Source organism: Lepidothrix coronata, unplaced genomic scaffold (assembly GCF_001604755.1).
Source record: "Lepidothrix coronata isolate B3197 unplaced genomic scaffold, Lepidothrix_coronata-1.0 Scaffold279, whole genome shotgun sequence".
Lineage (NCBI taxonomy): Eukaryota > Metazoa > Chordata > Aves > Passeriformes > Pipridae > Lepidothrix > Lepidothrix coronata.
Genome location: NW_016690459.1, coordinates 475,124 through 540,817, shown reverse-complemented (window position 1 = coordinate 540,817; position 65,694 = coordinate 475,124). Strand labels below are relative to the sequence as shown.

At 59.6% G+C, this 65,694-nt stretch overlaps 6 protein-coding genes across 14 annotated transcripts in view; 3 read left to right on the top strand and 3 right to left on the bottom strand.

The window, feature by feature from the left end:
* Window positions 1–21: 21 nt before the first annotated feature.
* HPCAL4 (hippocalcin like 4) lies at window positions 22–3,233 on the bottom strand. Its single transcript, XM_017836526.1, has 4 exons — window positions 3,148–3,233; window positions 1,248–1,417; window positions 890–1,105; window positions 22–628 (listed from the first exon to the last, which is right to left on the bottom strand). The coding sequence occupies exons 2-4, from the start codon at window positions 1,407–1,409 to the stop codon at window positions 431–433; spliced, it is 576 nt and encodes a 191-aa protein (XP_017692015.1). The 5' UTR covers window positions 1,410–1,417; window positions 3,148–3,233; the 3' UTR covers window positions 22–430.
* Window positions 3,234–6,416: 3,183 nt separating this feature from the next.
* Window positions 6,417–16,946, top strand: LOC108508021 (protein FAM49A-like). Of its 9 annotated transcripts, XM_017836515.1 has the most exons (13): window positions 6,417–6,465; window positions 9,173–9,256; window positions 9,755–9,835; window positions 11,057–11,136; window positions 11,652–11,773; window positions 11,897–12,002; window positions 12,215–12,351; window positions 12,479–12,556; window positions 12,679–12,795; window positions 12,905–12,984; window positions 13,075–13,201; window positions 13,427–13,497; window positions 13,584–13,788. In XM_017836515.1, the coding sequence occupies exons 4-13, from the start codon at window positions 11,064–11,066 to the stop codon at window positions 13,645–13,647; spliced, it is 975 nt and encodes a 324-aa protein (XP_017692004.1). In that variant the 5' UTR covers window positions 6,417–6,465; window positions 9,173–9,256; window positions 9,755–9,835; window positions 11,057–11,063; the 3' UTR covers window positions 13,648–13,788. The 9 variants fall into 9 exon arrangements, 8 of the variants coding, with proteins under 8 accessions (XP_017692004.1, XP_017692005.1, XP_017692007.1 ...); XM_017836516.1 differs by lacking the exon at window positions 9,755–9,835; XM_017836518.1 differs by lacking the exon at window positions 11,057–11,136.
* Window positions 16,947–18,730: 1,784 nt separating this feature from the next.
* TRIT1 (tRNA isopentenyltransferase 1) lies at window positions 18,731–33,765 on the bottom strand. Its single transcript, XM_017836592.1, has 11 exons — window positions 33,610–33,765; window positions 27,875–28,015; window positions 27,370–27,468; window positions 26,891–27,039; window positions 25,896–26,038; window positions 25,531–25,642; window positions 25,313–25,425; window positions 24,268–24,345; window positions 22,707–22,816; window positions 22,271–22,388; window positions 18,731–19,366 (listed from the first exon to the last, which is right to left on the bottom strand). Exons 1-11 carry the CDS (start codon window positions 33,763–33,765, stop codon window positions 19,227–19,229), a joined length of 1,359 nt encoding a protein of 452 aa, XP_017692081.1. The 3' UTR covers window positions 18,731–19,226.
* A 2,439-nt stretch (window positions 33,766–36,204) lies between these two features.
* MYCL (v-myc avian myelocytomatosis viral oncogene lung carcinoma derived homolog) lies at window positions 36,205–40,992 on the bottom strand. Its single transcript, XM_017836594.1, has 2 exons — window positions 40,380–40,992; window positions 36,205–38,061 (listed from the first exon to the last, which is right to left on the bottom strand). The coding sequence occupies exons 1-2, from the start codon at window positions 40,882–40,884 to the stop codon at window positions 37,490–37,492; spliced, it is 1,077 nt and encodes a 358-aa protein (XP_017692083.1). The 5' UTR covers window positions 40,885–40,992; the 3' UTR covers window positions 36,205–37,489.
* A 5,866-nt stretch (window positions 40,993–46,858) lies between these two features.
* Window positions 46,859–56,622, top strand: MFSD2A (major facilitator superfamily domain containing 2A). Its single transcript, XM_017836593.1, has 14 exons — window positions 46,859–46,936; window positions 47,049–47,171; window positions 47,792–47,916; window positions 51,272–51,395; window positions 51,545–51,623; window positions 52,192–52,364; window positions 52,470–52,560; window positions 53,143–53,264; window positions 53,542–53,625; window positions 54,364–54,447; window positions 54,769–54,881; window positions 55,088–55,231; window positions 55,440–55,616; window positions 55,971–56,622. The coding sequence occupies exons 1-14, from the start codon at window positions 46,859–46,861 to the stop codon at window positions 56,026–56,028; spliced, it is 1,575 nt and encodes a 524-aa protein (XP_017692082.1). The 3' UTR covers window positions 56,029–56,622.
* A 5,751-nt stretch (window positions 56,623–62,373) lies between these two features.
* CAP1 (adenylate cyclase associated protein 1) overlaps window positions 62,374–65,694 on the top strand; it is a 12,499-nt gene continuing 9,178 nt past the window's right edge. Inside the window, exon 1 of the mRNA XM_017836554.1 lies at window positions 62,374–62,433. The gene's annotated coding sequence lies outside the window, so the exon portion shown is untranslated. The remainder of the gene's footprint in view (window positions 62,434–65,694) is intronic.

The window sequence follows — 65,694 nt, the reverse complement described above, 5'->3', positions numbered from 1 at the left end:
GCAGAGCTTAAGACCATGCCCTCTTGTCTTACTGATAGTTGCCTGGGAGAAGAGACCAACCCCCACCTGGCTACAACCAGGTTTAGGTTGGATGTGATTCTAAAGCAGCAGGGATGTGGGAACAGTTAGCCCTGGGGAGCCAGGAAACTTGTCACTGGCTTGCAGGGAATCCAGCTCCAGGATGGGATAAGATGGATTTGGGGTAACCTCACGCTGACAATACCCAGAGCAGGCTCTACCCTTCGAGGGTATGGAATGTGAGCTGTCCAAGATACAGCTGGAGCAGAGGTGGATGGGCAGCAGGAGGGGTGGAGCGTGGCTGATGCCTGGGACCAAGCGGGCACAGAGGGGCTCAGCAAAAAATGGGCATTGAAACCAGCACAGGGAGCAGAGGTTGGCTGCAGCCAGTCCAGTACTGAGCCCCAGGGCTCTATTTCTGCATGTCACACTGCAGGAGGAGGACGATGGAAGGGTCACTCTTTGCAGCCTCCTTGAACTCCTCCAGGGAGATCTGGTCGTCCTTGTCCTTGTCCATCTTTGTGAAGATCTTGTCCACACGCTGCTGGGGTGTCAGCCCATCTTGGTTCATCCTCATCATGATCACAGTCCCCACCATCCTGTAAATGGCCTGGAGAAAGAAGAGAAGCAAAGTACCAGAGTGGGAATGCTGGGTGGGCAGAATGTCCCAGGACAAGGCCGGGGGCACAGGATTTCTGCTCTGTTGGGACTGAGTTTTCTGCAGCTGCACAGTTACCGTCTGGTGCACACTGGCTACCTTTTGGACAAGGCTCTGGGTAGGAAAACTCATTCTTTGGTGTGAAAAGGGACCCAAGAGCTGCGAAAAGCCTGGAAAAAACAAGCTACCCCTGTGGATTTTAAGCACTGGTACCTCAATGATCTCCAGCATCTCTAAGCGTGTGATCTTCCCGTCCCCATCCAGGTCATACATCTCAAAGGCCCAGTTGAGCTTCTGCTCGAAGGTGCCCCTGGAGGTGACAGACAGGGCACAGATGAACTCCCTGAAGTCGATGGTCCCATCCCCGTTCTTGTCGAAGGTGCGGAAAGCATGCTGGGCAAACTTGGAGGCGTCTCCGTAGGGGAAAAACTGCGGGAAGGAGAGAAGAGAGATTGAAATGAGGAGGGGGAGCTCAGCACAGAGGCTGCACCTGAAGCAGCACCCTTGCCCAGCAGGAGCAGAGTGCTCCAGCCCCACAGGCAGCACTTGGACCCCTGGCTGGAGCCCCCACCTTGATGTAGAGCTGCTGGAACTCCTCCAGGTTGAGGATGCCGGTGGGACAGTCCTTGAGGAAGCCCTTGTACCACTGCTTCAGCTCCTGCTCGCTGAACTCCGTGCTCCTCACCAGGTCATCCAGCATCTCCGGGGCCAGCTTGCTGCTGTGCTTGCCCATGGCTGCCCCTGGGAGGGAAAACACACAGCTCCTACACACCAGGCATGGAGAGGGATGGTCCTCCCAGGCCCTCCTCCACCCTGGCAGCTGGCTAATCCCACATCCCTCTTCCCCATGCTAGAGCTGATCCACCTGGATGATGGGTGTTCATGCAGGACAGTGACTGTGGCACTGGGAGCATGCTTGGCTGTGGCCTTTGCTGCTGGAGACGTGCAGGAGCTGGCCCTGGGGCAGCCCCCCAGTGCACCCAGCAGCATCACCTGCAGCCCCCCATCTCCTCAGCCGCCTTTTGCCTGCAGAAAACCACTCAGAAAGCAACAGAAGATCCAGAATTCTTCCCGTGGCCTTTACCTATGACTGCGATCATAGAATCCTAGAATGGTTTGGGTTTGAAGGGACCTCAAAGATCACCTAGCTCCACTTCACTTGACCCTCTCCAAGGATGGGACAGTGAAGAGTCTGCTGCTAAAGCACATAAAATCCTCACTGGTACCATGGAACTCGCAGCATCCAGCTGGTCACAGTGACACTCAACCTGCTCCTGGCCAGCCCTTGGTGAGGGTGGGGTCTGGCCAGGCCTCCACTCAGCAGCACGGAGCACTGGGAGCCCATGGCTGCGTGGGCAGGACGTGGATCTGCTCTGATACACGCCGTGCCTGCTCCCACGCAGCCTTGGCTGCCAGCACCGCTCATCCTGAGCAGCAGATGGTTTGCTGAGAGCTCCTGGAGCTTCTCTCTCCATGGAGAAAGTTGAGTAGAAGTTCACCTGGAGCCCAACCAAGCACCGTCTTCCTTCCGAGAGTCTGATGTCCCGGCCATGCAGGCTTGGGGGGATGTGGGGTTACCCTGGGATGGGCACAAGCCTCCCCCTGCAGTGATGAGGGGCTCCTTGTGCTCCCAGCCAGCCCCATTGCCAGCTAATCTCACAGGCAGTGCCTTCTTCCTGCCCCATCATCCCACCAGCATCTGTCACTGTCTGCCACAGCAACACTCAACCCAGCACCCCTCGGCAGCCGGAGCTGAGGGAATGTCCAGACTCCCACTGAGCACAACACTTCCCCAGTGATCCCAGCTTGGCTGGGGGGCTGCACGAGCCCTCCCAGCATCACAGTCCAGTTCTAAGCTGCTGGGACCAATTCTGTACCCCGGCCATCTCCTCCCTGATCTGTACCCATGGCCTCCCACATCTCCCACCAGTCACACTGGCAGGAGGAGGCAGCGTCTCACCACATCTTATCCTGCAAGCGAAGCCCTCAAATTGGCCAGGACTCAAGAGCAACATCCTTTGGTTCACAGTCCCCCATTCCCTTTTCCAAGCTGTGCCCAGTCACGCCAGGGCAGGGGACAGCAGCCAGAAGGGCCACCACATGCTTGGCACAAACCACTCACCCCAAAGCACCAACATCATCACTGACCAGTGGCTGCTGGTCCCAAAACAGGACAGAGGGGGATTACTACAGGTGTCCCCATCAAGGGCTGCACCCTGGGCAGCACAGAGCAGCACCCCTGGACTGGCACCCTAAGGAGTAGGGAAGAGGCTCAGCTCTCAGCCCCGGGGGATGGATGGGGATGTGGGGGTGCTCTGCCCACCCGGAGAGGAGGCGGCTCCGGGGCACCAGCCCCGACAGCCGCTGGAACCGGCTCCCGGGAGCAGCGCAGCTCCCGGCACCTGCCCCGACGGCAGCTCCGCACCGGGGAATCTCCTCCCAGCCCCGGCTCTGGCCCCGACGGCCCTTACCTGTCGTGCGGCGCGGGCAGGTGGCGGCTCGGCGGGGCCGGGCGGGGCGCGGAGCCGGTGCCGGAGCCGGTACCGGAGGGGCCGCGGTCCAGCCGCCGGCTCAGCCCCCGCCGCTCCCGCCCCTCTTGTAGCCTCAGGCCGCCCGCCCCCCCTCCCGGCGGCAGCGTTCGTGCATTGGCTGGGAGCGCTGTCAATCAACCGGGAGGGGCCGCGGGGTGGGGGGGTCGAGGTGGGATACTGGGGGGGTACCGGGATGCTGGGAGGGGAAATGGTACTGGGATGCTGGGAGCAGGATGCAGGAGGGATGCCGGCAGTGGGATGCTGAGGGGATGCTGGGACTGGGATGTAGGGAGGATGCTGGCAGTGGGATGTGGGTGGATGCTGGCGGGGGGATGCCAGGGGATGCTGGCACCCAGCACACGGCCCCATGCTGCCTGCACTGGGGACACACGAGTGGCTTCCTGGTTGGCCAGAGCCACAGTTGAAGCACAGAGGGGAAAGGGACAAGAAAACCACTCTGATCTTCAGAACCAAACTCGGAATGTTTCCATGGAGATAGCTGAGTGCTTCTCTCGGTGACCTTGGCATCCTGCTGTGATCCCACTGCCACCTAGGCCTGTCCACAGCTGTCCCTCTGCAGCTGGTGCCCACTGAGCCCGGATGAAGTCTCCAGCCAGCCAGGACTGGTCCCCATCCCGTCCCCAAAGGGCTGTGGGGTGCCATGGGGTGCTCAGCCCTTCTCCATGGCATGTGCTCTCAGGTGCACCCACCTTTGCTGCAGAGGTGGCTGCATGAAGCAGCAGAAACTGTCTCAGCTGGAGGCGAGACAGGGCCGGGTTACAAAAAAAACAAATATTTTCAGCTGTGTATGAGCAGTGGGGCTGCAGGACTCCATCACCCCCCCACTCTGGGGGCAGAAGGGCTGGACCCCCATGGCTGGACGGGACATCCCTGCACCGTGCCTGTGCCCAGGGTTGGACCCCACCTGGAAGGGGGTGATTCAACCTCATGGGTTTTGTGTCACCCCCACAGACTCTGCTGGGCTCTGGGCACATGGCTCTGGGTGGCCCCAAAGCCTCTCTGTGAGCCTCCCCAAGAGCTTGGGGGATGAGCCCCCCAGACCCACTGCCAGTTCTTAGATGCTGAAGTCGAGGAGACATCAATTAGAGCAGCTCTGCAAACCTCCCGTGCTCGGGGTGCGCAGGGGGACTGAAAAATTAATGAGGGCTTAATTGAAGCAGCACGGCTGCCAGGGCTGAGACTGGCCCAGCTCAGCTCGTGGGACAGGGCTGCCAAGGGGACATGGGACGGCTGCAAGAGGCAGGGGAGCCTGCCACCAGGTGACAGGGATGCCCTGGGGATGGGGGTAAGGGTGACTGTGGGGTACTGGAGTGCCCCAATTTTTGGGGCTGTGACACCGTGAGTCGTGGTACTGGGGAACTGCCTGGGCACGTGGTGGGCTGGACACACTGGTGACCCCGGTCACAGCACCCAGGTGAGCCCCAAACCCTAACTGGGGTGACCCCCAAACCCTAACTGGGGTGACCCAAACCCTAACTGGAATGTTGACCCTGGGATTGCAGAGCAGACAACAGGGTGTTTGGGGGGGACACTGGCTCTGCAGGCAGCTCTGGCTCTGTGACAGCCCTTTGCTCTCCGCTCCCGTAGCAGCACCCCCCAGCTCCCTGCCTTAAGTTCCCCGGGGTGCAGAGCTGCCAGGGCCCTGCCCGTTCCTAAAAACCTCCTTATCCAGCCACTCCGTGGAATGCAAAGGGCTGCAGCTTCCCCCAGCGGCTACGGGCTGCACCAGCACGGCCCGGGGGGCTGTGCCCGATGGGGGGGGCTGTGGGGCAGCTGCCTGGGGCTGCTGCAGCCGGATCAGCCCCCCCAGACCGCTGGGAGCTGCGTATCCCAGAATTCCAACAGCCCTCTTCCCGCTGCACTGCCAGGTCAGCCGGCTGTGGCACCAGCAGTGCTCGGGGCACTGGTGGCTCAGCCAGCCCATCTGTGACCTCCCAGTGCTCTGCTCCTGTCAGTGTCAGCAGCACACGGCGCTGGGCAGGACCCGTCACTCTGAGCTGGGCAGGGATGGGGACAGGGATGGGGACAGGGATGGACACTGTCCCTCGAGGCCAGTGCACGATGGTCACAGCCAGTGCAACCTCACAAAACCCCCCGTTTTCCAGTGACACTGGGCAGCAGCCACACAGCCAGGGCCAAAATCAGGGTTTCTCACTTATTTCTTCTGCTGCTCCTTCCCTTCGAGCCAGGTTTCCTCACCAGCAGCCTCAGCCTTTCTCTGGTCCCTCACCATCCCCAGCTCAGGTCCCTTCCCCACCCACTGCACCCCAGGGCTGAGCTTTGGTTCCAGGTGCCTTGGGGTGCTGGAGGGTGGGCGCCCATCCCTGCTTTGCTGCACAGAAATGCCCAAGTAAAGGAGCAATGAGCTGCTGTCACCCACCCCGTGTTCCTGGGGGACACCCCTGTGTGCCACTGGACAAGCTGGACCTGGGGTGGCCACGACACTGGGAATGCTTTTTGATGTCCCCACTGTAATGCTCAGTGCTGGCCCAGGGAAAGGCGAGTGCAGGGTGGAAAAGCAGAACCAGCCCAATTTTGGGGGTCCCCACTTGCTTCCTACCTCCCACATCAGCCCTGTGGGAACAGCTCTGTGCCAGTTCATGCCACCCAAACCACTCCTGGCCCCAGTTCAGGAGAGACAGGGGGAGACAGAGGGTGCTGCCTGCTCAAAAGGGGGGTCCTGGGGCATGGGTTTGGTTTGTCCCCGTGGTAGTGGCACCAGGTGGGGTCAGTGGTTGTCCCCCTCCCTGGAGAGGGGACTGGGGGCAAGCAGTGCCATCCATGGGCTGGGTCAGGAGCAGAGGAACATCTGGGACTTCCCTCCCCCTGCTCAGAGTGGGCTGCGGGTGCTGGGGCTGAGCCAGGCTGGCTCTGATGTGGGGGGACACACAGGCACCCTCTCGGCGTCACCGTGTCCCCCAAAACCAGGGAGCAGCCCCTCCCATCCCCCCAGCAGGAGCCGGAGCCCCTCCCCAGTCAGGCCGCAGAGGTTCCCCGGCCGGCACGCAGAGGGTTAAACATCCCCGTCTCCCTCACACTTGAGACGTCACCGTCACCAGTGGCGTGGAGGGGGGGCCGGGGGGCTATGGTGGTCTTTGTGGTGCATTCGGCAGCTGGCGCAGGGCGGCTCACGCACACGGCGGGCGGCTCGTCCCCGGCACCCCGCGATCCGGCAGCATCCGCAGACGCCCCGGCCGCCGCCACCGCCCGCCCGCGCCTCGAGCTCCCACCGCCACGGTGAGCACGGGCCGCCACGGGGGACGGGGACGGGGCTGCCACCAGGCCTGAGAGCAGGGCGAGGGACTGGCTGTCCCCCCTTCAGGGACCCAAACCGCCGGCAGCCCCCGCGAGGGACCCCTCTTTCCCTTTGCACCCCTGGCCCGGTGCGCCGCAGGACTGGGGGTGATGGGGTGGGTGATGGGATGGAGATGGGGCGGGTTCTCCCCACCCCGGGGATTCTGAAGCCCCGCGGTGGCCCCGGGTGGGTGCGGGAGCACGGGTGGGTGCTCGCCCGCGCCGGCTGGGTGCTGCGGATCGGCTCCCGGCAGCCCTGCGGTAAATCCTGCCGCTCATCCGCAGCCGCAGCCGGGCAGAGGGGAGCCCCCCGCACCCCGCCAGCCCCACTCCGGGGGCTCAGCCCCCCGGGGGGATCACACCACCCTCCACTCAGGGAGGTCCCCAAACCGGGGGGGTGGCGGCGCTGAGAAGCCCCAACACCACCCTGGGCAGGGCCGGGGGTGTCCTGGTTGATCCTGGGGTAAGATTTAGGATCAACACCCGGATTCTCGGGATAAGGTATCCCCCCCCGCCATGAAAAATCCTTCAGGCACCGCGCGTCCGACCCCGCAGCGGCTGCGGCGATGCCGGCGGGGCCATGGGCGGGGGGCAGCGGCAGGAGGGGCTCGGCGGGGGCTCGGGGCACCCGGGGGGCACCCAGTGGGCACCCGGCGGGCGGGGAGGCTGCGAGACCAGGTCAAGGGGAAGGGTCAGCCAGCCCCCGGCCGGGGCTGCGGCTCTGCACCAGCCTGCGGTGCCCACAGCGATGCTGCGCCGGCGGCGAAGGGGCACAGCCCAAAAACGGCCCCCGGTGACACGGAGGGACCTGATCCCTGGGCATCGCTGCCCCTCCGGGGTGGCCAGCCCGGGTGCTGCCGGCTGTGGGGAGGGATGCTCCAGGATGCAGGATTTGGCCCTGCCTGGAGCAGGGGGCCGGGTGTTCACCCCATCGGCTGGGATGTCCCCATGGAGGTGACACCTGCCGTGGGGTCCCCATGGGGCAGGACGCTCGGGGAGAGGAGCAGCTGCCGGAGCAGGGCTGGGGTGCAATGAGGCCACCGCAGGGAGGGACAGAACCCAGGGCCACCTCGGGTGTGGCTGAGGACAGGGAGCGTGCTGCTCCCAGCCCTCCTCCAGCAGCACATTCCTCTGTGATCGCTCCCGGTTTGGGAGTGGATTTGGGGTGCACGGTTCCCAGCGGATTTGGGGTGCACGGTTCCCCCAGTTCAGCCTCATAGCAACGGGCAGCCTGCACTGGAGGGAGCCCCTCGCCCTCCCCGACAGCCCCCCCGGGGGGGATGTGCTGTGGTATCCCGGGCTCCCAGGGCCAAGGGCACCCACAGGATGTAGGCACCTGGGACCGAGGAAATAGTGCAAATCAGGGGCTGAGCCCCCAGCGGATCCTCCCCCCCAGCTCGAAGGGGCTGCAGCAATCCCCAGACTCCCACCCAGCACCGAACCTCAGTGCCACGGCTCCGGCCTCACACCGGGGTGTCCTCACACCTGGGAGCACAGGGACCTGTCCGTGCCCCCTCCCTGGGCAGAGGCAGAGTTCAGCAGTGTCAAATCCCAGCCCCAAATCGCCCCAAGTCAAGGACAACGGCCACGAGGACGCCCGCACGCCCGTCACAGTCACAGCATGTGTGCGAATGCCAGAGCAGAGCGGGTGCCAATCTCCCACCCCGCCAGCTGCCCCAGCACCCCAGGGACCCCCGAGCACCCCAGGGACCCCTCAGCACCACTCCAAAACACCCCAGCATCCAGCAGGACGAACCTCGGCGTCACTGTGCCAGGGCAGCTCTGGGTGTCTTTGTGCCATCGCGGGGTACGAGCGCCCGCTACACCTGGGGAAACTGAGGCAGGGGTGTGCAGTGGGGAACACGGGTGCTCTGGTTCCCCCAGAAAGCAGCTGAATTTTAGTGTCAGTCTGATACAGCTCCGAGGTAAAGCCACCACTTACTGGGTCTGGAGGAGGAGGAGAAGGAAGGCAGAGCCGCCACTGTTGATGCTGAGGGGCTGCGCTGGGGGTGAGCAGGGAGCACTGGGCTGAGGGGCAGCAGCCCCATCCCAGGCACGAGGCCATTCCATCCCTTTCCACTGCTGCTCCAGCTCTCCTTCTCCCCTTCCCCTGCCTCACTAATTAAACCCAAATGCTTAATTACAATCTGCTGAACCCATGACTGCTTCCTGGAGCCTGCTAACACCATGGGGCCAATCCCAACTCCCCTACATCCCTGTAGGAAAGGTGGGAGACAGGGAACAGGGGGAGCATCCCGATGCCTGCAGGATTTGGGTTGTGGCTCATCAGTGGCATAAAGAGATTTTCATGCAACACACAGAAAAGAGCAAACCTAACCGGTGGAGCTGGGAAAGTCATCCCTGGGGATCTTGGCCTCTCCAAGGAGAGATGGGGACAGATGGCTCAGCCCTGGGGTTGTCCCCGGGCTGCTGGCAGGTCCCCCAAGGAGTGGAGAGGGAGAGGGATACTCAGCTCAGTGCCTGGTGAGCTGCCAGTGGCAATGAAAAAATAACCGAGGTCAATAAGGCTGGTGGCAGCATGAGGTGGGTGGTGGGATCGAGAGTCCCACTGTGCCTCCCCACCTGGTCACCCACCAGTGGGTCCCCAGGGCAGTGGGGTGCCCTGACCCTCTCTCCCTCCTACCTGCAGGTCCCCGCCAGCCCATGCAGTGACTCAGGGGGTGGCACAGCCCCTGCTCCTGCCGTAGCCACCGCTGCCACTCCGGGCACTGAGGTAAAGACCCAAGATCACGGCTGTGGGGTGGGTGGGATGCACCAGCGCAGGCACTAGACCCCCACACCAAGTCTATGGGGCACAATTCCCAGCTGGGATCTTCCCCTGTCCATGGGGAGTGCCCAGCCCCATCAGCAAAGGCATGACCCCATGGGGGTCACCTGGGGCAGCCCCCCAACCCTCAGGAGAGCACGGGGTGCCGGGGTGGGGGAACCGGGGTGCCTCGGTGGTGGCTGCATGGCCAGGGGTGCCCCAGGGAGCACAGTACTCCCAGACCTGCATCCCACTTTCCTTGGGAATTGGCAGAAGTGACGGGAGAGCCGAGCTGCCACATTCTGGTGGATGCTCACACCTCTGTGCCCGGCCAGGAGGGAGAGTGATGGGGGCCACGGGGTGTGGATCCTGGTGGGATGGGCACAGGCAGGTGCCGTGGAAGTGGCACCGTGGGGGCTCAGGGGTGCCGGTGCTGTTCCACTCTGTTCTGTTTCTCTCGCTCAGGTCTGCTGGCCATGGGCAACCTCATAAAGGTATTGGGCAAAGATTTAGAAAACTGTCCTCATTTTTTCCTGGATTTTGAAAGTAAGTCCCATGAGCAGGGCGGGCGCGGGGAGGGGGCCGGGGCCACTGCTGTGGCTGCTCTCTGGAAGATGGGGACAGGCACCGTGTCCCCGAGCAGCCCCGTGTCCCCAAGTGCCTTGGGGCAGCCCCAAACTCGCCCTGCAAAGGGTTGAATGGGGCAGGGGAGCGAGACCCCTAGAGATGCCCCATCCCTCGAAGTGTGGGGAGACATCCTGGCTGAGTGGCAGGATACAGGATACATCCCAGCAGCAGGATCTGGCCCAGGACGACCTCAGGCTGCTGTAATTGATGGCACTGGTGGCCACGTGGCATGTCCCCTGCCACCCTCAGGGACAGCCTGGAGGCTGGGTAAGGAGGAGGGAATGATCCACCTGCACCGCTGGAAAGGTTGGTGCAGGGGTCACAGCCTAAACCAAGTGATGGGGATCAGGGACCTTCCCCTGCTTCCCACCGACCTGGGCTAATTGGGACAGGAAAGCACAGCTCTGAGACCTCCCAGGCTGGGCACAGGGGTGCACAGGAGATGGTGGACACCATGACAAGATGCCAGACCGGGCACAGCCCCAGGGCCCCCCTGGCTCCCTCTCCCGCAATTCCTCCAGGGCACAGCTCAGAGCAAGAGTGAGGAGCGTAAAAATAGTGCAACCGCTCACCCCAGTCCTGGCCCCAGTTCCATCCCCAGTGGGGAGAGGCCGTGCACAACCACCTCAGGCAGAGGTACCTCCAAAATACCCAGGGCTGGGGGTCACACAGCCACCCACTCCCACGGCAAGAGACCTTCCTGGCTCCTCCAGGTTCCTTTGAGGCAGCACAACCTTCACCTGCCTCCAGTCCCCTCCACAGCCCACGGGCATGGGGCTCTGGGGGCTCGCTGGGATGCCCCTTTCCGGGGCTGGCTCTGCCCCTAGAGGAGGGGAACGCCTGTAGCCAAGACTTCAGGGACTCGCTCACCGCTTCCCGGCGGCTCCCTCCTCCCTCCGCTCCTTCCTCTCCATCACCCCATCCGCCAGCGCTCATCACCATCGGGGGGGAAGAGGCTGCACTCGGGGCCGGGAGCAGCTGAGGGGTCACCCCCCGGCTGTCCAGGAGCCCCCCGAGCCCCCGGGGAGCAGTGGGGGGAGGACGGGGGCTCTGGCCACCGCCTCTGCCCACAGCCCAGCACCTCTTCCCCGAGCTCCACCTCACCATCATGCTTTTTTCCTCTTGTTTCTTCTCTTGCAGGTTTCACATGGGGAACCTTCTAAAAGTGTTGACTTATAACGAACTTGACCAAGGCCCTAATTTTTTCCTTGACTTTGAAAGTGAGATGGGATTTTTATTTTCCTTTTTTGTTTCGTATTTATCCTGAGTTCCACATCCACGCCATTTTGAGTTCTTGTACCCGTCGCCCATCGCATTGAGCCCATCCCAGATGTCCTGCCCCCACCTTTGCTGTCCAGGGGTCTCCCCGGGGAGGGGGAGCAGACCCATGGCCGGGGGCTGTCACTCCACACCTCTCCCCTGGGGCAGTTGGGGCCAGCCCAGGGCTGAGGGCTGCTCGGGGAGCCCTGTGAGCAGGGCCGAGGGCTCCTCAGGGACCCCCATGAGCAGGACTGTGGTCACAGGGCAGCCAGGACTCGCCCCTACCTGCCCCCCACTCCACGGCTTGACTTGAGCTTGGGCAAGGAGACGGATCAGGGGGAGAATCCCGCCAGGAAGGGCTGTGGACTGGCGGGAGAGCCGTGGGACGGGGTGCTGGCACCCCACTCTGGCTCTCACCGCCCCGGGCCTCGCTCAGAGCCCTCCGGGTTTCTCTCCCCGGGGCGCTGCCCTGCAGATGCGCAGCCGACGGAGGCCGAGACGGCAGTGTGGAACCAGGTGAACGCGGTGCTGGAGGAGGCACAGACCATCCTGGCCGAGCTGCAGTCCTACACGGGTGCCGGGCAGGAGATCCGAGAGGTGGGTGTAGTGCCAGCGCCCACTGCCCACCCCCCCCCCCCGGGTGTAGTGCCAGCGCCCACTGCCCACCCACCCACCCACCCACCACAGCTTGGGGCGACCGCTGGCGCTCTCCTTCCCCAGGCCATCCAAAACCCCGGGGACCTGCGGCTGCAGGAGCGGGCCTGGAGCGCCGTCTGCCCCCTCGTTGCTAAGCTGAAACGCTTCTATGAGTTCTCCCTGCGGCTGGGTGAGTGCCTGACCCCCACCTCCCCCTTCCCTGCATCCCCTCCTTGCATCCCACATCCCAGCCCGGATGCAGAAATGGGATGGGCTGCAGGAGTCCCGGCCATGGAGTGTGCTCAGCTCTGGGTGCTGTGCTGCCTTCTGCCTCAGTTTCCCCATCGGGGGGGTGGGGAAATGCAGAGGGGCAGGAGGGGACCAGAGGTGCTTCGTCCCCAGAGAATGCCCTGCGGAGCCTTCTGGAGGCCCTCACCAGCCCCCCGTACGCCCCGACCCAGCACCTCGAGCGGGAGCAAGCCCTGGCCAAGCAGTTTGCTGAGATCCTTCACTTCACCCTCAGCTTCGATGAGCTCAAGGTACCTCCCTGTGCAGGACAAGAACTGGGGGTCCCCACACTGGGACCGTGCAAAAGTTGTGAGCCAGCAGGGTCCCTTTGGGACCCCCCAGGTTTGCTGTAGCCCCTAACTCAGGTTTCCCACCCAGATGACCAACCCTGCCATCCAGAACGACTTCAGCTACTACAGACGGACCATCAGCCGGAATCGCATCAACAACCTGCAGGTGAAAGGATGGTGCTGTCCCCCACCCTGACCAAGGCTGGCATCCCCCAGGGGTTCACAGGGCTGAGGGTGACTCGGGGGTGATTAACCACCTTAATGGCCCCCCATCACACCCCTCCCCAGCTGGATGCAGAGAGCGAGGTGAACAACGAGATGGCCAACAGGATGTCCCTCTTCTATGCTGAGGCCACCCCCATGCTCAAAACACTCAGCAATGCCACCACCAAGTTCGTTTCAGAGGTGAGGGATGCTGGGGGGACCCTCAGGGTGGGGTGAAGGCTCCTTACAGCCCCAGCACCATGTGGGTGACTGGGGGTGGAAACAGCAGTCAGGACATGTTGGGTTTCAGAACAAGACCCTCCCAATCGAGGACACGACTGACTGCCTGAGCACCATGGCCTGTGTCTGCAGGGTGATGCTGGAGACCCCGTGAGTACCCCATATGGGTTGGGGGGACATCTCAGTGCCAGGATCCCTCTGCCAGCCCCCCAGGCTCAGCCGGCCCCTCTCCCGGCACAGGGAATACCGGAGCCGCTTCACCAACACCGAGACCCTCCTGTTCTGCATGCGGGTGATGGTCGGCGTCATCATCCTCTACGACCACGTCCACCCCGTGGGGGCCTTTGCCAAGACCTCCAAGATCGATGTGAGTGGCCATGGGATGCATGGGGGGGCGAGGGTCACACCCATCCTGCTCATCCCAGTGTAGCTGTGATGCTCCCCCCGGATGATCCCTATGGGGATGTGACTGAGCTGCTCCCGAGGGGAACTCATCCCCCTGAGCAGCAAGGGGGAGGATGGAGAGGAAGGGGGACAGCCCCCCCTGTGACACATCAGGGATCTCACAGCCCCTCTCACTCCCCCCCACCAGATGAAAGGCTGCATCAAAGTCTTGAAAGACCAACCCTCAACCAGCACCGAGGGGCTCCTGAATGCTCTGAGGTGAGCCAGGGGCCACGGAGGGGGGTGTGGGGTGACAGCAGAGCAGGTCAGGGTGGCCACAGGGTGACCATTCCCTCTCTGTCCAGGTACACCACTCGGCACCTCAACGATGACACCACGTCCAAACAGATCCGGGCCCTGCTGCAGTGAGCGCGGGGCGGCCACCGCAGCCACAACGTCACCGTGTCACCGACGCCCATGACCATACCGCTCATTTTGTACAGAGGGAAAAGGGACAATAAGGAATACACAGGAATACTAACAGAACATCAAAATGGCCCGAGGCCACCCCCCCCAGGCGCTCCTGCCCCCCTTCCCACCCCCCAGATTAGCACCCGCTCCTGGACACGTGGTGCGGGTGGCACTGTGGGGACACCGTGCTGGGGGCGTCGGGGCCGGGCAGGATGGGCCCGGGCAGGGATGTGCCAATGGGGCCGGTGGCAGTGAGTGCCCATGGCATGGGGACACCTTGGGGAGGGGGCAGGTGTCGCCCCTGTCCCCATCCTGGTCCCTGAGCATTTGCTGGAGGAGGAGGAGGAGGAGGAAGAGGAGAAGGAGGAGGAATAAGCATCCCTGTGGATCTGCACTGACTTTGGAGGAAATGGCTCAGTCTCACCTGGTAGATTTTTAATATGAGCAATTAAATCCACACTCACCTCTTCTTTTCTACATTTTTTTTTTGGGTGTGAAATAAAATGACATTTAATCTGTTCGAGGCCAGAGCGGGGCTGTCTCTGCCATGTCCTCATCCTGGGAGGCACCCACCGTCCAGCCCTCATGAGTCCCATCCATGAGACCCCCTGACTGAACCCTCCCCAGGGAGCATGTCCCCCATCCATGATTCTGTGGGGACCCATCCCTGTGGGACAAATCCCACTTCCCAAGTCTCAACCCTACTGTGATACTGCCGGTGATCAGGAGCTCCCCGAGGGTAAACAGCCCAGGGTGGCCCCCAGGGTGCCCCCCATGGTGGGGCTGCCCCCACTGCTGCCCCCAAGCCAGCCCATCCAGGGCCCCCTCCTTCCCCAGTGCCCCAGCAGCTGCCGACTGGGAGGACTGGGATGCTGCTGGAGGCCATGGCTGGCTGCCACGGGGCCGGTGCCTTTGCCGGCAGATGGCCCTGTGACACCGTGACAACGCGGCCACGCTGGCCCCACTCACACCAGCTACACGGTGGGGGCCCCACTCGGCCTGACACCCCCACCCGCAGCCCCCCGAGCTGGGGGAGACCCCGGCGGGGCCCCTGCAGTGCTGGACCCCGGGTCAGCCCTTGGCGGGGGCTGTGACACCCCCCATGGGGACACCCCAGGACTCACCTCAGCACAGCCACGCTCCCGGGGCACAGGGCCAAGTCCCCTGGGATTTGGTGTCCTGCCAGTGCTCTCCTTCCCGCCACCTTTCCCGCCTTTCCCGCCTGGCACACAGGCTGCTCCCAGCACTGCTGACCCCCCCTCACTGCCCCACACAGCCCCCCCACTGCCAGGGGACTACGGGCACCCCACAGGTGCCACCAGGACCCCAGAGCCTCCTGCAAGGTGTCACAGCACTGGCAGCACTCCCGTGCCTCAGTTTCCCCACCTGGGCAATGGGTGACAACCACTGCGTCCAGCACGTGCTGGAGGGCACGTGGGCAGGGTCCCCACAGCCCCCTGAACTCTGGACTCCCCCACTGAATTCCTCAGGGTGCCAAGATGTGAACACCAATCCCAACCACCTGCCCCCACAGCCCAGCTCAGCCCACATGTCCCTAAACCTGCACGGGCACCCCCGGGCACAGGGCAGCACCACAAGAATGGGACAAAGAGGGGGCACAGCCCCCAGCCCTTCGGATACCAGCATTTCCTGGGCCCGATGCCAGGATCCCGCCGTGCACACCCGGGCTTTGCCGCCAAATCCACCCCGGTCCCGCGCGGCGCGGGATGGGGCACACGCTGTTGCACAACCCCGGCCAACAGCTCCATTTATTTTTAGGTTCTTGCGACACGGCTTCACCACAGCCACCTGAAACGCTGCTGAGGCACCGGATGGGCCACAGCATCCCCCACGCCCTGCCCTGCTCCCAGCTCTCCCAGCAGCTCCATGCCCCAGCCATGACTCGGGGTCCCCTTTAGTTTCCTTCACCCACCAGCCCTGTGACAGCAGCGGTGCCAGCGGTGCCACTCAGCCCTGCTGAGCCCAGATGGATCCTGAGGGCTCCCTCCCACCACCCCCACCACCCAGGTCTCCGTTAAATCCCCCCGGTGCTCCAGGACACGACGATCCCACCTGGGAACCGAAGACGAGCCCAGGACACGGCTCAGTTCGGTGCTGCAGCTGCCGTGTGTCTGCAGGAGCCGATGGCCCCAGGTGACACCGTCCCACAGATGGTCCCCAGCCCGTCCGAGGTACCGGTGCAGGACTGTCCCTGCAGTGTGGGAACTGGGGTGGGAAGAGCCAGGGCAGTGTCACCAGCCGGGACCTCCAACGGGAGTTAAGGGACAGCCGGGTGCTTTAAACCCACCAGTGAACAGGGGCACAGACACCAGCTGGTCACCGGTGCCGGGCGAGGTGGCAGCTGTGCCCCCGTGCCCCAGTGCCAGTTGGCTCCTGGCACAGAGCCCGTAATGTCCCCCCACCTCCCTCACGATGCCTCTTGCTTGTGAGGGGAGGGGATGAGGCCAAACTTGTGACATGTCCCAGCCCTGACTGTTCCCCAGCGTGGCACCTGGCAGGGCAGAGCAAGTGGCACATCCCACCCCAGCAAAGGGCAGCATTGCATGGATGAGCCATTTCCTGTGGGATGAGCAGATCGGAGCATTTTATACCCAAAATCTGGTAAGAAAAGGGAACCGAAAGGTGGAGGAGCAGAAGGAAGCACAAGTCACAGACAGACTTTGGGCTCTGAGCTCTGGGGACAGTGGCCATGAGCAAGGGCATCGGGGCTTGGCCACCCGTGCGGGCAGTGAGTCAGGGCCAAGCTCAGTGTGGTGGCCTGGCAGGGGCTGGTGGAGGCTGGAGGCAGCCAGCGATGGGGATGCAGATGGGGAGGTGCTGCTCACGTACCTCTCACTGCTGGACACAAGGATTTGTGCTGAACTGGCTGCCACGGTGCTCACGCTCCTTGGACCTGCATCTGCAGCTCTGCCTCGCACACAGCCCTGCCAGTGACCAGGGACAGGAGCCCACCCCAGTGCTGTGCCAAAATACCAGTGCCCAGGTGAGGGGGCTCCTCCAAGGACAGGCAGTGCCCTGTCAGCAAGGACACAGAGCTCCTCCAGCTCGAGCTCTCCGCTTGATGCTCAGCCAGGCCAGGGCACTGAGGACTTTAATTGATGGCGAGCCAAGCCACGCTGGGCCTGGACTGTTTTCTAATCCCAGTGTAATTAATGACCTTATCTTTGGCCAAAGCCATTTAGATTAAGTGGCTGGTGTGATGGGCTCGGCGGCTCCGGCTGCACAGATGGAAGAGCCGCGTTTGTCTGGGGATTAGCGGAGGGCAGATGGAGTGAAGTGCCATTCCCATCCCCAAACCGCCCGGCACTGACAGCAGCCTGAAACCTGAGACCACAACAACTTTCTCAGCGAGTCCTGCCTGGCTGGGACTGGAGAGCGATTCCAAATTGTTTGTCCCTTCTGCAGGGCCCAGAGCAGGAGGAGCAGGAGATGGTGCTGGTGCCAGGAACTGTGCGATCCTGCCTGGAGACCCTCAAACAGCAGAGGTACAACAGACACCGGCTCCCTCCTTGGAGAGCAAACCATGGCAAGGATGCCTGAATAAAACCCTGTGTCCCCATTGACAGCCCCCACCTCTCCAAGGAAGCAAACTCACCTGCTCCTCACTGCCGGCAGGATCAGGGTGTGCTTCCTCCTTCCACTTCCCACCCCAGTCACAGCATGGACAAGTATGACAGACCTTGTTCTCCTGGGAAGGCCTGGGAGCCCCTGCTCGGCCATGGCTCAGCGCAGCCCATCCTGAGCAGGCTCTTGAAGAGAACAGGCAGACTACAGCTATTGTGGAAGAGGAATAACATGTATCTGTGGGGATAACAAAGTTCATATTAAACCGATTAAGGATATTTAATCCATTTCTAACAGTATGGACATCTGACTGCACTCAGGAGCCGGAGCAGATAATCCCACCCCTCATTCCCAGTGTGGCCCTGTTGATCCTGGCCTGGCCTGGGGAGATGACTCAACATCTCCGTGCTGTCTGTCAAAAACCATGCTCAGCGCACCGGCGGTGAGTGGGGCTCACATCCCGTCCATCCAGGCTGGGAGAACACGATTCCATGTCACGACCTCATGGCCTTGTGCTCCAGCCCTGGGCTGAGCCCACATTCACGGGTCGAGTCAGCACGGATGGCAAACAAGTCTGGGCTGGAGAAGAGGCTCAGCTGGTGCTGCACAGACCCAGCAACACAAATGCAGTGCCCAGCATTCCAAACCTGATGCCCAGCTCTGCTCAATGCCAAATTCCCAGCTCTTCCCCACATATTCCCTTCGGTACAAGCTCCCAAGCCACCCCACACTCCATCACACCCCCCAGAGCGTGACAGAAATAACTCAGTGCTGAGGAACACAAAAAGGAGGTTTAATCTAATCCCCACCAAAGCAGGAATCTCCAGAGCCTGCGCCAGCAGATCCACCCACGCAGCCCTTCCCCTCGCAGGATGAGCCCTGGGAGGTGGCTCTTGCCACATGGCACAAGCAGCTGAAGGAAAAACTTGCGCTCTACCAACCCAAAATCCTCCCAGGAGGAACTGTCCCGATTTCATTTGCCAGGAGAATCCCAAATGCCCTGGAAAAGGCTGTCCTGGTTTCACCAGAGCAGCACGCCGGGAAGCGCAGCAGCACAGACGGCACTCGCGTCCTCCAGGAACAATCCTGGGACACCAACTGCCTGGAACACCAGGAATTTGCTGCTCAGCAGCTCAGATTCAAATGCAGGGCTGGTTCCCACTGCCAAACCACAGTGTAAACCCCCGGGAATTCAGCCTTAACTAGGACAGACTCATCTGTTGCAAACTCGATGAGATCATTTCCAAGTTCCTGTTTAACAGGTGCCAGCTCCTTCTGCACCTGCTGTGTGCTCAGGGATCAGCCTTCCCCCACTATGCTGGGAACATCTGCTCAGCTCCCTCAGAAGCTGTGGAAAAGGTTACTGGAAGAAGGAACCAGACCTGGATCTCCTGCCCTGTGCCCAGAGCGCAGAACCTGGGCCAGGTGGAATCAGAGAGCAAGGAAACCGCACCTGTTAACAGGGAGGTGAACCCACAATAATCCTGCAACTTTATTTCCATATAAAAAACCAAAAAAAACCTATCCTCTCCACAATAAAGGCAGCAAGAGCTCCCTCAGCTCTGGAGCTGCACTCCTGGCCAAGCTGGAGGAGTCGGGGTATTTTTGTCTCTGGGATCCACATGTCCGCATGCCAGCAGCATCAGCTCAACCACTCCAAGGATAACGCTGCCTCTCTGGCAGGAATTCACACTTTGCATGGGAGGACGCTCCCAGCAGCCTTGCCCCGGGGCCCAGCCCTTTCCAGGCAGGGCTGGGGAAGCTTGGGAACACGGCGGGATGAGGCCACACGAAGAGGATCCAACGCAGCCGACGGCCTTTGCCATCACACACCTGCCTCATCCCCAAAAAAATGACTCAGCTTGTTGGTTCAAGGCTGCCCAGGACTAAGGTGCTTCCTCGCCATGCAGGTGGATGCATGGCCGATCCTCTTTGCCAGCTGGTTTCCAGGCCTATGGCACAGGCAGGCTGCCATCCTCATCCGAGGTCTCTGTGTCCCCACTGTCCCCGGCAGTCCCTGTGGCACGGCCGGCTGCCTCCAGCTTCCTCCTCTTCTTCAGGTGGTGCAGGTGGGATTTGGATCTTGTGTGAGCTGGAGGCAAACAGAGTAGTTTAATCTGTGGAATTTGGAGGAGGAAACACTCGATCCTCCCTTCCCACCCTCCCGCACAACTCACTCCTGCAGAAAAGTGAACTCCCAAGCCCTGCCCTGGCTGTTTCTCTGGACACTTCTAGGCCAAACTATCAGGGCTCAGAGGGGGACAATGCTCCCAAACCTCCTCCTGAACACAGAGAGGACTGGAAGAAGGAATAACCTTGGTTCTGTACATGCAGAAGAGTCCATGTCATGACTCAGTTCTCCCAGCAAGTCTGCTCCCAGCCTCTCCCAAGAGGGCGGGAGAAGGGAAAGTGTTTCCAAAGAGGCGGCACTTTGCAGGTTGCAGGTGAGGTTGTGCAACTCTCAGCTCCCCGTGGAGCTCTGCCAGGATCATTTGTAGGGCTGGATGCCTGCACCACAGCACTGGGAATATCCTGTGCATCTACAGAGCAGTCAGGGATGGAGCCTGGAGCACAACTACACTTCTGCATAACCCCAGGGCAATGCCCCAGCCAGGAGTGCACTGCAGCAGGAGACAGAGGGGAACACAGGGGTAACCCCAGGGATTCAGCTTGTATGGACACAATGGGGCAGCAGGAGCTGCATTTCTGTGTGAAATCACATCCTCAAGGACAGCAAAACCTCCTCTATCAGTGTTTTTAACTCAGGGAAGGCACTTTGTCTGACCACCTTAGCGGGGCAGTTCTGCTGTTTCCAAAGAGATCAGAGCAGCAATTAAAGCACAAACTTTTCAAGCAGGGCCTTAATTAAACAAGGGTATTTGCTCGCTGAATTAAGGCCCTCAGGTGTTTTCCAGTCATCCTTTTTCTGCCAAAGGATGAAATTACATGCAAAGCTGCTGCTTTATCACAATGCTGGAGGGTCACCCTCAGCTTGAAGTAAAGTCTCACCTCTTGCAATTTGTCACAAGCAACACCAAAGCTGCAGTGGCTGAAGAAGGGCTGATTGCTGCTGCTATCTGGGGAGTCGAGCTCTTTAAGTCCACACAAATTGTATAATTACATAAAATTTTAAAATCTTCCAGAGCCAGCAGGGTACTGGGAGCAGTTCCCAGAACTATCTGCAACTTGACTTAAGAAAACAGACCAGATTGCAGATCCACTCAGTTCCCACCACTGTTTTCACCTTCCTTTTCCATTTTGCAGGCACAAGTAACACCCAGGTTTTGGGCCATTTTTCTTCCACCATCTGGGGGATTTGAGCCCAGTTCAACTGGATGCAGAGAACAACAGCTGGTCTTGGTTGAGGGAGGTACTGTCACAATCGATTGGAATCTGGGATGACATCCCTAAGGACGTGTAGCTGCAGCTGTGGTGTTTGAGGAGCTCCCACTCGGTCACAGAACTTGCTGGACCTGGAGGGGTGACAGGGTCCCTGACAGCTCTGAGAGTGCTCTAGTTCTGGGGCAGGCAGAGCTCCTTCAAAGCATCTCCAAGCTGAGGCTGGCTAAAATAACAACTGCACTCACAAACTGATCTCATTACAATGAGCTTCCATCTTCCCTTCCAGCACTTCCCCAGCTCAGTCGGAATAAGCAACTCCTTCAAATCTGAAGATCAACAGCCCAGGAAATTTATCTTTACCTTGTGTCTGCCTGTGTTGGTTTTGGCTGGGGCAGAGTTGGTTTCCTTCACAGTGGCCGGTCTGGGGCTGTGTTTGGGTTTGTGCTGAACACAGGGTGGATAATTCAGGGATGTTTTGTTGTTGCAGAGCAGCTCTTGAACGGCATCAAGGCCTTTTCTGCTCCTCAGGCCACCACGGCTGGGGGTGCACAAGGAGTTTGAAGGGGACACAGCCGGGACAGCTGATCCCAGCTGACCCCAGGGATATCCCAGACCATAAGGCTCGTGCTCAGTATATAAAACTGGGGGAGAAGAAAGAGGAAGGGGGGGATATTGGGAAGGATGGAGTTTGTCTTCCCAAGTCACCATTAGATGTGATGGAGCCCGGCTTTACTGGGAATGGCTGAGCACCTGCCCAACCACGGGAAGCAGGGAATTAATTCCTTGTTTTGCTTTGCTTTCTCTATTAAACCGTGTTTAACTCAACCCACAAGTTTTCCTCACTTTTACCCTTCCAGTTCTCTCTCCCATCCCACTGGTGGGCAGTGGGCCAGTTGGGATCAGCTGTCCCAGCCAAAACCAGCCACTGTGCAAGGCTCAGATGCAGCTGGGGTTAAACCACGACCCTGCACATCCTGCATTTGGGCAACACATGGAGATTTACCAGTTTCATTTCTGCAGCCAGTTTCTCCACTACTTTTTGTTTCTGGCTCTCAGCATGAGCCTCCCAGCACAGATAAATTCACTGACTTAATCTGATTCCAGCTGAGCTCTTTTAAAGTAAGTCTATTGAAAATAGAAAATCCCTTTCTATTACTATACTTTTAAAAAAAAAAAAAAAGAACCCCATACAAATAGGATATACTGGAGCAAAAGAGAGCTATTAAAACATTAAGATACTTTCATTTATACAAGAGAATTTTAAAAGAAACAGATTTGTTCTGTGCTTTTTGAGGAAGCATCCAAAGTGTTGTAAAGGACCAGCAGCCCTGACTAAACACAGTCAGATGCTACATCCAGATCCCTGGCATGACACTCCCTGTGTTTACTGGGTGCTGGGGAAGGGGGGAAGCCCGGGGAAGGGGGGAAGCCCGACAGATGGTTGCTGTGGCACAGCTCCTGCACCCCCTCTGGGCTTGCAAATGGCTGCTTTCATCCGCGGGCTGTAAACAATCCTTGAAAGCCCAAGATCATGTGCCGAGGGTCATCCGGCCACACAGAGACAGCCAGGGAAGCTGCTCCATCCCTCCCTCCACATAACCACACTCGCTGTGTCCCCTCCCAGGTCCCTCCTGTCCCCCTGCTGGAATCCTACCTGCCCACTCCCTGTCCCCGATGATGAGCCTGTCACAGAGCTCACACACGCGATGGCTCCGCTTGTTCTCGGTCACATCGTGCTCCATCTTCAGGGGCTCTGCCGGGGGCTCCCGTCCCTGCAGATTAAATAATGTCTCAAATTGGTTTCTGGCACGAGAATTTGCCCCTCTGCGTTCACTTTGGTAGATGAGTTTGGGATGTGGGCTCGCCAAACCCAGACACTAAGGTCGGCAGGACAAACACTGCAGTTTTATCAAGTGGAACACTGGGCATTAGGAGAAATTTTCAGCTTAGACAACAAACTTCTACTACTGCAAGGAAAGCCCAAGGCTGGACATGTAAGCAGCCAGCCCTGCTCAAGGGAGAGACTGTGTGCCAAGTCATGGGGCCTGGAGACTGCTACTGCTCATGTGTTCACTCCAGTTATCCAGTACCTGGATGAAGCTCTCCACAATCTCCAGAGCAGGTTTCAGCACATCCTCCTCCCAGCGCTGGAGATCAGACACCTCCAAGCCATACACTGGTGGCACGTTGGGCCCAGGACCTACAGAGACATGGAAAGGCAGGTCACCACCAGAACCCCCCAGCATCCCGCCCTGCATCCATGGGGAGAAGAGATCTGCTCTGCTCTTTCCTATCTAGCTGTTGCTCAGCATTCAGAAGCAAACAGCACCAGGTTTTCCAGAGCCAAAATTACGGGGGCATCACCCCTGCAAGCAGCAGGAACACCCTGGAACTCAAGGAAGCCTCTCCATAGCTGGCTGCCTTCAGGAGAGCACTGCAGAACCCGAGCATGCCAACAGCTCGTCACGAGAACAACCACCCCACCCCAGCCATGGCCCACGGGAGGCTGAGGAAGATGAAAAAGCTGGATCCAGGCACAAAGCCATCACGCCAAGCTTACAAGAAGATGCAGACGTGGAGCCTCAGAGCCGTAATTGATTGTGCAGGGGCTGGTGCTCCCAGGTCACGGCAGGAGATATTTTACCAGTGCCTCAACCTGACAAGGGACAGGTTCACAGCCACCCTGGGACTGATGCCAGGGCACGGGGCACTTGAAGCCCAGCCTGGGTGAGAGAGCTGCTTTGAGAGAGTGCCAGCTCCCTGGGGCAACGTGGCTGCTCTCTGTGGCTCACCTGCCCTCCACAACTCACCTGCCCACGGGCACATGGTTGTCCCTGCCCGGACAAAGCCATCAAAAGGTGCCGCCTGGCAGTCCCCAGCAGGTGCTGGTTTTATTGCTGTACCCACAAACAAGCCCCTGACAGGGCCCATCTGAAGCACACCTGCCACCAGAAAGGTGAGCCACAGCCACCCAGCACATGGCTCCAGGAGAGCTCTTGAGCCCCGTTCAAAGTCCATCTTTTTTCTGACTTGAGTTTCTCCCTGCCTTTTTTTTTTTTATTATTATTATTATTGTTTATTTTATTGTTGTTTTGCCCCTACCGAGCACCTTTCAACAAGTGCTCGGCTCCCAGCTGCTGCTGCTGGCCCTGCTCCAAGGCTGGGGCTGGGACGGGGAAGTCCTGCTGGCTCCCTGCCACCACAGAGAGCACAGCCCAGGCTGAGAGCAGCCACAGGGCTCCTGCTCCTAATCTGGAGGGCAGCTGTCAAATGGGCTTTTCTCCCTGCAGAGCCAGGAGCATGTGTGGGTGCGTGGGGACCCCCTCCCTGAGCCCCTCAGGAGCTGCTGGTGGGATAATCTGCAGGGATGCTGTGGCCATCATCATCATCCACCAGAGCCTGGCACAGGGCTTACTGTGTCCTGTTGGGATTTTATCCATCCTGATGGCACTGCTGTGGGGAGGGGATGGGGTACAGGGTAGAGTGAGGAGGAGGTGGCTTCTGAGTGTCTGGGATGAGAGGCTGTGCTCAGGGCACACGTGGACACAGACTGCCCCAAAGCACCACTCTCCCCTCTCCAGCTGGAGTGGGGGATGCAGTGAGGAGGGATGAGGAGAGGTGCAAGAACAGGGGTGGGAACAGAGGACTTACGTTTCAGGAAGCGGTTTCGCACCCATTTGTTCTGCCTCCGGGCGTATTTCTTGGTCACCTGCTTCAGGGCCTGGATCCCTTTGAAACAGGGGGATTAAAGAAGAGAAAAAAAAAAAACCCCAAAGGTCAGGGCAATGCTGCAAACTGAGCTCAGAGCAGTGAGAAGAGGCTGTTGGCTCCAGGGGGGGAATCACACAAGACAGATGTTTGTGCTGGGTGGCACCACAAGAATTATTTCTACTGTCAGTCTGGGGGGGCTTGAGCCAGCACTGAGAAGGGTCATCACAGCAAAGAGGTCAAGCCCTGACAGATAGTGTAGGGGCAGTGGCAGCATGGAAAGGCTGGATAAGATGTCCCAAATACCCCTGAATGAACAGTGGGTGGAAAGAGCCCAAACCCTCCATTCTGAAGCTTTTAGCAGGTAGGACAATCAAGGGCTGCACTGCTCTCATAATGCCTAACTGAACGATTCTCTGCACAAATGGAGCTCAGGACTGCTCGTCCCACCCACAGTGGGCCCAGAGGATGATTTACCACTGTCAATATTTCATACCAGGCTTATCATATCCCTCCTAATCGTCTCCTGAGCAGACAAAACAAGCCCCTTCTGCACCAGACTTGTTTTCAAGCCTTTTATCATTTCTGTGGTTTCTTCAGTCTCCATCTCCACACTGAACCCTCCTTGAGCTCTGCTTCAGTCCTCCTTTCTACCCCTGTTCTGCACAGCATTCACAGCCCAGCTGGGATCCCATCAGCCAAGTAGACCAGCCCCAGATCCCACGTCATGCTGTGCCCTGTACATCCTGCAACGAGGCCTGGGGGAAGGGAGGGGTTGCTCTGGGTATGCTCAGAGATGCTCTCCAAGCCCTGGAAAATGAGTCCCTGCTCTCTTGAGCTGGCAGAAGGGGGAAATGCAGAGAGAAAGGTGCAGCTCAGCCCCAACAAGACCTGCCCCAAGGTCTGACCTTGGTTCAGACCATCTCGTGGTGTCACCTGGAGCTGTGTGGGGCTGAGGGACGTGGGGCACACAGGGTGCTCCTCCCACCTTTCTGCAGCAGCAGGGCACTGGTCTCAGGTGAGCAATTCCCTTCACTGACGAGGTACTCGTGGAACTCCTTGAAGCCAATGGACTGGAAGATGCCATGCTGGTAATCCTGCCTGAAGAACAAGACAAGGGGCGAGAGTCACAGCCATCCCCTCGTCCAAGCCCTTCCCAAAGGAAGCTGGGGAGTGGGAGCAGAGAGGAGCTGCCTCCTCACCCACCGGTTCTCGGCCACCTTCTGGCGGTTGTAGCGGCGGTGGAAGTCCCGCAGCTCCTCCAGCAGCCCTGCAGCCAGCATGTCATCCACCCGCTTCTCCAGCCGGGCATCCAGAGCTGGGGGCAGGACAGCAGGGCACGCTCAGCCCCTGGAGCCCTGCCCCAGGGCTGGACAGTGTGCCAGGACGTGATTCAGCACTGCCAACCTCCTGCTCCACCCGAGCAAGGCAGGGCCCAGCAGGTGAGGGGAATGAGCTCTCTGTCACACCCACTGGTGCCAAAGGAATTGCTGCCTTCTCCAGGGAGGAGGCTGAGCAGGGAGTCAACCCTAACCCTGCACCACCTTAGCCAGCCAGGAGCCCGCTCTCACCTGCCTGGTCTGCATGGAGCCACAAGATGCAGGAATGTGGGTATTTCAGGGGCCCACCTAAGGGCCCCCCACCTTCCTCCTCCTGCTGCTGGTGCAAGATTTCACTGTGGGGGATCCCTGTCTCTTCAAACACTTGGAGGCTCCTGTAAGCAGAGACAGACAGAGCTCAGAGGCTCGGTGAGAATGAGCTTTTCCCATTTCCCCAGCAGCCCCGGGGGCTCCAGCAAAGGGAACCGCAGACACTTGCTGGGATCCAACCCTCTCATGTGGGGGGAGGGCAGGTTTCATCCCTCTCCCGTGCCCGGCATCCGTGCACACCCAGGTCCTGGGGGCACCCAAGGAGCCCAGAGCACAGCCACCCACTCCTGCCTGGCACTGGGACAAGCCCTGCAGGGGACAGGGACCTGGCTCCAGCCCTGCCCTTTCCAGCCAGGCAGGGCTGCAGGGAAGGGGCCAGCGCTGCCAATGCTGCTGCAGAGCTTTACCACCAGCTCAGCCCAGCCCAGCCAGGGAGGTGCAGGAAGCTGTGCTGGGTGCCCAACCCTCTGTCCCCTGCACCGTGCGAATGGGGTGGGTGGTGTTCTGCTCCCCCCCGGGCCAGGGCTCGGCTGGGATGGGCCCCTCAAAGCAGCAAGCCTGGTCTTGCTGCCGTGCTGTTCCCACAGAGCTCAGCTATGTTACTCAGCCAGCACAGCAGCTTGTCTTTAAATAGCTCCAGATAAACCCTGCTGCTGGGGCAGGGCAATGGGAGCAGCCCCGGTGTGCACAGCCCAGGGGTGAGGCGCTGCCCCGGACCCCAAAGGCAGCTCAGGCAGGGGGGCTGCGTGGCCAGAGGTCTCAGAGCCCAGAGAGCTCCCCAATCCCGGTGCTCCAAGGTCCTGCTGCGAGGCCGGGAGCAGAGCCCGGGGTGGGAGAGCTGCCTTCCCAGGCACACGATTCCCTGGGGAAGGGGTGCTGGGCCCTGGCACCTCCTGCCCCGGGCATGCCAAGCTCACCGGGCCACTTTGCGCTTGTCGTGGGGGTGCAGCTTGGCCGCCATCTCGGGGTCCACCCGGCTCAGGCGTTGGTGCAGCTCAGCGCTGTCCAGCTGCTCCAGCTCCACCTTCCTGTCGCTGACCGGCCCAGGGGCAGTGCTGGTCTTCTCCTGTGGGGCACAAAGGCAGCCCTGAATCAAACCGCTCGTCCCTGTGCAAGGCCAGAGGAAGTAAAAAAGATCCTCCAGGCCCACGGGGTGAACAAGGGGCTTTGGGTTCTCCTTGCCCCACTCTAGCAGGGGCAGCACTGAGCCTGCCTTGAACGTGGGGCTCGCAGAATAACAGAATATTCTAAGTTGGAAGGGACCCAAGAGGATCAATAAGTCCAACTCTTAAGTGAACCCACAGTCTTGGCATGTTTAGCACCATGCTCTAACCAACAGAGCTAATCTCAGGGTCTCTAACCCCTTCCCAGAGGGATTCACAGCCCCCCACAGTACCTTGGTGTTGATAAGGACCTTCCAGAGCAGGGACTCGATGTAGTAGTTCGTTCCTCCCACAACAATCGGGATCTTGTCTCGGGCAAAGATATCTTCAATGTGCCATAGTCAGGGAGGCTAAGCACAGATGCAAGGCAGGGTACTTACATCTGGGCCCACTCTCCCAGCCCCACGGGGCCAGTGAGGCTGCAGGACAGGGTTAAAGGTGTCCCTCATCTCTCTGTTACCTCTGCCAGCCACCACCAAAAACTCGGACACCCAGGGACTGCCAGGGAGGGCAATGCCCAGCTCAGCTGTTGCAGAGCAGCAGAGATCTTCCCTGGGCTGCCCTGAGCCTTAGCTGGGTAAGAGAAGCCCCAACCCCACCCCCCCCAGCAATATCCTCTGAAAAAACAGAGTTAGTTGGGATATGAGAGCCCAGGCACTGATCTCTGTGGCAGGTCTGGCCATAGAGGTGGGAAGCCCATATCTGCTTAGCCAGGCAGGCTGCAGTGTGAAAGGATATCAGAGCCATGGCTTTGTCCCTGAAATCCACCACTGTGTAGTTGGAGACAAGGGGATCCACAAAGCTGATCATGTGGTGCCTGCACAGACGCTGCTCCTGAGGAGAAACCTTGTTGGTGATGATGTCCAAGCCCTTGTACACCTGGGGAAGAGAAGAGCCCGTCCTTCACCTCTGTGTCCCAGGAAACCTGCACCAACCACTGCTCCTCCTCCCCCCTACAGCCCCTGCCTGTCCCAGTCACCCCTCAAAGCCCCTTGCTGGTCTCTGGAGCAGGCAGCACAGGCAGGGGCACGTGCCCTATTCAGGCAGGGCAGCAGGAATCTTGCCAACTCCTGCTCTTGCCAGGGCCAAACTGCATCTCTTTGGTGTTTGTTCCTGCCCATGGGAGATGAACCGTTGAGTCCAACCACACATGACTGCTTTCCTGGTTTGATATAACCTTGTAATTAGGGATGGAAAGGCTGATTGAACAATCAGAGAGCAGAGTCAGAGCCCAGTCAATGCCACCAGCCCAGCACAGAGCTCTGAAACAAGGGCAGCCACCTCCAAGCTGCCACCTCCTCATCTGCTGCTGTTTGCAGCTAAAAGCTCAGATGTACCTCTCTCCAGACACCCATTTCCAGCACAGCACGGAGTCTCATGTGAGGACAAGGATCACTGCTTCCTGTAACACACAAAGATCTCTCTGGATGCAACATGGAACTCCATGGAGCCTCCTAAACACACACAAACGGTCTGAGCTCAGGCACACCTTAAAAGCTTGACATGCTGCCTGTTCTCCCTTGAGACACTTGGATACAGAGCAAGCTACACATCAGTGCGGGTCAGTGACCCCAGGAAAAGGTGGCACTGTCCTGGCCAAGGTGCCAGGAGACACTGGTGAACACAACCAGCAGCATTTGACGTGTCTTCAGTCTCAAGTTTGGGATACATAACCTGAGAGAGCACTGCTGAGACATGCTGGCCCTCAGTGAGAGCAGCCCAGGGAGAAAAGCCACCCAAACCAACCCCTCAGGAACATTCCTGGCAAAGAGCCAAGACAACCTGGATCCCAGCAGATGCACCAAATCCACCCTCCAGGCTGCATAAAGCACCAGCCACAGCCCAGCCCACAGATCCAGGCAGTGCAAGGACTGGAGATGCCTCGGGCTGCAGTCCCATCCCCACAGCTCAGCAGAGCCCTTCCTGATGAGAGCAGATTCCACCCAGGAGAAGGGAGGATGGCCCCTCACCCTGCTTCCCATGGCATGCAAACACAGCCCTCCTCAGCACGGGGTGCCCTGTGCCCCAGCACTGTCCCGAGCACACCTGTCAGTGGGTGCTGCAAGGTTCTGCAGAGCTGCAGATAAACAGGGATCAGAGTGGGAACTTGCATCCCAAGGGTGCTGGCAGTGGGGCACACAAAGCCTCTCAGCCCAGCCCAGCTCTGCACGATAAAGGAGGTACTTTGGAAGGACGTGTTTTGTTCTCAGCACCTTCCTGCTTAGAGAAGTCTCTCAGCTTGGGATAAACTCTGATAATGGGAAAAAGGACTGGAAATAGCTGTACTCATTTCCTCCTCCATCAACCAGAAACCACCCCAGCCAGAGAGCCAGACTTTAAGAAATAAATTTCCCCTTAATACCCTCTGAGAAGCTGCCAAGCCTCTGGCTGCAGCATGACCTCCACCCACTGCTCCCCTGGTCCCAGACAGAAGGACAAGGTGACACAGAGGTGACCCATGGGCACCAGGCATGGAGTGGCAGCCAGGGACAATCCAAGGTTAGTGGAGCAGGGAAGCCCAATCCCTGCCTGGAGCAGTCATGTGAGCTACTGGGGTGGCTGAACTGGCACCGCTCCTGTCTTGCCTAACTCTGGCACTTGCTGCTGGGAGGGCGAGGGCCGGCTCCTGCTCCTGTCCCGAAAGGCTCTCCCCGGGGCAGGGCAGAGGGAGGGCAACCAAATGCTCTTCCCTTCTGCCCTGCAGAAACCCAGCTGCCTCAGGGGATGGTGAGCAGGCAGGAGAGGCCCACAGGCAGCTCTGCCAACATGCCCCGTGGCTGCAGGCAGCCTATTGATCCCTGGGCTCAGCAGCTCCATTCAACACGGGGCTCCAGTCGGCACCGAAAGCCTTTGAATTCGGTGAGCTTTGGCCCAGTGCCTGCTCTCCCCATTTCCAGCCCTTCAGCTCCTCCAATTCCCACCGTCTGCCTGCAATCACAGTGAATACAGTGGGCTGATGGGAGGCTCGGAGTCAGCCAGGAGCTCCCAGTGCCCTGCACGGGCAGATCCAGGATACACAGTTCAGGTTGCAATCCCCAGGTTCTCCCGGAGATTAAACACCCGAGAGGCTCCTGGAGTATCTGGCAACTAGAGGAGGAATGCGGTGTCAGTGTGTGGGCTGGGAGGAAACAAAGGCAGCCTTTTACACACACCCAGCAAAGCCCGGAGAAGGTTTCCACCAGCTGGCTGTCGGCAGGGCCTCGCACCGAGACGTCCTCCTGACACTCATTTCTATTTTCAGCCAGTGGCTCAGATAAGCCTTTGTTGCTTTCTAAGGCCCCAAAACAGATTAGCAGCAGCCTGGAGCAGCCGGCCTCCGAGACACGGAACACAAGCCAGGACTAAAGATGCTTAGCCTTGACGGCGTCCTCCCACCTCTGCGCTGAGCCCCCGCACAGGGCGGCCCCGCGGCTCCGGGCTGGAAGGGCAGCGCCGTCCCCTTGGAAAGGATGGGGACACTGAGGCAGGAGACACAAACACCAGAGATCCCCAGGACGTGGTGCCTCAAGGATCCGCAGCCTGGGAAGGGCAGGCTCTCCCAAAGCCTGGCTCTGCCACCAGTTTCACCCACAATCCCAAACTCTGCCCCTCTGTCACCATCGGCACTTGTCAGGTACCCCCTGGTACTTCTACACCACAGTATACAAGGTGATATGACTGGCCCCAGACACATCCAAACCACCTACAGCCAGGAAAAGCATCAACATTTCATGGGGAACAAGGGATCTCCCAGCTGGAGAGGGGCATGGAGGACCCAAACCAAGCAAAGGTGCAAGGAGAACACAATTCACTCCCCACTCTGACCCCTGCCAGGAGAGTGATGTCAGTAAAGGTTCTTAAAATGTCATGACTTGAAACACTAACTGACAAATGTACCCAGTGTACTAGAGCAATCTCTGAAGAAGGACTGCATCACCACTTCCAAGGGTGAAATCGAGAAGGGACAGTGGGATTGTAAGCAATTGGGATTGCTGCATGTTCATTACTCTGCCAGGAATGAAGAAATAGGACTGGCTTCACCCTGCCTGGCTTTCCAAGGAATTACTTACTCATCAACAAAACTCACTGGGATGACAAACAGCAACAGAAAGGACAAAAAGAAAGATTAAGAGGCCAGCAGATTAACCAGAGCTCCTGAGCTGCAAGCAGGCAGCAGCTAAGTCTGTAATTTGACCGCAGCAACTCACAGCCATGACGAAAACACCCTGGAGATAGATGGAGTGGTGCCTGTGTGTGGAACAGGTGGGCTTGGGGCTCCCTGGCCCCTTCCCGAGCCTGGCTCCAGCTCCAGCAGCTGCCCAAAACACTGCCAGCATTTGTCAGAGCTCCACGGAGCCCAGGGATGAATGGACAGCGGGGGCTGAGGGCGACACGGTCGCTGGCAGCTGTCAGTCCAGAATGAGCAATGGGGTTTTTAAAACCCGGCAACTCTTCCACAGGGACACCAGAGCCAGCTCTGCATGGCAGAGGGAGGGATACGCCACGGGGGGAGACAGTATTCCACGGGAACAAAGCCAGCAAGAAAGCAGCCCCGGCTGGGGGGGCACGGGGGGTCAGTGGAGCGTGGTGGGGGAGGCGCAGCCCCTCGGGGCCGTGCCTTGGGGCTGCCGGGCTCCCCCTCCTCGCCGCCCCTCGGGGCCGCGCCGGCAGCACGGTGCATTACGGGATAAAACAGCGGAGCTGCTCGGCTCTGGCTCCACAGTCACGCTAGAATGAGATTAAAAGGAAAGGAGGACAAGAGCCACTGGAGCCCGGATGCCATTGGGCGCCTGCAGCAGAGTCCTCCCAGCGCCCGCATTCCCATAGTGGGACCTGAAACAACCAGAGCACAAAACACACGCTCCAAAACATCCACCAGCGTGCGGCGGGAATTCACAGCGTGCCAGGCGGCCCCAACCACGTCTGCAGAGCTCGGGGTGCAGCAGCAGCTCACAGGATCATTCAAGCCAACAGCCACTTCCCTGCTATCAAAGCTGGACAAAGCTTCCACGCGCTTTGCACGAATGTTTTGCCCCTGCAGGATTTTGTCACTTCAGCTCAGACCTCAAACGCTTCTTCCCCAAGAGTTTAAGGAAAACATTCCATGAAATTACTTTCTGATTGCTTGCTCCAAAATCAAGAGAGGGAGTTTTTAAGTTTAGCTCTCTAGGACACAAACAGTGTCCAGCAGTGGCAGGCTGGGGCAGGAAACCAGGAGGTGGGCACAGGACAGCAGGCGTGTGTCCCTGAGCAGCACAAAGGGTGGTGTTGGCAGAAAACACCTTTTTAGAAAGCGTAATAAATACATTAAACGTTAAACTTGGTGGAAAGTTCAGGCACTACAGGAAGAAGACCATGAAAGTGTGGACTAGGAAAACATTTTGTTAAACAATAACAAAATTGTTATTCTTGTGGTGGCCGAAATGTACATTGTGACAAAGCTCCTGCAGCTTTAGGACCATTAGGACACCATTAGGACCAAAAAATGAGGTATGGCTCCTCAGTGTTGACTGAACCCAAGTAAACAACTGATATATTTATTCCATGCTGCTGTTTGCAATAAGAGACAACACCACTTGTCACTGGCAAGTAGCAAATATAATTTTTAATACCCTTTCCCATATCTCTTGGTGTCCCTTTGCTAGTGAGGAGGAGATCACCCTGGGTGTCACTCATTACTAAGTAACTCCAGCTGCTGCCTCCCTCAGTTAACCCCTTACACCTCCACGTAGCTTTGGGTTGGCTAAAATTAAAACACCTTTGTTTTGGTTTCCTTTCAAAAGGATTTTATTTGGGATGGGAGGGCTGTATACTCCCAGTCCTGCAGTTTCGGTTGTGCCACCATGTTCAGAGCCCACAAACCCACAGGGCACCGTCCTCTGACTGCAGGAGAGGAGATGGTGACACTGCTCACACTGAACAAACAACTACCAACCAGGACAGGGGCACCAGGGCTGGGACAGGGATATCAGGACAGGGATATCAGGACAGGGGCACTGGGACTGGGACACGGGCATCAAGACAGGGACATCAGGACACTGGGGCTGGGACAGGAGCACTGGGACAAGGCTACCAGGGCTGGGACAGGACACGGGCACCATGTCCGGACAGGGGCACTGTGGCCTGGACAGAGTCACCAGGACAGGGTCACCGGGACCTGGAGTGGGTCACCAGGGCAAGGGCACCGGGACAGGGTCACTGGGGCTGGGACAGGGGCACCGGGACGGGGCACCGGGAGCGCTCCCAGGGAGCAGGATCCGTTCCCCGTGCTCTCCCCGGCAGGCACCCCGACACAGGGCCCGGGGGCTCCCGGGGGGGCCCCAGCCCGCAGCCCCCCGGGGCTGAGCCCCTCCGAGCCCCGCCCGGGCCCTGCCGCCCCTCCAGGCCCAGCCCGGGCCCTCCCCGGTGCAGCCCAGGCCGCCTCCCAGCGCCGCGGGCCCGGCCCGGGGCCCGGCCGCGGCCTGCCCAGCGCCCGGTGCCCGCTCCGGCCGTACCTGCATGGAGTCGGCGCTGACGATCTCCCCGCCGAGGCGCAGCCCGAGCTGCAGCGCCAGCGCCGACTTCCCGGTGCCGGTGGCTCCCAGGATCACCACGAGCGGCCGCGGCGGCCGCGGGGCCCGGCCCAGGCACAGCGCGGCCGCCGCCGCCATGGCCCGGCCGGCGACGGGCGGGCGGGACGGGGGCGGGCCGGGGCCGGGGCCGCCCGCGGGGAGGGTCCGGCCCGGGCCCCGAGCACCGTGTGCCCCTGCCCGCCGGCGTTCCGGAGCCCAGCGCGGTCCCTCCCGGTGCCCCCGGGGCTCTCCACGTGTCCCGAGCCCCCCCCTCCCCCCGTGACCCCGGGGCCCTCCACCTGTCCCGGCTCCCCAGTGCCAGCCCGGTCCTTCCCCGTGTCCCCTGGTCTCGCCCGGGGTCCTCAGACCGAGCCCGGTCCTTCCCCGTGTCCCCTGGTCTCCCCCCGTACCCCAGGGTCCCTCCCTCCCCGAGTCCCGGGTCCCCAGAGCCAGCCCGGTTCCCCTTCCCGCATTCTGGGTCGCCAAACCCATCCCCACGCCCCTGCCTCCTTTTGGGGGCCTTTGCTCCCCTCTTCCCCCCCCAAAAATCCCTCTGGGCCCCTCACACCCGTGTCCACGCGTGGGGCTCAACCCCGCGGTCCCTTTTTTTTACAGGGAGTATAAGGGGGTGGAAGGGATGCTGTTGCCGCGGCAACGGTGCGGGAGGATGAGGAGGGGGGGCTGTTGCCATAGCAACGGGGCAGAGTAGGATGACGCGGGGCTGTTGCCATGGCGAAGGAGAAGAGCACATTGCCGTGGCAACCACAGGCTCCGCGGAGGCTCGTCCTCCCCATCGCCACAGCAACTGGAGGGGATGGGGAGCGGGTGGCTGTCTCCGTGGCAACAGAGGGCAGGGAAATGGGGAGGCGGTTGCCATGGCACCTCCTTGGTGCCGCTTTCCCCGGCAACACACATCCCTCGCCATGGCAACAGCGAGAGGGAGGCTGCGGGCCGGGGAGGGAGGGGGGTGCGGGCAGCCGGCCCCCCTCGGCAGGGAAGGGATTATCGCCGCCTCGGGAAACTGTCCTAAAAATTTGCCAGCCCAAGCGTGAAGGCGGCATCGTGCCCAGGACACCCCCGGGCCGGTGCTGATGTGATGGGCGAGCAAAGGTGGTTTGGGGGGTACAGCAAGGAGCAGGGTGTGAGCAGGGCAGTGTGTGATAAAAAATAACTAATTCAGGCCCGGAAACGCCGAACTGTGGTGATTACAGCTGACACTCACAAACTGCAGTGCTGAACAAGCAAGGGGGAAAGCCCTGTGTGTTTATTTTGTTCACTTCACAGCACTGTCAGTCTCCTTTCCTCATCCTGACTGGTGATACGAGAGGAGACACATGCACCAGTAACCAGGGAAGTTTCAGGTAGATGTGTACTTGTGTATGCAGCTTTAAGCAAGAGAACTCAAAGGTACATGCAAAACTGGAGCTGTTCCTTATTTCACCCCCGACCAACTACATTTCCCACTGGTAACAGTCTCAGCTCAGACCGTGGATTTGCTCATCACTTCCAAGAAAGATAATTAATGTTTCAAACCTCTGATGTGCCTTCAGCACGAAATCAAAAAGCCCAACTTACTAAAAAGCTTCTCGGGAGGGTCACCTTGAGCTGAAAAAAGACGCCAGGCTGCAAGTGTGAGTGTACACACAACAAAAATAACCGTGTGAGGGGCTGGTACATCTGGGCTTTGTTTCCTGCGCATGGGCGAGGTGTCAGATTTAGGTCACCCTGCTCCCTGGTTAAGCTGTGGGTCACGAGAGCACCTTTTAATGCAGCTCTGAACGGCTGTGACACGGTGTGATGCAACACACAGAGCGCGAAATGTTGCTGGAACCAAAGGGTGGGTGTTTAAGGGCTTCTGGGTGGAATCGTTGCTGTTTAAGGCTGGTTTCCCCCAGGTGATCGAGTCTCCAGCAGCAGCTCCTCTCTCCTGACTCCTCAGCAGTAACAGGATCCCATGTCCCTCCTGCATTTAGAGTAAGACTTTTGCTGCCAGGACAAAGGAAACCCAAATGCATTGAGTTTGGGGGCAGCACGGAGAACACACATATATATAATTTCATCCACTTGGCAGATCTGGGATAGGGAGTTCTCCAATGCCCCTGGAAGCGAGGGGATTGCATTCCCCCCTCCCTATAGGGTTACTGCCAGCCACAGCCCCTGACCTGTGGGGCGGTGATCACCCCACACTGCCTGCCCCGAGCCCCATTAGGGGGGTTTATAGTTACACCAAAGCCTCCTCTGAGCCCAGTGTGGGCTCTCTCTGCCCCTCCTTGCCAATAAAACCACTTAAAAAGAGGAAAAATAATCCAGGTGATTCATTTCCCTGGCCCCACCACCATGAACACTTCTTCAATTGCTGGGAGAAAACTAGGACAAAGAGCTCAGTCTTGGCACAGTCAAGCCCTGGTGCAAAATATATTAACTACCATTCATGTCCGGGATACCCCAAAACACAGGGGCCAGGTCAGCCCCCCCAAGGAGCCTCATGATGTGATGAATGGAAACCCACAGCCGACTGCATGGAAAAAGCCAACCCAGGCTGTTGCAAACTTATTTATTTATGAAGTGTGAGGTAATGAAGAAAGTGCTAAATCCGACCACAGTGTTAACTCTAACAGTTCTCAGCAGGTCAGTGGGGGCCTGAGGGTGCTGTCCTGCAGGACCACCCCTGCCAGCACCCCTGGGAGGGGACAGGGGATTCTGCCACCCACGTACCCCACCGCAGGTTGGGCAGCAGGAGGGCACAGGCAGGGGGAAGCCTCGAAGGCAGAGCAGCCCCACACACATGCACAACCTGCCCCCTGCAAAGCCCAAAGCTTCGCTGAGGATTTTAAGTGGCTGCTGGTGAGAGGGTACTCACAAGGGTGGGAAAAGGGGTCACAAGGATACTCACAAGGAGAGGAAAGGGATAAAATCCCCTGTTATTGCAAATGGGTGGTTTGGAGAGCTGCAAGGGGGTAAATGGCCTCTGTGAGGACTCAACTCGAGGGTCCAGCAGGAGCCAGCCCCTTCCTGATCTCCCTAAAGTGCAGCAGGACTGAGCCCTCCCCTGCAGCAGGAAACCCCCCCCCTTAAAAAAAAAGTTTTTATATATATATAAAAAAAGCAAACTCTTTACCAATACTTCTCAAAAAGTGGTACAAAAATACAGTATAAAAACACAGCCTCCAGTATAAGACTCGCAGTTACAGCAGCAGTTTCTAGAACATAAAATCCAAGACGAGCTACTGCGTGAAGTGATAAGGAAGTGAGGTACGGTCCAGCCGAGCAAGGGGATCACCCACGGGGTGCTGCTCACCCTGGTGAGAGACACATCCTGCCCTCACCATCTCCGTGGGATCCGTCCAGAGACGAGGCCCATGCTGGGCTCTGTGTCTGCCTGCTTCCACCAGCCAAGGCAGACCATGGTTGCTTGGGATTTTTAGGGCGAGATGGATGCCCAGGGGCAGCTCCCAGTGATGTTGTTGTTTGAAAACGGCAGAGAGGGGTGCAGGGGCTGCTGGGGAGAGGGAGTAGAGTTGAGCTCTTGGATTGAAGTAATCACTTGACAAAGCTTCACAGCAGGGACAGGGGAAATCTTGCAACACTTGGTGCCAAGAAACCAGCCCCAGGCAGGTGATGCCATGGGGGGGTCTCCACTGTGGCCCCATTCCCTCATCCAGGAGCAGCACCACGGCCACCCCACATGCAGCAACCGCCACGTGCTCCAGCCCCCCGGGGCCAACAGTTCAACAAACAACCAAAAAATAAAAACAAAAAAAAATGTGCAAATTGAGAGGGAGCCAGGGGGTTGTGGGGACTGGGGCGGGGGGTACCCTGGGTGCTAGTGCCCCTTGAGGTGAGCAATCCGTTTGAGCAGCTGGGTCTGGCGCTGCTGCAGCTGCCGCTTCTCGGCTGCCATCCGCCTCTCGGCACTGATGAGCGACTGCAGGTACTCGGAGGATTTGCTCAGGATCACCACCTTGGGCGTCTTGGGGCAGCTGGCGAGCCCGGGCACCTGGTCCCGCAGGGCCAGGAACCGCGAGCGCAGGTCGTTGCGCCGCTTGCGCTCCAGGTAGTTGTGGTTTTTCCTCTTGGCCACGTCCTCGCTGTCGGAGCCGGGGCTGCTGCTGAGCTTTGGCAAGCCGGGCTCAGGAGGTGTGATGGCAGGGACTGGCTCTGCGGCACTTGGTGGCTCGTCCTCGTCCCGGTCCTGGTCCTGCTGGGGTGACTCCGGCGGGGGACAGGAGTCTGGTGGCGAGCGGGCGGCGTAGTTGTGCTGCTGCTGGTGGACGGAGATGTGGAAGCGTTTCATGCAGGGGTCCAGGGGGTCTGCGCGCAGGGTGATGGTCACCGGCTTCCTCAGGCTGAGCGATTGTCTCTTGTCCACCGTCACCACATCGATCTCTTCTCCTTCTGCTCAAAACAGACATGGCAAAGAAAGAACAAATCCCCGTCAGCTGGGAACCACCAGTCACCCCTTTGTGGGAGTCCCCAGAGCCCCCCTGGACAATCTCCCTGCTGCTGTCCCACTGAAGTTTGCTCATGCACTGTAAAGCCACTCTGCGACCTCCTGAAGGGACTATGTGATTTAAGTGCTCTTCCAATACAATTGTGTGGAGAGGAGCAGAATTCCTTCCACATTCATGTGCCTGGTCCCCCAAAATGGGACGGGGCTTTATTTCTGCCTCACTTCAGCACCAGGAGCAACATGTGTTCATGTAAAGGATCACCAGGCAAGAAACACTCGAGCCCTCCTGCTTGGGAGGGACTGGAGGAGCAAGATGCTGGGACAGCCTAGCTCCAAAGTTCATCCCGGTCGGTGCTTTCATGGCCCATTGGAATTGTAAATGAGGGATGTGGGGGCAGAGCTGCCCTTTGTTCCCCTAGGCTGCAGCTTCCCACCTCGGTGACTTGTTACTTTTCACAAGTGATAAAGCCCATTCAACCCCGGCTTCCCGGGGACAGAGGGGACAATCCCCCACTGTGCAGGGGGGGAGGGAGAGGTGAAGGGGTCCCTCCAACAGACCCTGAAGCTCGAAGGCATCCCAAGCCCGGGAACAGAAAGACCTAAATAAAGCATAACTGACCCCAAAGCACCCTGCCTGTTGTCAGTGCAGCTTGTCCTATGCCAGCAAAGCCCAGTGGCAGGAAGCTGGCCCTGGGGACAGTGAGATGACCAGGCTGCAGACACACTTGTGACCACTCTCACTTTAGAGATGTGCCTCCAACTTTTTTCCTAAGCTTCAGGGGAAAATACAGCCACTCACTAAAGGTCCGAAATACCCAAATCCCCACTAGCATTGTGGGCAGAGGCCTGGTCCTCCAGGGCACATTCCTGCTCGTGGCCCCCAGCCCACACCGCAGCCCCCCCAGGCTTCGGGGGCTCTGCCCAGCAAGCCCAAACCACCCTGCTACTGGAGACACTGGGGTGGGGGGGCCACTCGCTGCCCACACACAGGCCGAGGGCCGCGCTCATCGGTGTCACAACCCGCCCGTTCTCAGCCACGTGGACACACACGGAGCCCCCCCCGCTCATTAATAAAAGTCGGGCCGCGGGGCCCCGCCCCTCGGAGGCACCCATTGGCTGCCCGGCGGGGCAGACCGGCCGTCCCGCCACCCCATTGGCCGCCGCTCCTGTCCATCACCGCGCCCGCTCTCATTGTTTGCAATCTGTTGCTTTTTGTTCGGCGCCCACGTGGCGCGGCCGGACCCCACCGGGACCCCCGCGGCACCGGGACCCCCCCGGGACCCCTGCGGGCCCCCGCTCGGCCCCACATATTTGGGTTAAGCCTCTTAACGCCCGCGACCTGCTTACAGTGCCCGGGCTCCTTAATGGCATTAAGCGCCCTTCCCGCGCCGTGACTCACCGGCGCAGGTGGCGGCCACCGGCAGATTTATTAACGGGGTCACGGCACCGCGTCAGCCGAGTCAGCCCGGCTTCCGTGGGAGCGAGGGAAACAGCGCACGGCCCCCGCCGGGGCTGCGGGACTGGGGATGGGGGGTGTTGGAGAGCCCCGGGGGATGTTTGTAAATAAGGATTGAAAATTGGTGCGAGACGGGGGAGATACGGGGGGAGGGTGGAGCCACGTTGCCCTTGGCTGGTGGGTTTCGGAGGCATCCGCTTCCCAGGCCGAGCCCCCGTGTGAACACCCCCACGCGGGACAGGCAGACGTGCCCCGGGGCTGGGCTGGGAAGCTGATGCGGCTGTTCCCGCCCGTCCCACGGAGCCACCGCCTCGGGGGACACGCCGCTGCTCCCAAACCTGCTGCCCCCAGGGGATAATTTGCCTTTTGTCCCGAAGGAAGCCCGTCCCGGGTGGGCCGTGGGAGCGTAGGAAGAATCAGCCGAAGTTACGAGCCGGCAGCAGGGCACGCTGCGACGCTCGAAAAACCAAAACTTCCCACGGCGAGCTGCAAACTTGCCCTTCAACCTGCCCACGAGGCTCCCGGGACGAGGTAGACGGGCCACCAGAGCCCCACGCACCGTCCCGAGAGGGGCAGGGGTTTCCCGAGCAGAAGCTCCGCGGGAAGGGGAGAAGCCGAGCCCGCTTTGTTCGTGGGGCCGGGACCGGGGCTCGCTTGGAGCCTCAACAAAGGCGCAGCCCGGCTGGGAGGCTCCCGGCACGCACATGTGTGGACACGCGTGTCCTCCACGCCGGGCTCCAGCAAGGCTGGAGGGTGGCTGGGCCGGGGCAGCCCGCGCCCCGGCGGCGGAGCAGCTCCATCCCTTACCGGAGTCGCTTTGGCCCTCGGATCCCGAGGATGCGGGGATCTTGCTCTCGGCCAGCGGGCAAAGGAAGACGGCAGCGGGATCCACGCACTCGCTCACGGAGCTGCTGAACCCAAAATCCTGCGCGAAGGAGGGTTTGAGTGGGGTGGCTCTCTGCGTGCCCGTGGAAAGTTTCTCTGTCATCGCCTTCTCCAGTCTCTCCCGGGCTGAAAATCCGCTCCACATGCAATCCTTGAGGATGAAAGCGCTCAGGTTCCCGAAGATCTGTCCGGTCCCTATGAGATACTCCGGCTCTTCCCCGGCGAGGCAGTACCGGGAGAGCCATCCCGAGCGCTCCTCCGCCCCCGAGCAGCACCCCTTCTCCCCGGGGGTACCCAGCGGGGACAGAGGGGGCGTGGGGACCAGCTCGAACTTCTTCCAGATGTCCTCGCTGGGAGCCGTGGAGCGGTGAAAATCCTCCTGGGCATCGTGGTCGTAGAAGTAATGCTGGTACGAGTCAAACTCCATCTCGGCATGGGGAAGGGGGAGACAGAGAGAAAAACGGGGGGCAGCCCCGCTCAGGAAAGGGGCAGCCCCAGGGATGAGGGGGAACCCCCACCCCGGCGCCAGCCCCCGAGCCGGGACCGCGGGCGCATTGTTCCCCCCGCTCTTATAGCCCGGCCGCGGAGCCCGGCCCCGCCCCCGCCAATCGCCGGGCCTGCATTTCATAGAGGGAGGGGCCCTGCCCTGTTGCCCGCCCCTCTGGGAGGGCACGGTGGGAGCGATCCCGCGGCCCCCCCGGAGCCCCCGGTAACGGGGCTCTGAACCAGCGGCCGCCCCCTGCGCTGCGCTGGGGGCCCCTCGCTGTCCTGCCAGGGTTTGGGGGTCCCCCCCCTCTGCAAGGAGAGGCACGCAGCGATGCCACCAGCCCGGGGACATTCGGCTGAGCATGGTGGCAAAGCAAACTGGAGCACCATGGAATTATGGATTCACAGAGTGGTTTGGGTTGGGAGGGACCTTAAAGCTCATCTCGTTCCACCCCCTGCCGTAGGCAGGGACACCTTCCACTAGCCCAGGTGGCTCCAAGCCCCGTCCAACCTGGCCTTGGACACGTCCAGGGATGGGGCAGCCACAGCTTCTCTGGGCAACCTGTGCCAGGCCTCACCACCCTCCCAGGGAGGAATTTCTCCCCAACATCCAATATAAGATGGTGGGATCCGAGCAAGCCCAGCAGGATGCTGCATCTCTCCACTGCCAGGGTCCTTCTAGGAAGAGCAATTAATGTTATGAGGACATGGAGAGACTTTCACCTCGTGGACTAACAGCTCTGACATCATTACACACACACACACGCATGCTGGTACAAAGTCCACCTGGAGCGAGCAGATTGCCCCCACAGCCTGTGTGAACCCACTTCAGCCCCAGCACCCTCCTTTTGCCACCCAGTGTGGATGGGGACAGAGGATCTGGCCCAGCTGGTGGCAGTGGGAGCTGGGAGGGAGTGGGATGCTGGGCACTGGTCCCTGGGATGCAGCATCGGCCATGCTGGGAGGAAATTGTCCCAGTCCAGCCATCAGTGTAGCCCAGCACAGCCGAGTGCTGCCCAGCACTGCACAGCCCTCTGTGGTCCTTCATGCACCAGCACAGCCCAGTACAACCCAGTGCAGCCCAGCCCTGCACGGCCCTTCCTGGACCAGCACAGCCCAGTGCAGCCCAGTGCAGTCAGCCCAGTGTAGCCCAGCATAGACCAGCACTGCCCAGTACAGCCCAGTACAGCCCAGAGCAGTGTAGCCCGGCATGGATCAGCACAGACGAGCCCAGCCCAGCCCCGCAAGAACCAGCGCTGCCCAGTGCGGTCCATCACAGCTCCCCCCGTTTTCCCCCGGTCCCCTTCGGTACCTCCCGGTCCTTCCCGGTCCCGGGCTCCGTTCGCCGCCACCGGCGGGCGCGGGGCGCCACCTGCTGGGCCCGCGAACCACCGTCCGTGGGGCGGCGGGGACGGGGACGCGGCGGGGACACCCCACGGGCACCCCGACCCGCGTGGAGGGCAGTGCGGGGGGCCGGCGCTGCTCCGTGCCTCAGTTTCCCCGTTGCCGAGGCGGGCGCGGGGGGAGGCAGAGGAGCAGCGCCGGGAGCGGGCGCTGGGCTGGCGGCTGGCCCGGGGTCCCCACGCGGATGGGATGCCCCGGGGGAACCCGACGTGCCCCGGTGTGCCCGAGGGCATCTCCAGCCCTTCCCTTGCTGGCTCGGGGCGCAGCGGAGCTTGCGAAGCTTTGCCAGCTCCCGCATCTGGGAGGGTGCTGGTGCTCGCCCGGGGCTGTGGTTTCCCAGCCTCGACACTGCCGTGAGGTCCCCGCGATGGCCACAGCACCCTGCATGCCCTCCTGCCCTTCCAGAGCAGCCCTGAGCATCCCAATCCTGCCCGCATGCCCGTGGGGTTGGAGCAGGAGCTGCGGGATCCAGGTATCCCCTTGGAGCCCGGGCTGATGCTCCCTCTCTGCTCCTGTCTCAGCGTTGGGCCCAGTTCCCAGCCCTGTCCCAGGCCAGAATCCTCCCACCCTAGGGCTGCTCCCAGTCCTTTCCCCTCCCCGGGAAGGCGTCGTTGGTGATGCCCCCTCTTCTTCAGTAGGAAAAAATCACTCTGCACTGAGGGCAGAGGCTGAGCTGCCACAGAGGCTTGTCCTGTCCCAGCACCTGCAGGGACAAGTGGTCATGGCTGGGGACACGGCTGGCACTGCCCCAAACCGCCCGTTCCATCCAACACCAACACATCCTCGGGCACAGAAGCAAAGCCTCCTACAGCCTATAGCTCTCAGCCACATCTCCTTCCCCCTCCCTGCTGGCCTCCGGGATGTCTCCGGCTTTTCCCAGGGTGAGGCAGGTGCTTGTCCCGGCTTCAAGGGGCTCCGGATGCTTTGAAGGTGCAGAAGCACCGCTGGAGAGGGCTGGAGGGGCCACGCAGCCCTTTCATCCCGGCCTCTCCAGGCACTGGGCAAACAGGAGCCAAGAGCCTCTCGCTGCGGCGCCGGCTGTGCAAACAGGGTGGGTGGGTGAGTGGGTGGGTGAGAGCTCCGTGGGCTGCGGCAGCACCGCAGGTGACAGAGATGGAGGGGCTGCCACGGGACAGGATAACTCTCGCCGTGCCCTGCCGTCGTAGGGCACTGGCACAGCTCCACAGCACCAAGCATGTGTCCCCGGCACTGGCACAGCCCCACGGGAGCTGCCATGGCTGGCGCGGCTCCAGCACATGATGAAAGGCAGTTCCCAGGGGGCCCCCGTGCCCTTTGGATCCCCACTGACAGCAGGACTGGACTTTGAGATCCCAAAGTGCTTCCCCACGGTGGGCAGCCACCCTGAGCCTGGCCCAGGGGCATCCTGAGCTGGGCTCTGCCTCTGGCTGTCCCCATCCTGCTGCAGCAGCAGCCTTCCAGCCACCCTGCTGTCCCCATGGGGGTCCCAGATCCCCAGGGACAGCAGAGGCTGTGAGCCACGTGCCAGCACATCCTGGCCCTGTCTTATCCTGCTCAGCCTTGTGACTTGCTCCCCAGGGTCCCACGCAGGATAGGGGTGGGCAGCACAGGGCAGCTGCCACGTGCTGCCATGCAATGTGTCCCCTTTGTCCCCGTGAAGCTGCTGGGCAGCAGCCACGGGGGCTGGCTGGGCACTTGTGAAATGCCAACCCGAGCCCCTTTGGGGTTTGGGAGCACCATGAAATTCTTCCCAGCCCAGGAGGGGGACAATGCCCACAGCCCCAGGGTCATGCCAGCCCCAGCTCTCTGGGCATGCAGCCACCCACTCTGAGTTTAGCAGAGAAGGACAGAGAAGGGAGAGGAAATTGCACCACTGGCTCCAGTCTTGCTGCCTCCTCCCCCCTCCAGTCCCATTTTGCCCCCGTCACACCCTGCCTGGTGCCAGGAGGTGCCCTGAGCCCTGGAGAAGCTCTGTGACATTGGGGCAGTGCTCTCTCGGTGCTGGGGAGCCACACTGAGGCACACACTGTGTCACCCCGGCAGCTCCGTGACCATCTCACTGCCATTTGCCCCCAAGCCCATCCTCCCCATCCTGGCTGGCCCAGCCTGGCAGGGCTGTCTGGTTTCAGGTGCTCTCACACTTGCTCAGATCCTGCTCCAGGCTGTGCCGGATGCATGACAGCAGGAGGTGTGGGTGGCAGGGGATGGCATCATGCAGTGGAGCAGCAGTCCCCATCCCTGTTCCTGTCCCCAAGGCCAGTATTTGGGGCTCAGCCCATGAAGAGTCCCCAGTGGTGTCCCCAGCTGAGGGATGTGGCACACTGTCACATCAAAGGGTATTTGAGCTCAGGTTGTGCCTGCCAGACCATCACACTGACAAAGGTGACCTTGGGAGTGGTCCAGCCCCAACCACCTGTACCTTGGAGACCCCAAACCTGGTGGGAGCTGCTGCACTGACACCCCCACAGGGATCAGCCCTTGGCAGTCCCTTTACTGCTGTGAGGATCCCCCAGAGCATCTGCTTGGGAGGAAGATCTCAAATCCCCCAGAGGAAATTGTGCAATACCAGATTTGGGGGAGAAAATCCTCCTAATCCTGAGAAATCCTGGTCTGTCTACTTCTCCTCTTCATATGTAAGGCTGAGCTCACCTATCTGTGATCTTTCTGCACAATCTCCTTCTCAAAGGCCATCTCTTTGTTCCCCTAAAGCCAAGTTTGCCCAGGAGGTGGTTTTTGAGTGCTTTACTCAAGGACAGGAATGCCAAAAGCATTCCCAGGAGCTGAGGAGCCTCTGAGACAAAGGGAGCAGAGTAATAGTGCTGGGATTACACAAAGAGGGGAGTCTAGTCCCTCCAGATCAAGTGTCAATCAAGTGTCCTCTCTGTTCCTTCAAAAGAGGTTTTTTCTGTGGAAAGGGAAACTGAGGCACAGAGCAGACTCAAACACACCTCCCCTGGTTACCTGTCTTTGGGAACTGGAGAGCTTTGGGGGATCCAAATCTGTGTTTTCAGGGTGGTGCAGGACTTTCTCAGGCAGGGACACAAACCTACATGGATGTCCCTGGAAGTGTCACACTGGAGGTGTCCCTGCCGGGGCAGGGGGTTGGAACGAGATGGTCTTTAAGGTCCCTTCCAATCCAACCCGGTCTATGGTTCTGTGTCCCCAGTGGCTGCACCGGTGCTGCCCAGGGACATGGTCATTGCCAGTAAGAAGGTGACCAGGGCCCTCTGCTCCACACCAGCACCCGGAGTCAGCACAGCACAGCAGGACAAGGAGCCAGGGGTAGGTCTCTCTCACACTGACTGGGTGAGTGGCATTGTTCACACCTCACTCACCTTCTGTTTCGAGGTATTTTGCGTCACTGAACAAATTTGGACACTCTGAAGCCTCACCCAGGTCCCTGTCCCCAGTGGGTAGCAGCTCTGAGCTCCCAGCGTGGCCAGACACGGGGCTGTGACGCACAGCAGCACTGGGAGAACCCACTGCACGTGTGTGAGGGGCCGGAAACTGTGAGTCAGCAGTGACAGCAGCTCAGTTCTGAAACCAGGGAGTGTACGGAGCTGCTGTGCCACTCACTGCTCCATGCCAGGGGCTGCCCACCCTGCTCATCCCCAGCATCCACTCAGGTTCTGCTGCATCCCAGGTCCCTGCTGGGTGCCAGCGGCTCATCCTCCCTGCCCATCCCTGTCCCCATGCCCAGTCCCACGTGGCAGTCAGGGGATGGCACTGGTGCCACGCTGGCCCCCTTGGCTCAACCCTGCTCTGCAGTCCCGTCTTGGGGTGATCTTTGATCAGTGGCCTGAGCCAAGCAGAGTTGGTGGCTGTCACTGCAGTGACACAACACTGGCACTGGTCTGTGTGTGCTCATTGGTTGGCAAACAGCACCTGGCAAACAGCTGAGAGGTGCTGGGATCTATGTCCACGTCACCATCCAGTGCTGGGGTCACTGCAGCACTGCACCCTTTCTAGTAGGACCTGTTGTGATAGGGGTGATGGTTCTAAACTAAATTATTTATGTTAGATATAGAGATTATAAAGCTTTTTAGGATGAGGGTGGTGAGACACTGGCACAGGTTGCCCAGAGAGGTGGTGGATACTCCATCCCTGGAAGTGTCCAAGGCCAGGCTGGAGAGGGTTTGGAGCAACCTGGGCTAGTGGAGAGTGTTCCTGCCTATGGCACACTGGGATGAGATGGTCTTTAAGGTCCCTTCCAACCCAAACCATTCTTTCATTCTAAGCGATGAAGAGCTGGGATTGAAGGGAAGGGATGGAGCCGGGGGATGGGGGGCGCTGAGGGATGAAAGAATGCGGGAATGGAGGGATGAGGGGATGTGAGACAGCAGAGACGCAGAGGAAAGACGGAGACAGACGGGTGGGCGGACGGGGGGGGAGGAGAAGGAGGAGGAGGAGGAGGAGGAGGCAGCCGCTCGCCGGGAGGCGGACGGGGGCGGGCCAGCGCGGCTCCTCCCGTGGCGGGCGCTGCCGGTACAAGGGCGGGCGGCGGCGGCGCGGCCCCATTCATCGCGCACGGCATGGCCGGGGGCGGCGGCGCCGAGCGGGCCGGGGCAGGGGGGCTCCTGCCCCCCCTCTGCCGCCAGCACCGCCGCAAGGTGAGCGCCGGGACCGCCTCGGCGGGGGTGGGATGGATGGGACGGGACGGGCCGGGACATGCCGGGCCGGGGGGCGCTTCCCGGTGTGGCTAACGCCAGGTCCCGGTTGCAGGAGAGCCGCGAGCGGCTGTCGGTGTGCAGCAAGTTGTGCTACGCCGTCGGGGGGGCTCCTTACCAGATCACGGGCTGCGCCCTCGGCTTCTTCCTCCAGATCTACCTCCTGGACGTGGCGCAGGTATGGCTGAGACCGGGGCTGGGGGGGGGTGGGCCGGGGCCGGGGGTCTCGGAGCTCCCCGTGCCGCTTTGCCCGTCGGATGGACGTACCCGGGGCTTGGAAATGCCCCGGCCCCCGCTGGAATCGCCCCGCGGGGGCGGGAGTCCTCTCCGGGGGCTGCGGGTTTCCCGCGGGCCGCTCCCACGCGTGTTGCTGTGCGGCCGCTCCGTGCTTGGGTTCCCCGCGCGATAAAACGGGCTGGTGGTGGCTGTTTTTTGGCGGGGGGCAGGACGCGTCCCACGGGCCCGCAGCGTGCCGGATCGGTGTGAAACAACGAAGGGAAGAAAGCCACGGGAGAAGTGCCCGTGGGCTCCCTTGTGCTGGCTGCAGGGTGGGTTTGGGGAACTCAGCTCCGAGATGTGGGAGTTTGGTGTGGAAAGAGTGTGGTGGGGCAGCGCTCGGAGGGACTGGGCACCTCAAATCCCCCTGAACGAGCGGGAGAGACCAAGAGAGTTGTCCCCTGCTCCCAAATGGCAGTGGGGTTGCTGTAGGTAGGGTTGGGAGGGTCCTGAGGGGCTCAGGAAGGGCAGCTGGGGGCACTGAGGGTTTGCATGTGCTGACACAAGATCTTCCTCCTGCAGCTGGATCCTTTCTATGCCTCCATCATCCTGTTTGTGGGACGAGCCTGGGATGCCATCACGGATCCCATGGTGGGTTTCTTCATCAGCAAATCCTCATGGACCTGCTTCGGCCGCCTGATGCCCTGGTAAGAGCTGCTGGTAGCACCCTGCATTCCCTGCCTGATGTGTCACAGCACTTTGAGTGTCAGCTTTGAGTATCCCCTGGCATGAGGCGTTCAGGGCAGGACATGCTGACGCCCTGGCTCACCCAGGTGATGTGCCAAGTGCCCCAAAGAAAAGCCCAAGGTGCCACCAACAGCTGGGAGGCCTCAAGTTTGTGCCTGTTGCTCTGGCTGGTCAGCCTGACCTGGCTGACCTCCGTGTCACTGCACCTGTGAGCTCCAACGTCCCTGCTGGACTTTGTTCAGCGGTGGTTGCAGAGACCTGGCTGGTGGCAGGGCCAAGGTGCCAGCAGAGCAGATGGCATCACACCCACAGGGAGGAGGGACGGGGGTGTGTGCGGAGGTGCGTGGTGGTGGGTGCTGGCTGACAGTCACGAGGGCACTCCTGGGGCAGGAAAACAGCTGTCATGGAGCTGGGTGACCGCACGTGGATGCTCCCGCCCGCCCTCGGGAGCGGGGAGTTTGGAGCAGATGGCATGGGGTTTGTGAACCCCCAAATGGCTCGTGCCTGCACCCGGGGCAGATTTAGGACATCCGTGAACACCTGTCCCTGTGCAGGAGCGTTTCAGGGCGCTAATGCCTCGGTGTGGCCATGGTGGCATGTCCTGTGCTAAAATAACCCCGGGCGCCTGTGGGATTGCTGAAATACAATGCAGCGAAGAGGGTGGGCATGGGGGGAGTGGAATCGGAGGGACGCAGTCCTTTCCCCCGCAGATTATACCCTCTGCTTCCTGGCTTTCCTGGAATAGCTCTGGGCAGCAGCAGGCAGTTGTTGGAGCCAGGCTCCACGCACGGCCTGAAATAGCTGCCCCGCAGCCGCGAGCACGGCCGGGTCTGGGGTCTGGAGATTAGCACGGGGCTGGCTGGGCTGTGTGGGACAGCCAGGGATGGCTGTCGTGGCTCTGCTCGCCCTAATCTCAAGGCAGGGGGTGGGGATGGAGCGGCTGCATTCCTCCAAGCGGCTCCCGCTTCGTTAAAATTAGCCAGAGCTTTCGGCTCGCTCTGGGCCCCTCAGCAGTGCCGGGGCAGCCAGAGCTTGCTGCTATTGTACATGGCTCAAGGGCTGCCCGCTGAGTCCAGTTTGGATGGAGTTGAGCTGATTTTAAACCTCTTAAACCCAGGGTTTGCTGGCGATCTGGGGCTGCACAGCCCCAGGCTGGTGTTGCTGCTGTGGCTGCAGAGCTGCCGGTGCTGCCTCAGTTTCCCTGCGTGCAAAGCCAGGAGTTGCAGGCACTGGGGTGGTCTCGGAGGCTGCTGCCGGACCCCAACCCTCAGCACCCATGAGATGACTCTGTGTAACCCTCCCCGTGCATGAGGGTTTGTTGCCAGGTTTTGAGGGGGCTGATCTGTGGTTCCTGCTGCCTCCAGCTCAAAGCTCACGGCTGCTCCAGCTCCTTAGAAGGGCGAGGAGACCTTCTCTGAGGGCCATCACTTCTCTCCCTCTCAATTCTTTCCTTTCGAAACACTTTTTGTGACGTTTTTTCCCAGCAGCTCATCCAGCGGCTGCTTCCTCTTTTCCCCCAGCTTCGTGGATTCTGCTCTGAGCTGGGACTTCCAGCTAAGAGCTGGGATCCCCTTTTCCTCGACCACCCCAGACTTCCCGGTGACTAAACTTTTCTTCGCTGTGTCGGTGACGGAGGAACCCCTGGCTTTGACCTTCTGCGGGGCGGCAGCCGTTTGCAAACAGTTAAAAACGGCGGGGCCGGGAAGGGGTGTGAGCGCGGCACAAAGGAACACACCATCGCGCCGGGGCCAATGAGCGGGCGAGCGCGTCACGGCAGCCGCCTCCGAGCGCCTTAATCACCTCGGCCTGGGTCAGGGGTTACTCCCAGTCACTCCTCAGTGTCTGCCTGGAGCTGCCGGTCAGCCCCGGCCGGGGCTGAGCATCCCGGTGTCGGGGCTGGGGTGACCCACGGGGAACTGGCGCATCTGACGTTCAGGCGCCCACGGGCAGCGTGACGCTCTTCCCGCCGCTGCTCTGGTGATTCATTCAGCATTTCCCCGGGCTCCACGTATGTGCTCGGCGATAAGCGGCAGCAGAGGAGGGGCTGGAGCAGGCTCGCCCCTTTCCTCCCCCCACCTCTTCCCCGAGAGGGTGACGTGGGTGCGGAAGAATGTGCATGTGTTGGGTCCTGTGCAGCGCCTCTGTCGCTCTCCATCCATGGAGATCCAGTTTCTCGTTCTACCCCCCCCACCTCCCTGCGCGACTTTAAATTTAAACTTTGCGTCCTGTACGTCAGCCCCGACGGAAAGATCTCACTGTACCCTGGCAGTGCAGGGCCAGCTCTGGCCATGTGTGGATCGGTCCCGTGCCCAGTTCTGCTGGATTCGCTCCAGGACGCAGCCTCCTGGAGTTTGTGGAGCGCAGGATGCTCGCAAATCGCCGAGCAAAAATCCATCTCCTAAACAGATGTGGATGTGACCTCAACACCTGGCTCGCTTCCCTCCAGGAGGAGGAATTCCTCCCGTGCTTCCTGGAGTGCTGTGGGGTCCTGGGAGCCTGTGGTGTCCTTGGGGTGCTGGTGCAGAGCAGAGCTGTGCCCTGGCTGTCCTGCACCAGGACAGGGGTTCTGAGATCCCCTGGATGAAGTGGGCAGGTGCCCTGGATGGCTTCTTGCTCCCTTCACCTTTGTTGGCTGGTCCTGCAGGGACCAGCACTTGAGCAATCCCCTCTGATCCTCTGTTGCGTTTTGCATCCCATGCCCCTGCTCCCACAGCTCTGGGAAGTTGGGCAGAGGTGGAAGAAGGAGCCAGGCTGCTGCTGGCTGGTGGTTTGCCCCATTGCTGCCAGCAGAACTAGAGTGACCCCAGGACCAGGGCTTGGGGGGCCTGGCAGCAAAGCCAAGCTGGTGAGAAGTTTTTGGCTGCTGGGGAGCAGGGCTGAGCTGCCTGGCTGTCCCCCAGCTGCTCCCCAGCTCTTGCCAGGATGAGGGAGGTGATTGCATCCTGCTGAACACAGCAGTGCTGCCTGGGGAAGAGATTGGGTCTGAGGGTGGAAGCCAAAGGCAAGAACAGATCAATCACTTCCATGGAAGGAGGTATGTCTGTTCTTGCAAGTAAAGCTCTTCCCTGGAAGTCTGAGTCAGCCCTTTCCACCCTGTGACACCCGAGCTGCTGCCTTCAGCCTGGTTTGGATCACCCCTGGGGCAACCACCTCCTGGCCAAGGGTTGGAGCCAGGTGGGCCACGCTGGGGCAGCTCAGGAGCCCCCCAGATCGGGTGCCTGAACCCCACTGGATGTGTGGAAGCAGGGGGACCTGGGCTAGTGGGGTTACCCAGGCCCTGTGTGCCCATGAGACTAACACTCTGCTCTCCCAAAGGATCATCTTCTCCACCCCATTCGCTGTCATCTCCTACATCCTCATCTGGTTTGTGCCAGACATCTCCAGAGGCCAAGTGATGTGGTATCTTGTCTTCTACTGCATCTTCCAGACCCTCGTGACGGTGAGTTGGGCTCTGCACGCACCAGGGATGGAGGGGACCAATCCCTGCCTCCCCCGTGCTGAGCTGCACAGAGGGGCAGATCCTCCCCTGCCTCAGGTCCCCTGGGCTGTTACACCCTCCCTGAGCCAATTCTCCTTGTGCCATTGCAGTGCTTTCATGTGCCTTACTCAGCACTGACCATGTTCATCAGCAGGGAGCAGAGCGAGCGGGACTCGGCCACTGCCTACCGTAAGAGTTCCCCCCCTTGTTCCTCCCTTCCTCCTCCTCTTCCCCCCAACTCTCACTGGGGAGATCCTCCTTATAAACCCTCCTGGCAAGGGCTCCTTTGATTGCCCCTCCATCCCAAGGGTGGTGTGTGATGATCATTCAAGGCTTGAATTGCAGCTGGTCCAGCTCTTCCCGTTCCTCTTCCCTGGCTCCTCTGGCAGACATCCTTGTCTGGTCTGGTGTGAGCTGGGCTGAAGGGGAGATGATCCCTGTTATGGCTCTGCCTGGAGCAGATGATGGGGAGTCTGAGCTCCTGAGCTTTTCCTCCTGCTCCATCGTGCAGCAGTGGGAGCCGCATGACCACGGCTTGGTCTCTCTCTCTGACTCAGTTTCCCCAGCAGGCACTTTCCTTCCCTGTGGCTTCATCACGTGGGGATTTGGAAGGAGCTGTAGCAGAGCTGGGCTGGCTCATTTCTCCCAGTGAAGGGCAGTGAAGGGCAGCTGGGGAGGCTCTACTGTGGACGAGGATTTGCACCCACACCCTGGGTGCCCAAGGGCTGTGCTCAGTCCCTCTGGCTTCTCCCTCCAGGTATGACTGTGGAAGTGCTGGGCACTGTGCTGGGCACCGCCATCCAGGGCCAGATCGTGGGCAAAGCGGACACTCCCTGCATCGAGAGCCCCCTTTTCTTTGGCATGACCAACTCCTCGGTGGCCCTGGAGGAGCTAAACATGACCCACGACACCGGCTCACTCACAGACACCGTAAGCTGGGGTGGGGGAGACCCTGCCATGTGTTCTTGCCCTTTGGACCAGGCTGATTCCTGGGATTTGCCCCTTCCTCACCTGTCCCCCCTCTCTCTTGCACAGAGAAATGCCTACATGATCGCTGCGGGGGTCATCGGGGGGCTCTACATCCTCTGTGCCTTGATCCTGTGGGCGGGCGTGCGCGAGAAGAGAGGTGAGGCTTGGGAGGTGCTGCAACACCCCACACCTGTGGAAATGCTGTGGTTCCTTCCTCTCCAGGAGCCTGGCTGAGCCCTTGGCCCCTCATTCACGGGTCAAGCTCCAGAGGAGAGGGGTGGGTAGAGCTGAGCTCTGGGTCTGGGGGCCCGGGGAGGGCAGCACTGCAGGCAGAAGTCCAGAGCATCTCTGGGGTGCGTCAGGCACAGCCATGAGGGCTTAGCTCTGCTCTGCACTGTCAGAGATAAAGGTTATCTTGCACATTTTTGGCTGGCCAAGGTTGCCAGTGCCAACTAGGATATCCCAGGGGGGAATGTGATATCCAAAGTCCAGTAGCTTCTGTCCTTCCCTCCCCCTGCTTATCCCATGAGGGATCAGCCAGGCCACCCTCTCCCCTCCGTGGGGCTGAGGGACCCCTGCATGAGGGCAGGGATTGCCCTGACTCCCCTGGGGTGGGGTGCTGTAGAGGGGCAGGGGTTTGTGCAGGGTGCTGAGCAGCAGGATGGGGCCCTGCACCCCTTGCACCCAAGGGTGTTGTTTCGGTGGGACTAACGATGGGCTGATTTGCTCTGCTCCCCAGAGTCCTCTGAGCTCCAGTCGGACGAGCCTGTCTCCTTCTTCCAGGGGCTGAGGCTGGTGATGAACCACGGTGCCTACATCAAGCTCATTGCTGGCTTCCTCTTCACCTCGCTGGGCTTCATGGTGAGCTGGAAGGACTGGGGAGAGGGAATGGCAGCAGCACAGCTTGGGGGTGGCTGCAGGGACGATCCTGGCGGGCTGGGAGCATGTGAGGTGGCCACTCCCTGGGTCGGAGCTGCCCCGGGGCAGAGAGGAAGGATGTGGCCTCGTGCCCTCAGATGGGTCAGTGAATGGCCGCTTTCTTCCCCTGCTTGTGCCAGGGGTGCAGCTGTGGGAGGAGGAGCGTGTCCCCCTGAGGAGGTGGGGTGTCCCCCCTAATCCCTGTCTGCCTCCTCCACAGCTGCTGGAGGGAAACTTTGCCCTCTTCTGCACCTACACCCTGGGCTTCCGCAACGAGTTCCAGAACATCCTCCTGGCCATCATGGTGAGTGTGGCCCTGTCCTGGAACGTGGTGGGATCCCGTGGGTCCTCCCTGGGAGCTGGCATGGGATGGGATCTCAGGGCAGGGAGGCCATGGGGCTGTGGTGCTCTGCTGCAGGGATAATGATCAAAGATCCCCTGGGAGAAGAAGCTGCCAAATGTCCTGCAAAGGCCTGGTGGGTTGGCAGGAACAGCAAGGCCTTTGTTCCCGAATGAAGGCGGCCAGAGACAGGGCAGACCAGGAGCCATGGGGGCCTTTTGTCCAAATCCTGCTACTTATCTCCCTTCCCCCTGCTTTGGGAAAAGGATCTCAGTGTTTACTGCCAGGAAGATGGAGCAAAACAGCTCCTTGAGAGCCCTTTCCAGCTTGCCTCATCCCTGGGAGCACTTCCCACTCTCTCCTCAGTGGGGTGGAAAGGCCTAAGGTGCCATATTCCCCCCAGAGCCTGGCTCCTGGCTATGCTGTGCCTGTGGTGACAAGATCAGGTCCCTTCCCAGCAGCCAGGATTGAGTTGGGTCCTCCCTATGTTTGTGCAGGTGTGGTGCCAGGGTTCTCCACGCTGGGGGAGGAGGTGGCCCCGCACACACGTGTGGCTTCGTGCCAGTCCCAGCAGCACGTGGAAATCACGGGTGCTGGGAATGTGATGGGAGGAGGCTGTGCTCAGGAGCTGCTTCTTGCTGGGAAGAGCTTTTCCCCCCAGAGAAGAGCCCTGTGACACTATGTGACCTTCTCTTCCCATAGCTGTCGGCCACTCTGACCATCCCCTTCTGGCAGTGGTTCCTTACTCGCTTTGGGAAGAAGACAGCTGTCTACGTGGGCATCTCGGTGAGTGGGTCCCTCAGGCCTGGAGGTGGATCCCACATGGAATAAAGCAGAGCTGTGTCCCTCTGAGAGGGCCCAGAGCTGGGCAGGGGCTGCTGCTAAGGATGATCTGGTGCCTGTCCCTCATCCTGCTGTTTGTGCTGCTGTGGATGTGGCCAAGGCCAGCAGGGAAGGTGCTGTGGGGCTCAGGGGTAAAGGCGGCACCACTGGTTCCCTGGCCGTCCCCGTGGTCGGAGGGCTGGAATGTGTGGAAGGGAAGGCAAAAAGGCAGGGAGTCTGGATCAGGCATTACTGATGCCAACCTGATTTCTGTCCCCTCTCCAGTCTGCCATCCCTTTCCTCATCATGGTGGCTGTCCTGGACAGTAACCTCATCGTCACCTACATCGTGGCTGTCGCAGCCGGGATCAGCGTCGCAGCCGCCTTCCTGCTGCCCTGGTGAGTGTGAGGGCCTGGTGCTCCCAGCAGTGCCCCCCAGGGCTGGGCAAGGTGCTTCCAGGGCCTGAGGGGGGGTTAGAAATCCTTGAAAGGCCACTTTGCAGTGTTTTCAGTCCGAGATGGGGCTGTTGAGGGAAATCCTCTCAGCAGAGAGGAGGTGCTTTGTTGGCCCAGTCCTGGTGTTCACCATCCCGCTCTCTGCACAGGTCCATGCTCCCAGATGTTGTAGATGACTTCAAGCTGCAGCACCCCGGCTCCCATGGCCATGAAGCCATCTTCTTCTCCTTCTATGTCTTCTTCACCAAGTTTACCTCTGGGGTCTCCCTGGGCATCTCTACACTCAGCCTGGAGTGAGTTCTTGCGTGGGAGCTGAGGGTTGGTGGGCAGGGAGGGAGACCAGTCTTGCACCTCTGCATCCAGACATCTCTGCTTCCCAAGGGCTGGGAGGGAGTTGAAGGGCTCTAAATCCAGTTGTTGCTCCAAACCTCTCCCTGCAGGGATGAATTCACCTCCTAGAAACCCCATTTCCTCTGCCTGAAGGTACCTTTCTGTCCACAGCTTTGCGGGGTACCAGACCCGGGGCTGCTCCCAGCCCAGCGAGGTGAACTTCACCCTGAAGATGCTGGTGTCTGCTGCACCCGTGGTGCTGATCCTGCTGGGCCTGCTCCTGTTCAAGCTGTATCCCATCGACGAGGAGAAACGGAGGAAAAACAAGAAAGCTCTGCAGGATTTAAGGTGAGTGCCAGCTGTGCTCCCCAGGTGGCAAACGTGGCGTGCCAGCATGTGGGGGTGTGTGGGGGCAGGACCAGGCGGGTTGGGACACACTGTGACTTGTCCAGGAATCCTTCAGGACCCGTGGGTGGTGGGGTGAGGGAAGGGCTGACTTGTTTTCCCAATCCCAACTTCCAAAGATGTGGCGTGAAGTGTTGGGAAATCAGCAGGAACCCGCCTCAGTTGCTACACAAAACTTGTCTAGGGACATCCCTCTTGAGCCATTCAGAAGCTCCTATGCTCCAAGGCAGGTGTTGCTGGGATGCAGACCTTGCTCTGTGGCTCATTCCATGCCTCCTTCCCAACTCTTTTCCCCAGGGGGGAGAGCAACAGCAGCTCAGAATCGGACAACACAGAACTGGCCAGCATCGTGTGACCCAGGCCGGGTCTGTCCGCTCCCACCGGGGCTCTCCGAAGGACTCTGCCTCTCTGGGCTGGCCCAGCCTTGTGCCAATGCAGGTGTCTGCCTTGGGAGCACCTGGAGAAGCCGTGTGGAGCATCCACCGCCTGGAAAACACGGGATCTGTGCCGGTCTCGTGCCTTCCACGGGATGCACAGAGCGCTGGTAGTGTACATTACACACGCCGAGGTACTCGTGTGCCTCACCAGACACAAGCACTGATCCTGCCGGGGGCCTGGAGAGCAGAAAAGGCTGGATTGGGATTGTTTTGCCTGGAACACTCATGCCTACTGCCCCTCTGTGCCTGGCCCCCGTGGGCTGTGACCTGGGGGACAGGGGTGATGGTTGGTGTACATTACACTGTCGGTGTGCCCACGCCGAGCACGTGAGCTCACCTCTGCTGTCTGTACATAGGACACTACTTTGGGAACCTGTTATTTTCTTTTTTATATGGCCCAATTAACTTAATGATGTAAATATGAAGCTGTTTCCTGTTTGTATATATCTGTACAGAAACTGAACTCGAGGACCTGTTAATATTAATTTACATAAAAGTGGGGGAAGCCAGCAGTGGGTGTGAAGGATTATTTTTTTTTTTTTTTGCTTGGTTGGGTTTTTTTCACGGCTGTCAGCAAGCCCAGGGTCCCTTTACACGCCATGGGGTGCAGGATTGACTTTTCCTGAGCCGTGGCACAGGAATGCCATAATCCAGGCAGCCCCTTTCCCCCCGTGCAGCTCCTTGCTCAGTGCAGCAGCGATCCAACAAAGGCTCTATTATTTTCTCCTTTTCAAGAGGGAACGGGGGTGGAGGGAGGAATGAAATCAAAGTGCTGCCAGCGGAGACCATGAACCCAGGGCTGGAAACAGGAGAGGCAGCTGGGGAGCGGAGAGAAAGGGAATGCAGGCTGTGGGTGACACTCAACACTCCCTCCCGGGGCAGAGGGCCGTGGGAGCACTAATCTCCGTGGATATTTATATCATCCTCTTGCATTCCCTGTTCCACAGCAGCAATGGGGGAGAGCCCTGCCTTCCCCACGCCCCCAGCAGCAAGTGTAACTCTGGGGAAAAGCGAGCTGGAATCAGTGCAGGGAGGATGCACCAGGGATGAAGCAGGATAGGGTGAATTCCCAGTGTGGGGACTGTGCTGGCTCTGCTCTGTCCCCAAGGCCACTGTGCCAGGGGACAGGGCTGCTGCCTTTTGTTAAGCACATTTGTCACACTGAGAAGTTGGGGGGGTCAGGGCTGAGCTGAGAGCAGGGGGCTTAGAGGGGCTCATCCTTTGTTCCACATTTGGGTACAAAGGACTGGAATGAGGATCGGGTTTAAAAATAGCCCAGAGGGATTAGACCTTAGCTGGGAATGCTTAACTGGGCCCCACTCTGCCACCATGGTCATGGAAAGAAGGAAAAGGGATGATGGGAGGAAGCTGGGAGCTGGCTTTGTGCTGAGCAGGGGCAGGAGGCAGCACTGGCCCTGGCTGGGGTGCTCCCTGCTTTCCCGGGGATGGAGCTTGCAGGGAAGGAACGCGGGCAGGACAAGATGGGGACAAAGCCAGCAACCCCTGTGGCATGGCAGGTGGGTGTCATGTGCACCCTCTGTGAGAGGAGAAAGAGGAGGGCAGGGCTCCAGCCAACACAGAGCTCGGGATTGTTGCGAATGTGCTGACCCCTGCCCTGCTCCTGGCCAGGATTGCTGGGAGTTATCCCGGCCACTGCCACGACCTGGCTGCCTCTGAGGGGTGTGGGCAGCGCTGCTGCCTCCAAGGATTTGAAAGATTGCTGCTAGCTTTTGTTTTCAAAGAGCTTCAACAGAAATAAGGGACATTTTATTCTCTGCCTCCTTGTTTTCTTGGCTCTGTGGGGCTCATGAGGAGTCTGTGTTCGGGGTTTTTTGCAGCCAGCTCAAGAGACTAAAACCATCCGGAGATTGAAGCGGGGCCTGGACATTCCAAGCAGAGCACACCTCTCCTATTTGAGGCTTTTAAAAAAATAGATTTGAGAGGAAAAAATGACCATGGCAGTCGATAACACTTGAGCCCTGGGCAAAACTCCAGCCTCGAAGCTGAGATCTTGCTCCAGCTGTGATTACAGAGGGTTTCAGTCCAAGCACAGAGAAAGCCTCTGGCATGGGAAGTCTGCCTGGCAAGAAACACAAGGGGAGAGGTTGCCCGCACGTACAGCTGCGCTATGGCTTAATCCACATGGACTTTGGGATGGAGGAAATGCATCCAAGTGCTGGGAAGCACCTCCTTGCAAAGCTGGAGTGACAGCTGGGTGTGACCTGTGGGTGAGCCGTGTGCCTGGGCTGCCACAGGGGCAGTGCTGTCCCTGTGGAGTCAAAGCCAGGACAGGGAAAACACAGGGTGTCAGCTGTGTGCTCCCACCTGCTGAACTGGTGCCTCTCACTGCACAGAGGCTGGGGCTTTGCTTCCTGGGAATCAGCTGCAAGGGCTGGGAATGGGCCCTGAGTCCCAACTGATGGGCTCTAACAGGCTGCCAGGGGAGCCTGTCTGGTACCAGGGGAGCCTTCCCTGAACTCAGGGGGCACTGCTGCCTGTGCAGGAACAGAGCAGAGGGTTTCTGGTCTGCTCAGGGAACCAGATGACTGCAGAGGGGACAACACCAAGCAAATATCAGTTGTAGCTCTGAAGGGCAGCACGTCATCCTGCAGAATTGGATGTGCATCCTCTGATGCCAAGGTGGCTTTGCCAAGAGGCAGAACCATCCTGGCCAAGGCAGAGGCAGCAGGAGGAACAGTCCCTGGGGTGAAAGCAGCCATGCTGGGTCTATTCACCCTGCAGGGGATAAGTGGAAGTGTGGAAAGTCTCTCCTTGCAGAGGGTCAGGAATAACCACCCTCCTTATCTGCAGGGATAGGACAAAAAGCCTCAGGTTTATCTCCCAGCCGGATTTGTGAAACATTCCAATGGCTGCTGCTGGGGATGGTTTTCCCTTAGCCCCTGGGCTGGAAGGACCCACATGCCCCAGACTGCAGCAGGAATCACACAGGGCTGGTTTCAGACACCTCAGCATGAATCAAGCACCCCCGGAAAGGGGTGTCACCCCACCGTGCTGGTACAGTCCCTGGGAGGCTGGATCAGGGAAGAGATCCGGCTGGAAATTAGCTCAGCCTGGGAAGCTCTGGGGGGAAGCAGGAATGCTGGAGCAGGGCTGTGCTCAGGACAGGTGCTGGCCGGTGGGTCATGGTGAGCAGACACACGTCCCTGGCTCGCTGGGCTCTGTCACCAGCTGGAAGCAGGGCCAGGTGGGCAGCAGGGAGGCATTCCTGGGAACAGCTGTCCCCAGGGGTCATCCTGTCTGTGCCACCGCACTGAGGTCACTCACTTCATCTGCAAACACAGACTGAAGGCTCCCGACCTGTTCTGGTGGGCTTTGGTTAATGTTTTGCAAGGCCACTGTTCCCAAGGTTGGAGGCAGCCACAGCACTGCAGGGCGTGCACAGAAATGGTGGGGCAGTGAGATGGTTTCTTGCTACCAAAAATCTGTTTTCACAGGAATGAAGCTGTGCTGCAGCTCAGACAAGTGCACCACAACAGAGCAGGGACAAGTGCTCTCCTGCAAAAAGCCAAAGGGTGCTGCCTAGGGGACACGAAGGCATTTTTAGGCTAAAAAAATTGAAGAAAATATTCCCTTGGTGCTTGGAGAAAGGGGGGGCAAGGCACGAACCACCTGGGAGCAGCATGGGGAAGGTGTAAGCTTTGCCCTGGAGACAGGGCAGGAATGGCACAGCTTTTGGGCACTGGGAACCCCCAGAGCTCACTGACCTCACAGCCCTTCTGCAAACAGGCAGCTCTTGTTTAGGTGCCAAAGGGTTTATCCTGACCCAGCCTTACCAGGAACTTGATTTTTGTTCCTCCAGGAACTGTGCTCAGCTGAACAGACCCACCCAAAGGCAAACACCCCGACTGGGGCTGGGCTGTGATGTCCCCAGTGGGCAGAGCTCTCCCTCTCCCCATCCTCTGGTTACTTCTAGTTCCTCTCCCTGTTCTCTGGTTATTTCTCCTTCCTTTTCCCAGTCTTGCTTCCTCCCCACAGACACTGGCCTGCACTGCTGAGGCAGGATAGAGCTGGTGTTTCACTGCAGTGACTGGTTTAGGATGCTATAAACAGAACTCATTGGCTGCGTGGCAAAGAGGTGGTTTTACCTTGTTTTCTATTTTGCATCGTGCCAATTGATCCTGAGGTGTCTGATCACGACGGAGACACAGCAAGAGGCACATCAGGTGTTGGCAGGGGGGAAAATGAGGCAAGAAAAGCAGCAAACAGCCTGAGTGAGTGTAGGGAGCTGCAGGGAACCTCAGCCGGACTGGGAAGGAGGAGGAGAGGGCAGTGGTGGGTCCTGCTGGGCTGGATGTGCTCTGCCAGGGCAGCGGCTGCACGGACGGGAGGGGGACAGTGGGGAATTGTGTGTCTCCAAGGGAGGGGGACAGTGGGGAGCTGTGTGCTCAGCAGACACACAACTCCCATCCTCTGGCAGCGCACAGAAATCCAGCCCTCGGAGGGTTTTGGATGCCGCCCCAGCGGGAGCTCAAAGCCGGAGGATGCAACCTCACTAGATGTCAGCAGAGCCCCGCTCCCGGCGATCCCGCTGCCATCCCCGGCCGGTCCCAGGCTCGCTTGGGATCCCAGTCCCAGCCGTGACCATCTATGGTAGCGCAGCGAGCGCAGGAAGCGGCGCTGGGGGCAGCCGAGCTCGGCGGGTTTCTCCTCCTTCCCATCCTGTCAACGTGTCCCAGCCCTCGCCGGGACAGACACGCCGTCTGTTTGTCTGCACAGACCCCCAGCTCGGTCTGTTTGTCCGCACCAGACCCCCGGCTCCGAGGGCGGGTTTAACCCCCTCCCCAGGGCGGCTGCGACCCGAAAACAGAGAGAAAAGCAAAGCTCCGGTCCCCACTGCTGCCCTTTCCCTAACCACGGCAGCAAACACACCTTTTTGGAACCAGTCTGATGGTAACAGCAGACAGTGGAGCCTCCTGTTGGAACAATCCCAAGCCGAATCCATGGATCTCTTACTCCATCCAAGTTATTTTCCTCTTGACCACCCTGATCTCAGTCTCTCCAGCAACAAAGTTGGGACGATATTTATCCACACTCTGACAAGTGATTTGAGACCCTCGGGGGTCTGTGAGCCCAAGGCTCTGGAGTGCTCCATACCCCTGGAAGCACAGGAGCCTCGCAGGAGTTTTTTAATGCTTGGGATGTGCCAGCACTCCCCACAGAGCCAGCAATGACAATCACCCCTGGCACAACGCATCCAGGGCCCAGAGCCCCCCTGGATTTACCCTGAGAGAGGGTGGAGCTGCTTTGGTGGTCCCATGAGGACCTTTCTCCCACCCTGAACCCACCAGATGTATCTCGGAGGGGCCTTGCCCTCAGCCCCCACTGTTGCAGCCATTTGGGAGGACCCAATGATCCCTTCCACCTCTTCCCAGCCCCAGCCCAAACCACCCCCCTCCCCAGCCAAGTGCTGTCCCTGCAAGAGCAGAACGATACTGACCCCAAAGGGGGCTCATCCCACCCAGCCCTACCCTGGGGTCCAGGGTGCAGCCCCAGCCATGTCTCCAGGGCCCCAACCTCCAGCCTAAACCCCCTCTCAGGGGTGCCAACCTCTCTCAGCACCCCAAACCACCCTCAGCCCCTTTTGAGTGGTCCCAGGCCTCCTGAGGACCCCACTGCACCAATAACCCCGATGGGGCCCAGCCGTCCCTGCAGGGGCTCTCAGGTTCCCCCCAGCTTCTCTTTGGGGGTGTCAGGCATGTCGAAGCCCCTGGAGCCCCCCCAGACCCTCTAGAGGGTCCCAGACCTCTTAAGGACCCCAGAAGCCCAATAACCCTTTCTGAGGGGGGGGTCTGCAGCCCTCCCCCGGGGGGGGTCCCAGATGCCCCTGCTGGGGCTCTCAACTCCTCTTTGTGGGTCTCAGGCACCTCTCGGTCCCTGGAGCCCCCCCGACCCCTCTCGGGGGTCCCAAACCTCTGAGGACCCCACGGCCCCAGTAACCCCTCCTGGGGGAGTGGTCTGCAGTCCTCCCCCGGGGGTTGGTCCCAGCTGCCTCTGCCGGGGCTCCCAACCCTCCCAAACTCTCTGTGTGATCCTCGGACACCTCCCGGACCCCGAAGCCCCCCCAGACCCTCCCGGGGGTCCCGCTCCCCTCGGCCCCTCCCATAGCAGAGACCACGCCCATAAGCCCCGCCCCTCGCCCTCTCCGGCCACGCCCACACCGCACAGCCGCCAATCGCGAGGCGGCAACCGCCCCAGGCCCCGCCCCCGCGCGCAGGGCCGTGCGCACATCCGGCGCGCGGGGCGGGGCCGGAAGCGGCGGGCGCGGGGGGGGCAGGGCGGCGGCGGAGCGGGAGCGGCGGGAGGTGAGCGGGGACCGGCACTGGGACCCAGGAACCGGGAACGGGAACAGCGGGAGCGAGAGGGGGGACACGGCCCTGGGCACGGTCACGGCTGCGGGAGCGAGCGGGGACGGGCATCGGGCACCGCGCGGGGGGACACGGCCCAGCCCCGGGGGCGGGAGGGGACCAGGAACCGGGCGGGGGGGACACGGCCGTGAGCCCGGTCCTGGGGGCGGTACTGGGGGCTGGGAACCGGGAGGGGCGGAGACACGGTCGCTGCCCGCCGGGAAGATGAGCCCAGTACCGGGGTCACTACCGGGGGGGTCCCACCCGCCGGGACCGGAGCTGCTGCGGTCGATCCGCTAAACGCGGTGCTTTTGGGGTGATTTAGTCACGGAACGGTGCAAACGCCTCGGCGGGGCTGTGACCGGGGCAGCCTCGGAGGGTCCCTGCGGGAGCGGGGGTGTCTCGGGGGTGCGGGGACACACGTTCCCGGGGCTGGAGCGACTCACCGGGCAGGCAGGTGTGTGCCAGGGGATTTGTGCTGGACAGGCAGGTGTGTGCCAGGGGATTTGTCTTGCACAGGCAGGTGTGTGCCAGAGGGCTTATCCTGGACAGGCAGGTGTGTGCCAGGGGTTTATCCGCCTTCCCACACTGACTTGCCGCAGCCCGGAGCGAGGATGTTGGTGTGGTTTGTGCTCCACGCCCCAGGTACCGTCTCCGTCTTCCCGGGGTGGTTCCTGCCCTCAGCCTGTTGCTGATTCCTCCTGCTGCATCCTGGCGGTGCTTAGGGTGGGACAAGCGTGGCATTGCTCTGGGTTTTGTGATGCTGAAATGAAAAAATAACAGTGTGAATGTTTTACACATCGAGTCACAGGATTTTTGCCCATCTGGGATTCTCCAGGACCTGTGCTGTAGGTGCACTGGAAACCCAGGAATCCATGGCATCAAGGAACTGCTGTGTTCCCATCCTCTTCCAGAGGCGATCCTTGTGTCCCTGGAATATTGCTGAGCTTTCTGGAAGCCAAAAATACCCCCTATTATTCATGTAGAAAGTTCAGCCAAGCAGCCTGTGCTGGAGCAGGCACAGCTCAGGAGGGATGCTGACGAGCTTCCATGCTCTGAATTCCTGATATGGAGCTTGGTGCTGTGTCCAATTTAGCTTAGATCCGAGATCCTCAGTTACTTCCCTAGTGGATTCATTGCCCTGGCAGGGAATGGAAATGAGAGGAGTGTGGCAACAGAGTCTGGCAAATGCAAACCCCCTAATCCAGTCAATTGTGGTGAAAAAGGAATCTTTGCTCTAGTGCGGAGCGAGGCGACAATTTAACCGTCTCTTAATGTGTGAATAAAACACCAAATAACATTTTTAATGGCTTTGTTATATGGGAGAGCTGGAATAGAGGCCAGATGGATTTTTTTTTTTAAAAGCACTTTTGGTTTTCTAAATAAAGTGGATGTGACATAGCAGGAGCAGCCAGCACGGGTTCTGGCACCATGTCAGAAAGTATTGTTGTACTATAAACAGCCGAGATCTCTGTCCTGGCAGCTGCTGGGACCAGCAATAGCTGTCTTGTGTTCGTGGCTGGTCCTGACCACTGACTAAATTCAGGCATTTGACTCCTGTCTTGCTTCAAATAATTCCTTCCTTGATGAGCTGAACTGTTTAAAAAAAAAAAAATTCTTTGGGCTTTTGGCAGATATAAATGTTGGAAATCATCTGGTAGCTGATCCCCTGAGATATTCCAGTGTCAGCTCAGAAATAAACTGTGGTATGTTCCTAATTTAGTTGTCCCATCTTTATTTCTCTTGCCCGTAGAAACAGGAAGTCGCTGATGCAAATCTCATGGTGCTGACAGCAGTTTGTCGGGCTTCTCACAGCTCAGTGTGAGCAGGAGCGTAGGTTTGACTTGCTTTGGCTATAAAACCAACATTTGTGTCTTCCAGAATGTCTAAGGAAGGGCTCAGGTTAATGTGCTGTCTCAGGCAACCGAGTAATTTAATTTGTGCTGGTTTTATGAGAGCTTGCTCCCCACTCTGAGGAGCCTTTGGCTGGGATGTGCCACTGCTCGATGTTCCTCGAGCAGGAGACTCCTCTTGCTGTGATGTCCAGGGCTGGCTTTGGGGTAACTTTTGGTGTTTTTACAGATAAAATCCCTTCTCTTTATTGCTCTGCTCAGTGTATCCAAACAGTCTCGCTGTAGATGGAGCCTGTTTTTGGTACAGCGTGTTCAAAGCCGTGTTCCCAAGCTGTGATGGAAATAAAGGGCAGTTGATACATTAACAAATGTGCTGTGAAAAGGAATGGCCTCCCTGGCCCACAGTGAAATGTGTGTTTGCTGCGAGCCCATCACTTCCGCTCCATTGGCAATCGGAGTTCAAGTGAATTTAAACAAGACCTGGGTTTAAATCCTGCAGGGAGAGCTTCCTCTCCACTCTGGAGAACTCCAACCCCTGGAAAGTCTTCCTCATCCCTCCAGAGCACAGGATGATGTGCAGAACAACAATGACTCTTTGATGATCTGTGTGTCTCAGCCTCCCCTTTAGAGAAGGGAAATGAGACCTGATTATTTGCACTGAGATTTGTGAAGTCAATTTGTCACTTGCTGTCAAATTATTTTTACATTCAAAGTGATCCATGGACAAAACACTCTCTAGCTGTAGCCCAAGCAGGTCCTCTTTTTGATTATTTTTATTTTCCTTGCTAAATGTTAATCTCTGGATTACAAGCTCTGTTTTAGTTACGACTAAATCTTTTTATTTCACTCCATATGGGTATGCAGGCAGCAGAAATAGCTGCATCCACAGTGCAAAGAGCACAGGGGAGGGTGAGTCAAGAGACTGACTGAGATCCAGGACTTTGGGCTGCCTGCACTTAGTTCTCATTTTGCTGCCAATTTACCAAGTGACTTATCTTGTAAGTTGCCCTAATGCCACCCATTAAAAACAAATTAAAATGAGTTCACCATCTGCCCCATAGCACCAGGTTTACAGAGCACTGTGAGTTTATGGCTGCTGTCAGGAAAAACAAGGAAGGGCATGGCAAATTGGCAGGGAGAGTGGAAGGAATGTGTGTCTCAAGGAACAGTGGGATGTTAAAGGACATTAATCCCAACAGCTGATGTGATATGCTCCTCGCAGCAGCGTGTTTTACTGCTGGGGGTAGGAAGCAGCCCTTCCATCTGGACTTTCTGGTTTGTAATCCTGATTTGAACTGCAGTTTGCCACTGGGTAATGGGGCTGATCAGATTAGAGCCTCGCCTGGAATGTGGTGGGGATCAGTGG

What these genes read in the sequence shown, in the direction of transcription:
- HPCAL4 (XM_017836526.1), bottom strand. Translation starts at nt 1,409, where the DNA reads ATGGGCAAGCACAGCAGCAAGCTGGCCCCGGAGATGCTGGATGACCTG. An exon ending in TCCAGCAGCTCTACATCAAG is followed by an intron (nt 1,106 to 1,247) that starts GTGGGGGCTCCA and finishes TCCTTCCCGCAG; the next exon opens with TTTTTCCCCTACGGAGACGC. An exon ending in AGATGCTGGAGATCATTGAG is followed by an intron (nt 629 to 889) that starts GTACCAGTGCTT and finishes TTCTTTCTCCAG; the next exon opens with GCCATTTACAGGATGGTGGG.
- LOC108508021 (XM_017836510.1), top strand. Translation starts at nt 9,667, where the DNA reads ATGGGCACAGGCAGGTGCCGTGGAAGTGGCACCGTGGGGGCTCAGGGG. An exon ending in TGAGTTCTCCCTGCGGCTGG is followed by an intron (nt 12,003 to 12,214) that starts GTGAGTGCCTGA and finishes CTTCGTCCCCAG; the next exon opens with AGAATGCCCTGCGGAGCCTT. An exon ending in ATCGCATCAACAACCTGCAG is followed by an intron (nt 12,557 to 12,678) that starts GTGAAAGGATGG and finishes ACCCCTCCCCAG; the next exon opens with CTGGATGCAGAGAGCGAGGT.
- TRIT1 (XM_017836592.1), bottom strand. Translation starts at nt 33,765, where the DNA reads ATGGCGGCGGCGGCCGCGCTGTGCCTGGGCCGGGCCCCGCGGCCGCCG. An exon ending in TCAGCGCCGACTCCATGCAG is followed by an intron (nt 28,016 to 33,609) that starts GTACGGCCGGAG and finishes TCTCTTCCCCAG; the next exon opens with GTGTACAAGGGCTTGGACAT. An exon ending in TTGTGGAGAGCTTCATCCAG is followed by an intron (nt 22,389 to 22,706) that starts GTACTGGATAAC and finishes TTTAATCTGCAG; the next exon opens with GGACGGGAGCCCCCGGCAGA.
- MYCL (XM_017836594.1), bottom strand. Translation starts at nt 40,884, where the DNA reads ATGGAGTTTGACTCGTACCAGCATTACTTCTACGACCACGATGCCCAG. An exon ending in CGAGGGCCAAAGCGACTCCG is followed by an intron (nt 38,062 to 40,379) that starts GTAAGGGATGGA and finishes TGTTTTGAGCAG; the next exon opens with AAGGAGAAGAGATCGATGTG.
- MFSD2A (XM_017836593.1), top strand. Translation starts at nt 46,859, where the DNA reads ATGGCCGGGGGCGGCGGCGCCGAGCGGGCCGGGGCAGGGGGGCTCCTG. An exon ending in GCCGCCAGCACCGCCGCAAG is followed by an intron (nt 46,937 to 47,048) that starts GTGAGCGCCGGG and finishes TCCCGGTTGCAG; the next exon opens with GAGAGCCGCGAGCGGCTGTC. An exon ending in CCGGCTCACTCACAGACACC is followed by an intron (nt 52,365 to 52,469) that starts GTAAGCTGGGGT and finishes TCTCTTGCACAG; the next exon opens with AGAAATGCCTACATGATCGC.